This window comes from Palaemon carinicauda, chromosome 10 (genome assembly GCF_036898095.1).
Source record: "Palaemon carinicauda isolate YSFRI2023 chromosome 10, ASM3689809v2, whole genome shotgun sequence".
In the NCBI taxonomy this organism is placed as follows: domain Eukaryota; kingdom Metazoa; phylum Arthropoda; class Malacostraca; order Decapoda; family Palaemonidae; genus Palaemon; species Palaemon carinicauda.
This window is the reverse complement of record NC_090734.1, coordinates 140,118,835-140,181,192: the sequence shown is the minus strand read 5'-3', so window position 1 is coordinate 140,181,192 and position 62,358 is coordinate 140,118,835. Positions and strand designations below refer to the sequence as shown.

Genomic DNA, 62,358 nt, shown 5'->3' with positions numbered 1-62,358 from the left:
CAAAGGAATCCTACCAGTATTCCCGCATATATTAATTTTAATTCTAGCTATAGCCAATAAAAAAATAAATCAGCATTACTATTCATGTTTTCAAGAGTATTTTACGAAGATGAAACCCAGAATCTATATATAATAAATGATCAAACTGATGAATTTAGGAACACACACAAGACTGCAATATAAGAGGCATCGAAAATGGCCTCCACCTGTAGTAAATCTTTTGATGATAAAAGCAGACAGCCCTAACTGACTTATACTTAGACACAGTAATAACTTTAGGTATTACCTCAATTACTGAAATAAATGCTTACGTGACTGAAGAACAAGCTTATTATGACAAGAAAATAATAAATATTAAATGTTTGGAAACTAAATTCCAATTCTGTTATGTGATAAATTCTGTTTGCAAAGAAGATTGAACAGCGTTGTTAACATATAGGGTATGCAAAGGATACCAATGCTAATTTTCATGTAAAAGAAAACTAATTGGTATATATATATATATATATATATATATATATATATATATATATATATATATATATATATATATATATATATATATATATATATATATATATATCTGTGTGTATACTTAATTTACATGTGTTTAAATGTAATATAACTAAGGCTAATTCTATAAAAGAAGATATTAGTAATAATGTAAATTTCATCATATGAATGTAGAAATTTGTGTTTTATTTCAAAAGAAATATGAAAATTTCAAATACCATTACCATTCTCTTGTAGACTTGCCAGCTATTGGGTTATACTGCCTTGAAATATTTGTATTTGTAAATAACATAGTTAACTCGTTGTTATTCAAATGCCCCAATTGCCTTTTGTTTTAACCATCATTATATTATATTATATTATATATATATATATATATATATATATATATATATATATATATATATATCCAAATAATCCATATATATTTTGATACATTAATGTCTGGATTCTCTTAACGACCTCGGGATCAGAGCCCCAGGCGAAATCACACAAAGACAAGAGCTTGGGTCCGGCCGGGAATCGAACCCTGGTCGGCAAGCTTGTATAGACAGTGACTAACCCACTTGGCCAAGTGGCTTAGTCACTGTCTATACAAGCTTGCCGACCAGGGTTCAATTCCCGACCGGACCCAAGCTCTTGTCTTTGTGTGATTTCGCCTGGGGCTCTGATCCCGAGGTCGTTAAGAGAATCCAGACATTAATGTATCAAAAATATATATGGCTTATTTGAATATGAAAAACACGTCTAAATGTGCAAAATTTATCATATATATATATATATATATATATATATATATATATATATATATATATATATATATATATATATATCTATATATATATATATATATATATATATATATATATATATATATATATACGCGTGTTTAATATCTGTGAATATATAGGAAGGATATGTAAAATGCTTGCAATTGTACACAAGATTGAAATTGCGTCATGGATTTAAAGGTCAATGAAAGCATGTTTGGGTCTGCTTGCGAACACGTGTATGCACAAAGGAAAATGTGGGTGAGCTACCAGCAATATTTTCCTTTCTTTTAAATACAATTTGGGTTATTCTGTCAATGGTATGGTACCATTTCCTTTAATCTACCATACAATGTTCCCTGATAAGGTATTGGTATAGATAAATAGGCTACATTTCAGAAGAATAAGTTAAAAGGACAACATAATATAACGATTCATCGCAGATTTTTTTCATAACGAATCGACGGTTTTCATATTATTTAATGAGATGTTAAGTTTACATGAGAATATTTAGCGTAGTAATCCAAAAGTAAAATTAGGCAAATTAAAAAAAATCATTGGTATTTTGTTATATACTCAACACGTCACAATTAGGATTCCAGATATTATTCTTAAAGACATTGAATCCTTTATATGCGACCAAGAATCCTTGTGATGTTCACTAAAAAGACAATCAAATCCCTTTGTGTAATTACCATCTGTCTCCTAAAAGTCTTGTAAATGATATATTTTCTAAAAAATATTACATACAAAAGCTAAATATATAAACAAAAATATTATACATAATTAAAAATTATATTTTTTATTTTTACAATTAATAATATTTAAAATATATGGAATTAAGATGAAAGTTGATCAAATGTTCAAGCGCAAGCCAAAAAACCTTGGAACTCACTGGGTTTAAGAAACCATGACAGCGTACAGCGTAATTCGCTATGGACAACGACAATTTCTTCGGATTTGACACTACCAATCCGGTAAGTTGTATTTCAAGAGGTGAATAATTACTTTTAGGTCACATTGGGTCAAATATTTCCCGAATAAGACTTATTCTTTTGTCTCAATTAAGGCAGGTTTGGGTCTCGTACCTTCTCAACCTTAGGGACTTCAGCTGCGATTGTTTTCGTTTTAAGTTAGAGGATTTTGCCGCTATTTATCACATGTGGTGTTGAAATTTGCCTTTAATTAAAGAGAAATAAGTCTCTAGAATGTACGTTTCGTTGTTGGGTATTTAAGATAGAAAGGGAACATTTGTAAATTGTAGGAATTCGGTCAAGTGACAGGTTGCTGAAGCGAAGGTCACCAAACCAACACAATGGTTCTTGTCTAAGCAGGAGAAATTTTCTAACTACCTACGCCATATTATCGATGGTTCATTAGATATTCATATATACCATCCTTATATGTTTTATGGGTTAAATTCATTTTAATGGTCATAATCCACAAAGGCCTCAATCTTAAAGTGTGAAAGTACCTGTGTGGGTAAACACCTGTTTATACAAAGGCCACCAAGTCCATTGTTAAACCAGTCTGAGGTTTATTTCTAGTTTATACCATTTTAATAGGTTGAAATAGTTATTTGATGAATGAACAATTAGGATTGCATTAGTCAAGCTACCTTTATTTATGTATTTATTTATTTCCTTATTTTCTTTCCTCACTGGGCTATTTTTCCCTATTGGAGCCCTTGGGCTTATAGCATCTTGCTTTTCCAACTAGGGTTGTAGCTTGGCTAATAATAATAAGGTAGAGTAAACTAACCAAGTGGCTACAACCTAGCCCAGCTTATAAACCTTTCACCTTTGGCTAAACTTTGCTCTGAAATAAGATTTTGACCTAACCTATTCATTCATGTATTATTTTAGGTAATTTTTAGAGTAATTTATGATTAGCCTTTTGATCCTGGGGAGTTATTAAGCTTGCCGGAGCCTTTGTATATAAGCGGCCAGTTCCTGGCTGCCGTTAAAAGCGAGAATTGAATACAAGCTACAGTACTCTTACTAACATTTAAGATACTGAATCAAAATGAACCAAAATATCTAAAAGAATGCCTGAACAAACTAGAACTAGAAACAAATGTTAACATAAGACACATGAGTGACAAACATAGGCTATGTGAACCAAGAACAAATAGTAAATTTGGTGAAAGGGCTTTTAGCTACTGTGCGCCTAGACATTATAATAAACTGCCAACTGAAATGAAAGACCTAAAGGGAGCAATTGAATTTAAGAAACTAAAGACATTACTTTTCACAAGATCATATGATTTGGAAGATGCTACAATCAAAGAACTGTATAAGTTATAATGAAAATGTTTCGTTAGATGATTAATATGGAGCCGCCCGAGAAGTAGTTCACTCGACTTCAGTGGAGGGTTGGATTTAAACCCAACACAAGTAACAAGTACCCGAGCCTACAAACTGTGTCCTTACCTACCTACCTACCTAACGGGGAGCAGACGCCCCCCTGTGACCCCCCCTTACACTGCCCTATTCTAAATTGGACATAATAATACATCAGGTGGCTGCTATCATACTTACACCTCAAGCTTAGCTTATTGAAACGTGGTGAGAATGTCCGAGAGGAAAGTTAAGCAAGTCTTAAGATAGGTGTGTATATGTGGGGAGTCTTACTGTTCTCTAGTATATTGAAAATTAGTGAACTTTTGTATCTTTAGTAGGTACAGGAGTATGTATATTGGGCAGTTCGTATAATGTTACCCTAATGTTGCCATTGGAGCTTTTGTATATCAGCGTCCAGTTCCTCCAGCGAGCATAAAATATGGACACCAACTAACCTAAACTCCACTCCCCAAAACCTAACCTGCAAGCCGTGCCCTTACCTACTTACCAAAGGGGGTCTGACGACCCTCAGCGACCCCCCTTACACTGCCGTATTCTTAGTCAGCCGTCTTCATACTTACAGGTGGCCGCTATCATACATACACCCCCCGAGTTAATGCCATCTTAATAGCGTGAAATAGTTCTTAGATGAATGAACAATTGACTAAGATTGCAGTGGTCAATCTAGATTTGTTTAGGCGTGTAATAGTGTTTGGTAGCCTTGCCAAGTGGCTGCGACCTAGCTCAGCCTATAATCCTTTCTCTTTGGCTAAACTTTGCTCTAGAATATGATTTTGACCTTACCTATTCATTCATATATTGATTGTTCTTAGAATAGATTATCATTGCCTTTTGGACCTCAAAAGGTATTTAGCATGGCTTGTTGAAACATGGTCTGAATGTCCAAAAGGAAAGTTAAGCAAGTCTTAAGATAGGTGTGTAGCTGTAGGAAGTCTTATTGTGCTCTAGGGTATTCAAAATATGTGATCTTTGTATCTATTGTGTACTTGAGTGTGTATATTGGGCAGTTCGTATAATGTTACCCTTATACAGTATTAGCATTGGAGCCTTTGTGTATCAGCGGCCAGGTCCTCCAGCGAGCATAAAATATGGACACCAACTAACCTAAGCTCCCCCCACCACTTAACTTACAAGCCGTGCTCTTACCTACTTAACAAAGGGGGGGGGGTTGCCTGAAGCCCCCTCGGGACCCCTTTCACTGCCGTATTCTTAGCTGTCGTCATACATACAGATGGCTGCTATCATACATACAGCCCCTGGCGTTATTAAACATCGGTCTTTTACATTCTTTCCTACACTGACAAAAGATGTAATGCCCTTATCCAATGTATTTGGCAGTTTGTTTGCCATGCGACATTGAAAAATTATATGGGAGCATTTATTATGTGTTTACTCAGAAATGAGCTCCGTACTGAAGCGAAGAATGTGGAACGTTAATAGATTGCCAGATGCTGGTCGTTTCAGGCATGTAAAAATGGAAGCTACTGTATGACGACGAACTGGGCCTCCCACGTGCATAAAAAATTGGAATTCTTTCCCGTTTTATAGGAATTCGTAAGCCTTGGCCACCGCACTACAAAACGTGTCCGTCGTGCAATTCCTCTACACAAGAACACCACCTGACACAAACTTTCTCACCTAACCTAACCTCTACTAGCCATGTTCGTACTTACTTACCTAATGGGGACTAATGTCCCCCCCCCCTTGCAAATCCCTTAGACTGCTGAATTCTTAACCTGTTTGCTTTGGAACCTGCTTCACTCTTAGCAAAGTTAACACAATCATATTTCACAAAGGAAATCTATTTTACAAGACTGTAATAAGAAAGCTTACACATTGCCTAATGAACTACATTGGGGTGCATCATCATCTTTCAAAGGGAAACCTTCACTTTTTGCAGTTATAACTTCTTAATAAGATAGTTAGGATCATTAAAAATTCTACGTTTCTTGGCCATCTTCCTTCGACACAAATTGCTTGAACAGCGCCAAAAGAACATGGTTTTCCATTTCATCGTAAATATAATGCATCTCGCCAACACTACACCAGGAATAAATGCCATAATAGTCACCCAGGAGTGTGCTATCTTTTACTAATAATGCGGTAAAGTCTCGTTTTGGGGGAAAGTTCATAACCCTCGCTAGTTTTGGATTGTTCAAGTTATGGAAATAATACTTGGATCAAGTTGAAGAGCATTTGTAGTTTATGGGGACACGCTGAGAAAAATGGACAACTACTAACCCAAACATCCCCCCTCAACCTGACCTACAAGCCGTGTCCTTACCTTCCTAATGACCTAAAGGGGGGGGGGGGGGGGCTAATGCCCCCGTGCGACCCCCCCCAACCACTGTCGCTATCATACAAACCCAACCTAACCGAACCTAGTAGTTCCCAGGTCACAACCCCTAGGGGGGGTTAAGCCCCCAGACCCCCTTCTTGGGCTGAACTTAGAAAATATAAAATAACTTCATGTTATGGTATATCGGATCATAGTAAAGCACATCTTCCCCATAAGGAAAAAAGATTGGGCTGGTAATCAGAAAGATATCGCCCTGTCCCGATAAACTACATTCACCCCCAAGTCTTGTGAACTTCGTCACTCAGAGTACGTTACCATCTTCACGTCTCCGCGGCTAAGAACGGGTATTTTTAACCCACGCTTGATGCTCCCATTACCTTGTTTGAATTTTGGAACTGTTTAATTCTGATTGTACTGTTTAAAAAGGTCTTCCGGCAGTTTCACTGCTCTAGTAGGGTCTGACCGGGTTGTTTGAAATTACCGCGCCCTCCGGTTAGTTCAGTGTTCTGCTGCTGAAGATCTGTTGAATTTATCAAAATGTCATCTATAGTGAATTCTAGGAAATATGGAAACAAGAGATTGTCTGTAATGGTACAGAGCTTATTTCTTGGCAAATTTGATGATTTTTAAAATTCTATATTACAGTATCTGATAAGTACTTACCTGGGGGTATTCAGAACATTCTGAACAGTTATTCTTTGCAAGGTTGTGATACAGTTGAAAATGAGGGAGGTCTGCTGTTATACATACACCCCGAGGAGTGAAATTCAACCCTATTTTGATAAATCAAAGAGATGCCCTAAGCTATTACCTCTACTAGGACTAGTTAGTGGGTCCTTATGCCATTTTAAGAACTACTAGCCTTCCAATATTTTGTTTAGCCTATGGGCAAATCTCCACAGAGGACTAGGCTACCCTAGCTTAGGTCTTTTCATAGTCAATGTTTCCTCTTGGTTATATAAGAATAGCCTAATTTGGTAGGTACATCGTATGGTATTACTAAAAATTCCATCATCTTGATTTTATACTACTGTACTGTGCTTGTTGTAGCGGTCAGTCGTTATTATTATTAGCTAAGCTTCAGCCCTAGTTGGAAAAAACAGGATGCTATAAACACATGGGCTCCAACAGGGAAAGAAGCCCAATGAGGGAAAGAAATAGAGAAACCGATAGATTGTGTGTGAGTGTACCCTCAAGTTAAAATAACTCCTAACTCAAGAAAGTGGAAGGCCATGGTACAATGGCATTACCCAAGACTAGAGAATAATGGTTTGATATTGTAGAGTCCCCCTAGAAGATAGAAGAGATGCATATATATAAAGTCTCTTCTATTCTTACTAAGTGGAAAGTACTGTGTATTAGTTAACCCCTTTGATTGATGAAGAACTTGCCAGTTATTAGTTTTCAGGTGTATGAGGAGAGAGGAGGAAGTGTAAAAATGAGGCCAGTCTATTCGGTGTATATGTAGGCAAAGGAAAAATGAGCTTTTAACCCGAGAGGGGTCCAATGTTATACTAACGAGTTAGTCAAAGGACCCAATTATTCTAGCGTTAGTACAGTATCACAACGGGTGGCTGGTACTTTGGCCAACCTACTACATGGAGTCATTACTTAAGGGTCTTTGCAGTTTTATATTTTTCCACTTTACCTCCTTTTTAACTTCCTTTCTTCTATCTTTCTTTCCAACTTCTAACTTTTACCTTATTGTAAGAGTAGGATTTTACTCGTAGTTGTCTTGATGCAACCACTTAGAAAACAAGTATACAGTGTTAAAACCTTTCCCAAAAGTGTGTGTAACTAGAATATTCACTCAATGGATATGAATAAGTTGCACCAAAGACATATCGGATCATCAAGAATTTTTGTATTGATACAGGACCTGCAGCTAGGTTGCTGTTACTGGCACAAAAAAAATAGGAGTTTCAATTCCATTTTCTATGCTGATGCCAATTGTGTTGGCTGTTGTGCTAGAGTTATAAAGAAATATGGGGTTATGTACTAGTCTAAGGTATCGTACTCCCACCTAGCCTGACGCAGATCACCATACCCTTCCTTTGCTCTTAGTGCTGCTTTTAATTTCATAAATGTTCCGGTCTACGACTAGTGATTAGCTCTGGCCAATAATCCAAGGGGAAAAATCACAGAAATTTATCACTTGCTATGGTGCCACTCCTAATTTTACTTGAGATACTGTTTCTTTACCTAACTAAGGTCCCTGGCCCCCCTGAAACCCCCTGTAATTCCCCCTTATCCCACACAAATGCTGAAAAACAAAGTGATCTTCCGTTATTAGCAACCAATGAAGTTCGGTTGTCTGGCACTAAAATCTCTCTAGTTATTTGGACACTTACCAAGAAATTTCAATGATCTTGTTATCTATTACTGAGAATTCTGTTCTTGCAATTTGGCAGAAATTGTATTGTATGAAGAGGTAACAATTGGTGTTTATAACTTATCCAGGCCTGGGTTTTATTGTGTGAAAAACACAACTGTCACAAATTGAAAACGTCATAAAAACTATGGGACACGCTTCAATCATGGTAGTTGAAAGGGCAAAGAATGTGCCAAATATTCTACAGACTAGACTTGGGGTCAAATGCTTTGGGATTGGTATAACCTAAGTTGACCTGAAGTCCTGTTGGCTCATTTTAAACTTGAGATGCATGTTCAAGTAGGATGGTACTGTATTAATATTTTCAATATTAAACTTACCCGATAATCATGTAGCTGTCAACTCCGTTGCCCGACAGAATTCTACGGAAGGGATACGCCAGCGATCGCTATACAAGAGGGGGGTGTACTCACAAGCGCCACCTGTGGCCAGGTACTGCAGTACTTCTTGTTGACACCACCTCAATTTTTCCTCTGTCGTGCCTCCGGCTAGACCTATATGGATACGCTGTTGATTCTGGAGTTTTTTGCTCACGATTTGGTGATGTATTTGCTCTAGAGTTTAGCTTTCGCTATTCAGGAAGTTTTATCATTAGCTTAGCTAGCTTTTGGAATTAATTTGATTAATTATGGTGACGAAGAGAGTATGAACTCTCTTTCACTTTTAAATGGCCGACCCTTCCCTTAGACGGAAGTGTTGGTGTCTAAGAGAGTATAGACTCTCTTTCTTAATTTTGCTTAACAAAAGTTATAGATTTATTTTATATCTCTCCGCCTTTTATAGGCCTCTTCGATTAACTTCCTTTTATTATAAACTTATTAAAATTAATTTTTATATTTGTTTATATTCGACCTTTCCTAATAGTAGGCGGTCTTTTCTTGGTACCGAAGTTAATTAACATTGAGCCCGTCATTTCGGTTTTCCTGTTAACATATTATGCTATTTTAATGTTTTTGAAAGAATTTCTTTGATAGTCTCGTACTGTTTTCAAAGTTGAACTAACGTTTTGTCTCTGCAGTTGTTGACGTTCAGAACGTTCAACTTGCGCTCTATCGTTACGATAGAGAGAGAATTTTCACGGTGTCACGTTGCAGTAAGAGTAACCGTTTCTAGCGTTTTGTTCATTCTTTCTTAGCTTAATGGTTTTAATTCTAATAAAGGAACTTTTTATTTGGGAAATATTTCAGTTTTTTTCCTTTAACAATAATATGTTTTAACGATATATATGATTGGGCTCTTCTCTCAGGTTCTAAGTCAAGAGAGAGAGAGAGAGAGAGAGAGATAGAGACGGAGGGAGAGAGAGCTGGATAAACGTTTCGTTCAAGCGAGTAACGTTGTTATCGTTTTTGCTCTTCTCCCTAGTCTCTTTAGGGGAAGAAGGTAAACGTTTCTAGAGTTTTATTCTTGTTCTCAAGCTTTATGCGGTGAGAGATTTTAAACGTAGTTTATTTGATCTAGTGTTTAGTCTCCTTCCAGCCACTGAATTATTTATCTTTCATTAGATTTTTCTGTTACATTGTAATTCTGTTTTCGCAATTACTAACTTTTAAGGAAGGATAGAATTGCGTGTTTCAGGTACAAACCACTTAAAGTTTCGAGTTCAGTGAAATAAGTGCAAACAGAAAATCAAAAGTGATAAGTGATTAGCGCAAAGTGTGTCAGTGTTGTGCGTGAGGGTACTTCTGTGCGTGCCAGTCGTCCTCCCAGTCCGGGACCTCTTGCAAGCTCCCAAGCCCAGGGGAGAAGCAATGTCGAAGGGCAAAAGGGTTCGGCAGGCCTTGATCGGCGCACAGAAGTATCCTCGGTGGTTGCGGGCGTGTCTTACAGAGACCGTCACTCCCACCCGCAGACGATTGAGCCCTTATTTTGCTCGTCTGCAGAAGAAATTTCGGGGAGAAAACGCTGGACTCAGGTCTCAAGACCTCTTAAACGTAAAGTCCAGACCTCTAGAGTTCAACAACCCGGATGCAGTCATTGGGTTAGCTCTGACTCTCCGCAGTCATCAGGTGACTGCACACCTACTAGAGGTAAGGCGATGCCTCAACAGACCTCATCTTCTGTTAAGGCTTTGCCTCAACAGACCTTATAGTCTGTTGATCCCAAGATGATTTTGCTGCAGTCCATGCAGTCGCAGCTTGCGGTCTTAATGCGTGAGTTTCAGGCTGAGAAGGTTACACCTCCTCCTGCGAGCGCTCCGCCTCACCGCAGTCCAGTCTGCCAGGCGTACGAAGTTGAGGTTCCTCAAGCTACCTTACCGCGTTCGGAGTTGCCAGTTACCAGCGTTGTGCAGCAACCTCAACCTTCCTTAAGGCAACCTCAACAATGGGAGCAGGAGTCTTATGCCTTGAGGCAAGATTTTCTTGCAGTTAGACCATCTTTGAGGCTACAACCTTTTGAGGTACGACAACCTCTACCATCCTTGAGGCAGCCACCTCAGCTCTCGCAGCTGCTACCTCAACTTTCCTCAAGGCGAGAGCCTCAACTCTTGAGGCTAGCTCCTCAGGAACCTCAACTCGTGAGACAGGAACTGCGTTCTGCGCAGCCGCTACCTCAACTCTCGCAGCTCACACCTCAAGAACCTCAACTCGTGAGTCAAGAGCCTCTCTGCGCAGCCACCTCAACCCTTGAGGCAAGCGCAACTCTTGAGGCAGGAACCTCATGCTATGAGTCAGCCACCTCAACGCATGCATCTGCCACTTTCTCCTCAACTTGAGCCTCTTCCCATTCAACTTTGAAATAACAAATGACAATAATAACACCTCATTACTTTCATAACTTGCATTTGTAATCATATACATGTATGCCTACACAAACATTATTATAATGGAGGTTATTCGTATTACTTAAATAAAAAAAAAAAAATATATATATGTATTCCTTGCAATATATTTTTAACAAATCACAAATATGGCAAAATATCTTCAAAACAAAAATGAATCATGAGTTATGAATGTAATGTAAATATTATGTTGATATTAAAACCCCATGCAAGCATGCATGAAGTAATGCAGTGTTGCCAACAGGGCGAGTTTCCCTGTCCTGAGGTGAAGTAGATTATAGATCGTATATTTAGTGCAGCTTAATTCTACGATTATCATGCCGGCTATCAAATTCATCAACAAAACAGTCTAAATCAATTCCCTCGACACGTGCACTTTCAATGGACAGTAATGCGATATTACTCAATCTAGCACTGGTCATGGAATTTCTGAGAAATGTTACACGCCATGCAACATGCTCTGCTTCTCTTACAGCATGCTCTGCATACCTTACCGCATGCTTCTCAGTCACACATCTTTGGTTGTTGCCAACTCACTAGACTGTCAAGCAGTTTCATAACGTTGCCTTCTAGTCTGCTGCTTTTGCACCAGTGAAACCCTCACTGAGAGAACTTAGCTTTTCTCGGATATGGTCCCTGTAGATGAGAAAGTGCTTTTCTCCCTCCTTCTGATATTCCCTTGAGGACTCTGTCATTTGGAGAGGAGCCTTTAGCTGCGTAGCCTCCTATGGACTTTTATTTAAGCATAACATGCTTCCAGGGAAGATAATGGTTCCACTTCAGTCGCTAACCCCGTCTGTTACCACACCTGCTCCCATAGACCTTGAGCTGTGTTGCAAGACATGCAGTCCAAGCTTAGTCCTTGTTAGAGGATTTTTTGTTTACGGAGTCAGTGTGTCACTGGGAAGACGTTCAACAACCAGCAGAAGTGACTTGTTGTGACGCAGTGCGGCAACCTCAGCAACCCGATAAGGAGTTTTCTGTACGACCCAGACAGTCTAGACAGCTTCGAGTTGTCACTGTACTTCCTCGCTTCCCCATGGTTGACAGTTCACAGACTGTGCAGCAGTACCATGATCTTGTGTCCGGCTCCGTCAGACGACTGGCTTTTAAGAGCTCCCACAAGTCGTCGCTGTCTGGAGATTCTCAGATGGACTATGGATCTGACCAAGGAACTGGGCCTCCTGGTCAATTTTGAGGAGTCTCAGCTCGTCCCATCCCAGACCATTGTCTACCTGGGTATGGATCTTCAGAGTCGAGCTTTTCGGGCTTTTCCGTCGGCCCCAAGGATCTTCCAAGCCCTAGAATGCATCCAGAGCATGCTGAGAAGGAACCGATGCTCAGTCAGGTAGTGGATGAGTCTAACAGGGACACTTTCATCGCTGGCCCTGTTCATCGTGTTAGGGAGACTCCACCTCCCCCCCCTTCAGTATCATTTAGCTGCTCACTGGATAAAGGACATGACGCTAGAGACGGTCTCAGTTCCTGTTTCCGAAGAGAGGAGGTCTTCTCTCGCGTGGTGTAAGAACAGCTTTCTTCTCAAGGAAGTCTACATTTGGCTGTTCAGAAACCCGACCGCCGTCTCCTCTCGGACGCATCAGACACGGGCTGGGGTGCGACTTTGGACGGACAGGAATGCTCGGGAACATGGAATCAGGAGCAAAGGACACTTCACATCAATTGCAAGGAGTTGTTGGCGGTTCTTCTGGCCTTGATAAACTTCAAGTCCCTCCAGCTTAACAAGGTGGTGGAGGTGGACTCTGACAACACCACAGCCCTGGCTTACATCTTCAAGCAGGGAGGGACTCTTTCGTGGAAGTTGTTCTAGATCGCAAGGGACCTCCTCATCTGGTCAAAGATCGAAAGGTCACGCTGGTAACGAGGTTCATTCAGGGCGGTATGAATGTCATGGCAGATCGCCTCAGCCGGAAGGGTCAGGTCATCCCCACAGAGTGGACCCTTCACAAGAGTGTTTGCAGCAGACTTTGGGCCCTGTGGGGTCAGCCAACCATAGATCTGTTCGCTACCTCGATAACCTAGAGACTCCTGTTGTATTGTTCTCCGATTCCAGACCCAGCAGCAGTTCACGTGGATGCTTTTCTGCTGGATTGGTCCCATCTCGACCTGTATGCATTCCCGCCGTTCAAGATTGTCAACAGGGTACTTCAGAAGTTCTCCTCTCGCAAAGGGACACGGCTGACGTGAGTTGGCTCCGCTCTGGCCCGCGAGAGAATGGTTCATAGAGGTACTGCAATGGCTGGTCGACATTCCCAGGACTCTTCCTCTAGGAGTAAACCTTCTACGTCAACCTCACGTAAAGAAGGTACACCCAAACCTCCACGCTCTTCGTCTGACTGCCTTCAGACTTTCGAAAGACTCTCAAGAGCTAGGGGCTTTTCGAAGGAGGCAGCCAGAGCGATTGCCAGAGCAAGGAGAACATCCACTCTCAGAATCTATCAGTCTCAAGGGGAAGTCTTCCGTAGCTGGTACAAGACCAATGCAGTTTCCTCAACCAGTACCACTGTAACCCAGATTGCTGACTTCCTGTTACATCTAAGGAAAGTAAGATCCCTTTCAGCTCCTACGATCAAGGGTTACAGAAGTATGTTGGCAGCGGTTTTCCGCCACAGAGGCTTGGATCTTTCCACCAACAAAGATCTACAGGACCTCCCTAGGTCTTTTGAGACCTCAAAGGAACGTCGGTTGTCCACTCCAGGCTGGAATCTAGACGTGGTCCTAAGGTTCCTTATGTCATCAAGATTTGAACCTCTCCAATCAGCCTCTTTTTAGGACCTCACATTAAAAACTCTTTTCCTCGTGTGCTTGACAACAGCTAAAAGAGTAAGTGAGATCCACGCCTTCAGCAGGATCATTGTTTTCACATCTGAAACGGCTACATGTTCCTTGCAGCTCGGTTTTTGCTAAACGAGCTTCCTTCACGTCCTTGGCCTAAGTCGTTCGAGATCCCAAGCCTGTCCAACTTGGTGGGGAATGAACTGGAGAGAGTACTTTGCCCAGTTAGAGCTCTTAGGTACTATCTAAAAAGGTCTTAACCTTTACGAGGACAATCAGAAGCCTTATGGTGTGCTATCAAGAAACCTTCTTTTCCAAGTTCTAAGAACTCAGTTTCTTACTATTCAGGCTTCTGATTAGGGAAGCACATTCTCATCTGAAGGAAGAAGACCTTGCTTTGCTGAAGGTAAGGACACATGAAGTGGGAGCTGTGGCTACTTCAGTGGCCTTCAAACAGAACCGTTCTCTGCAGAGTGTTATGGATGCAACCTATTGGAGAAGCAAGTCAGTGTTCGCATCATTCTATCTCAAAGATGTCCAGTCTCTTTACGAGTACTGCTACACCCTGGGACCATTCGTAGCAACGAATGCAGTAGTGGGCGAGGGCTCAGCCACTACATTCCCATAATCCCATAACCTTTTAACCTTTCTCTTGAATACTTTTTATGGGTTGTACGGTCGGCTAAGAAGCCTTCCACATCCTTGTTGATTTGGCGGGTGGTCAATTCTTTCTTGAGAAGCGCCGAGGTTAAAGGTTGTGATGAGGTCCTTTAGTATGGGTTGCAGCCCTTGATACTTCAGCACCTTAGAGTTGTTCAGCCTCCTAAGAGGAACGCTGCGCTCAGTAAGGAAGACGAACTTATTTAAGGCAGAGTAATGGCTCAAGTCGACTTCCTTACCAGGTACTTGTAATTTCATTGTTATTTTGAATAACTGATAATATGAAATACGGGATACTTAGCTTCTTGATATACATGTACACTGGTTTTCACCCACCTCCCTGGGTGTGAATCAGCTACATGATTATCGGGTAAGTTTAATATTGAAAAATGTTATTTTCATTAGTAAAATAAATTTTTGAATATACTTACCCGATAATCATGATTTAATTGACCCACCCTTCCTCCCCATAGAACCAGTTGACCGAGGAAAAATTGAGGTGGTGTCAACAAGAAGTACTGCAGTACCTGGCCACAGGTGGCGCTTGTGAGTACACCCCCCTCTTGTATAGCGATCGCTGGCGTATCCCTTCCGTAGAATTCTGTCGGGCAACGGAGTTGACAGCTACATGATTATCGGGTAAGTATATTCAAAAATTTATTTTACTAATGAAAATAACATTTTACATATTTGATTTTAAGTTCTATAACTGTAAACTTACATAAGATTATTAGATATTTGTTACATCAGTCTGCCTTACATGTGTAGGTTTTTTAATTTTTGTCCCGAGAAGGCCATATGGACTGGGAATACTGTGGGGTGGAGCATAGAGGAGTTAGCAGAAAAAAAAATCCTTTAGTGAAGTGATATTGAATAAATGGAAGAATTTTGGCAAACGAAAATATAGGTAATGGTATTGAATATTTTATCATTCATGGTCTTGGTATAGTGATGGGTTTTTCACTTATTGTTGAATACTGATTGATTTTTATGTGTCAGTCAGTCTACAGTATTTATATGAATTTTTATTTACTGTCCTGGACTTTTTTTTCTAGTTATTGTGATTACTATAACTATAGAATTATTTGTTGATTTTCTAATGCCCTGTTGGAGATTTTTAACAACTTTTCTTTTACCATTTCAGCCTGAGGATGCGTTTGAAGGTTTGGAAGATGAAGAATATGACGCTCTCAATGATGAAACCTTTGGACCAGCAGCCGTGGATGGAGATTGGGAGGAGGGGCACGAGCAAATGGCCACCCTTACCGAGGCCAGGCGCATTGCTAAGAAACAACAGAATTATCACAATTCACTAAAACATCAGGTAAGGTTGGAATCAACTAACCTGTGGTTTTTTACAATTTATCATGATTATTGTGTTAATTATTAGGTTCTTTGAAATTAGTCATGACTATTTTCCTAATTAAAATGATTATGCTTATTATCATTATAGTTCTATGCTGAAGAGATATTTTTCTTTTGTAGGATGATGGTGGTCTCCTGGGAAATTTTCAAAATTTAAGCCTCCTAAATTACAATGGTCAAGATACTCACCGCATGGACCAGGGCAGTGCACCAATCAACATCGTTGGATATCGGCCAAAATCCCATGGCCACCACCACATGGGATCAACTCTGCTTCACGACCTCCCAGGTTCTCCATCCAATAGCATATGGACTCCCTCCCCAGACTTCGATAAGCTTCAACCAGTAACCCGTCAGTCCCCTTCTAACGGAATGACACGCGGTCTTGGTCAGCCACCGGGCCTCTCCAATCTCAGTGGGCTTCCACACTTGGGTCTCCAGACCATCAAGACTGTTGAAGAAATAGAGGAGGAGATGAAGCTTCAGCACAACAGAGCACACCCAGGTGGTCACCTTAATGTGAGTGTCAGTTATTGTATTCAGTCATTAGAATCTTGTGAATGCAGTATACTCTATTATACAGTTGTTATTGCAGATGTGTACTGTATTTAATATTGTGGTGCTGTATTAACCTTTCTTTTATGTGCAGTATGTTTTAGGAATTTATAGGTGGTTGGAGTGTTGCTTTTTTGGGGTGTCATCATTTACTAAACTAAGTTGGGACATTCCTGTCACATTTATTTGGCTTGGTAGTTAACTGATCGAAATTAGATGCAATTTTATGTATGATATAATAGTAAAGGAAATAATTATGGGAGTGGCCCATATTTAGGCAGTTGTAACTTCCAGCTAGCTAACTTCACCTTGTTAGGTTTCAACACCTGTATCCAGCTTTGTTGTAAGCGTACTATACTCCTATTAAAGGATTTATGTGTACAATATATAGTTCGGAAAAGATACAAATTACTATTAAAAGTTTTGGATTTTTTCACTTTTAGATATATGGAAATGTTTATGGAGATAGATGGGTTAATTTATTTGAAATTTGTTGTTCATTCATGAAGCATATAATGTATTAAAAAAAAATGAAATAACTTAATTTTTATTAAACTTCATAGGTTATGCGAGCGGAAGACTTCGAACGGGAAATGGCACGTCAAAGTGTTAATAGACCACAGCACCAACAAGGTATGGCAGGACCCATGCATCACCCCCAGCAGTTTAATCTTCAGCGTCAAGGCACTTTCCCTGTAGGAGTCAACAATAGCCATAATCACATTAACAGGCCCTTCTCACGACCTTTCCCTAACCAAGGTTAGTACCGTATGTGTAAAGTGCTCGTGTTGATATAAATTGCAAATTCCTTTCACATAATATTACAATACAGGGAATAAGTTGGATAATCTACAGTACTTAATGTAATCCATGTGTAACTACAAAAAAATTCTTATATATGAACATTAGATGGGATTTATACATACATACATATACCAAGGCACTTCCCCCAATTTTGGGGGGTAGCCGACATCAACAAAGAAACAAAAACAAAAAGGGGACCTCTACTCTCTACGTTCCTCCCAGCCTAACAAGGGACTCAACCGAGTTCTGCTGGTACTGCTAGGGTGTCACAGCCCACCCTCCCACATTATCCACCACAGATGAAGCTTCATAATGCTGAATCCCCTACTTTTATGCTTTACTTTAAATGTGGTTATAGCTTGCACCAGCTGTCGTTGCGTAGATATAGGTGGTGATTTTGTGAAGTCACTTGGTTAAGGGCTGACTAATATGGCAAAAGATATGGGTTGCACCAGTCTGAAAGCTGATGAGTACATAAAAATTTCTTACATTTTGTAGTTATTAGATAAATGCAATCCATGTCAGAAGTAACTGGTCCCAATAATGTGTACATATCCTCTGTAACATGGTCTTCCACTGTCTTGGGTTAGAGATCTCTTGCTTGAGGGTACACTTGGGCCCATTTTTCTGTCTTATTTCTCTGCTTGTTTTGTTAAAGTTTTTATAGGTTTTTTGCTTACTGTTTTCTTTTCCTCGCTGGGCTCTTTATCCCTGCTGGAGCCCCTGGGCTTATAGCATCCTGCTTTTCCAACTAGTGCATAAGATTTTTCATAACTCTAACCATCCTTTACATTCAGATCTCCCTGGACAATTCTATCCTGTTCGTAATACTAGGCAGGCAGTTAATTCTAATAGCCAGGCCTTCTCCATCATGAGGCTCAATACTACACAGTATTCTAGAACTTTTATTCCTGCTGTTAACAAGTTGTGGAATGATCTTCCTAATCGGGTAGTTGAATCAGTAGAACTTCAAAAGTTCAAAGTTGGAGCAAATGTTTTTATGATGACCAGGCTGACATGAGTCTTTTTATAGTACTATATATATGACATATCTGTTTTTGACGTTGTTAATAGTTTATGTAGGACATATCTGTTTTGATGCTGTTACTGTTTTTAGAATGATATACAGGTATTGTTAATTTAATCTCATCATTTATTTATTTCCTTATTTTCTTTCCTCACTGGGCTATTTTTCCCTATCGGAGCCCTTGGGCTCATAGCATCTTGCTTTTCCAACTAGGGTTGTAGCTTGGCTAGTAATAATAATAATAAAATAATGATGTTGCAGCTTAGCAAGTAATAATATTAATAATATTGGTCAATTTAACATACTGTATTGTACGACCAAATCTGTTCGTTATCGCCGATGGTCTCTTCTATCAAAATATGTTTTCTGTAGCATAAAATCAAGCAAAATCATACTGGAAACTATTTACAGCACTACTGTTTATACGTACCACTTGGTGTATCATTAAAACAAGCAGCAAAAATTAACATGCATTTATACTAATAGCTTTTAGTAGACTATATGAAAACTCATTTAGTCTATAACATTTGAATTTCTGCAATATTTGTTACCTCCACTAATGAAGTTGGAAGGAGGTTATGTTTTCACACCCATTTGTCTGGTTGTTTATGAACGACATCCTGGCCACAATTTTACTCATAGAGTATTGAAACTTTCAGGGATTAATTGTTATGTTGAGTCATGGAAATGATTCAATCATGAAAGTCCTAGATCAGGGTCGAGCAAAAGGTTGATGGAGTTAACCCTAACCTTAACCATAAGTTCGCACATGATTGTTATACAAACTTCAAATACGCTTAGAGTCTGAATTTATTCAGGGAAAGGCAAGCTGGTTTCTCAGATTACATTTCTAGTTATAAGACTTTTTGAAAAAATAGCGTTAATGTTAATCATTATTCATGTTATGACCTTGATAGAGGTAGCATGAAGTCAGCTTTAGAGACCCAATTATATTAAACAAATCTCTCTTCCTCCATTTCTTTATCTCTAATTCTAGTTCAATAAAGAAAAAAGGAAGAGAGAATCATAAAGTATTGTTAGTGACGCATACGGCCATAGGCAAACAGACAAAAAAACTATTATTTTGTAATGAAACCGATTTGGAGAACTACTGGTTTGTTTGAAAGTAGTAGGTTTGCCAGGGCAATAGCCACCCGTTGAGATTCTACCACTAAAGAGTTATTTGCTATTTGACTGTCCAGACAGTACTACTTTGGATCCCTCTTGTCATGACTCATTTTTTCTTTGCCCACACATACACTGAATAGTCTTGCCTATTCTTACCATGTTCTCCTCTAGCCTCATACACCTGACAACAATGAGATTACCAAACAATTCTTCCTCGCTCAAGGGATTAATGAATGCTCTGAAATTGTTCAGTGGCTACTTTCCTTTTAGAGTAGAAGAGACTTTCTAGCTATGGTAAGCAGTTCTTCTAGGAGGAGGTCCCTCCAAAATTAACCCATCGTTCTTTAGTCTTGGCTAGTGCCATAGCCTCTGTACCATTGTCTTCTACTGTCTTAGGGGTAGAGTTCTAGTTCTTGAGGCTACGCTCGGGCACACTTCTATCTTATTTCTTCTCTTGTTTTATTGTTTTTTATAGTTTATACAGTATATGGAAGAGGGTTTGATATTACTGTTCATTATTTCTCTTGTACTTTATTAATTTCCTTGTTTCCTTAACTCACTGGGCTATTTTTCTCTGTTGGAGCCAGCTTATAGAATCTTCCTTTCCCAACTAGGGTTGTAGCATAGTGATGATGATGATAATACCAACCATCGTAAGGTAGCTTGAAATCAGCTTTAAAGACCAAAGTTGTTACAAATGACCTTAAGTAGAATATGACTGAGAAAACAAACCATGTTAAAGATGCTAAGCTGCTTGACCTTGGAGAAAGCTGGAGAAAGCAAAAAGAAAAATTGGTAGATGGTCGTCGTCGTCTTTGTCTGCATCTTTTCCCACTTTTATGTGGGGTCAATGTTTCTGGACCAGCTCTCTCCATCTACCTCTGTCCCATACTTCATCAGCAGTTAATCCCTTTAATCGAAGGTCATCCTTGATACAGTCCATCCACATTCGCTTTGTTCACCCTCTCCTTGTTGTTCCCTGTACCTCCATTTCCATCACCCTCCTCCCAATATACTTTTCATCTCATCTCATGACATGACCATACCACCTCAGTCTACTTTCTTGGATCTTATCTGATAGTTTCTAAAAAAAGAAAGAAAAAAAAGGTGAAACAAAATCCATTAAAACTACATAAAGAACATAAAAAAGTCAATAATCTCCTGAACTTTATAATCAAGCACTGCAGAGCTAAAGACTAAAATCATTGTGCATCGGCAACATTGGTAAATTGGCTCTAGTTTCTTCAAAACATTTAGCATAGGATTGCATGGTTGAGGTTTTCTACAAGAAAAAAAAATAAGGGGTTGGAGATTGCGTCTCTTGTCTAATTATACTGTACTGTATCTGGTTTCTTAATTTCAAAAGTAATTTTTATATATTTTAAATACTGTAGTGAACTTTAACAACCTCCAGTAATTTTATTTGTGCTAGAATGTTTTGTGGAGAACTGTTATACAATATCAAAGAAAACATTTTGTAGCTGCATCCAAAATTATTTCCTCATTTTTATTAAATAATTTTTTCTTCAGTAGGTAACCTCCCTGGATCAATGCAACATTATCAACAGCAGCAGCAACAGCAACAACAGCCTCCACCACAGCAATTTATAGTGAATAATTTTCCCAACAACAATAATAGGAAGACAATGGTGAATCATCATCATCCACATCACCACGTTCAGGGCCATGATAATTACGGCATGTATCACCATAACAATTTTCATAATATGCAGCAGCCACAGCAGAATCACCAGTACAATATGCGTTCCCCCGAAGGTCGCTACTCAAATACGAATATGTACGATCAAATGAGAAATGGGAATATGCACGACCGGAGAAACTTTGAGAGACGACCTTACGACCAAAATCGAATTCATGATCAAAGTAAAAAGTAAGTGCAATGCCATTTTTTATGGTTGAGTTGGGCCACTTTTCCTCTTATTTTTCTATTCACTGAGATCTTAGGAGAACACACAGTTCAGTTTGAATTTGAATTAATTTTTTCCTTGGGCATTTTAACTCATAAGAGGTTATTTTACATTAGATTTTTAAAGGGAACCCACATATATAAGCTGTCAAATTTATATGGTTATACAGTAACAGTAATTGAATAACATTCTTTTGAATTACAGTATATTATAATTCGAATTTATTAATTTAAATTTAGTTGGTTACCTTTTTGATATGCATTGTTAGTTTCTTTTAGAAATGTGAATATGCATTGTAAGATGATGATTGTGTTTTCACAGTAATTACGATCGACAACAAAACAACAGTCGTGATGACTACCAAAATCACTCTGGGCGAATCAGGAGAGACAGTGAAGCAGAATGGGAAGAGTGGTACCGTATGCGAGAGGAGGATGAATATAGTGGGCTTATGACTCCAAGAGAAAAAGGTTGGCTGAAAAATATCCAGGCTATGCAGCTAAACTCCGATAATCCATATCAAGATGATTATTATTATGTGGTAAGGAAAGAGGGTTTTATTTGGGCATTACATTTAGTTAGGATTTTTCATGTGGTTATAGAGAACATTGTTATATAATTTTGTTACATTTGTAGCTTTTAACATTATATTTTTTTGTGATGGTTTTGAGCATGAGCTTAATTTAAACCCTTGAACTTCGTGAACATTACTTACTGATTGTACGGAGATTTAAATGCAGATGATATAAACATTGTGGTTTCTATTGGGATAACCGAGTTGATTATTTTGTCTAAGTATTATTTCATTTAGGATGCTTGGCCTTGTGCTGTGAATAGTGGATTATAGTCTTTCTGTAGTACAGTAATTACAAATGATATTAAAATTGCACGTGATTGGTAAATTGCGCATTTGTTAAAATACTATAAAGGTCAATTTTTTTTTGTTCATTTGTCTGTTAGTGTATATGAAAGGAACTCAACTGAGATGCTACAAGTAATATTTTTATGGGTTCCTCTTAAGATTTCTTGAAAATGAGCAACTAGTTTGAAAACGAAAATTCCCTATCCTATACTGTATTCACATATGGTTCATTATTTCCAGATGTACAGCGTGAAACAGCAGCGAAAAAGGGAAGAGGAGGTCATGTCTATAGATGGGCTTCAGTTACTGCTTCCAGATCGGGGAAAGGACGGAGGGCGGGAGTATGAGCCTCCTAGATTGGAAAATTCTTTGGGGAAATTGCAAGTTGTAAGTGTAAATGCTCCCAGGAAGATCATAGACTTAGAGGTTGTACATCTTGATCCATCTCATCCGACTACTCCCCTGCAGAGAGAAATGAGAAAACACAGGCATATGTTGCTACATATTGAAAAAGTAGGTATATTGAGACTGGTTACTTCAATATTACAGTATGCTAGCTTTGACAGGATGTTGTTATCGCTGATATTGTTGGGAAATGTAAACTGACCGTTAGCAATCTCTAAGGAAAAAATTAGCTTGTTTTAATTTATAATTTCCCTGGGGAAAATAATATTGAGAGTTAACAAAGTATCATATTGAGGAACTTTTTGAATAAAATCATATGGATGCAATGTAAGTATGTTTGTTCAGGAGAGTAGTAATAGTATCTGAACATACTATGCTCTATGCAGATCACATGTACCTAAGTTTGTTCCAGTACAAATACCTTTGTCTTATACAGTACATATGAGAGTTAACAATGAGACTTCATTTTGAAATATTAAAAAGCCCAACTTTTTATGCCCCATTCTAAAACTACTGTAGATTTACTTTTTGTTGACATCACTCGTTTACAGTTATACGTTGAGATTTTGAATAGGAATGGTTTCCACTTGAATTTTAATGTTTCCTTGGGGGAGGTTGGTAATAGTAATTTATTTTATCTATGAAGAAGCTACTGTATTCAGATTGAAATGTAATCTTGATTCTTCCAGCTTTATAATGTTATCATGGAACTTGATGATTTGGAAAGGAAAATACGTCACTTGCCAGACTGCCCAACAAGAGATGTCTACAATACAAAGTCTCGTCAGCAGGCTGCAAAGTTGTGGGAAACTTGTTCGTCACCACCAGAGAGACTTTTGCAGTTATTGTGTTTCAGGAAAGGAAAGGTAAGAATTAAGTGATAGGTTCTCGCCCAAATTACTTGATAGCTAAAAGAGAATGAATGTGACAATATTTTTTTTTTTTTTTTTTTTTTTTTTTTCCAGTCGGTGTATCTTTTCTAACTCCTTTAATTTCATTTTTTGTTTGCAGAGTTTGTTGTATCGATTGCTGTTGTGGTTGGATGAGAGTTCTTACACCAAGTTGGTCTTTACCATACTACAAAACATGCCCTTGTTATCAAAGAAAGACACCCACGATCAGTTCTTGGCACTATTCTGGCCCATCACAGACCGACTTGTTGCTTCAGCAAACGATGGCATACTCCTTGAAATAGCCGATATTCTTGTTCCCAAAGGATGTGGGGAGGCACCACAGAAGACTAATTTAGTCTCCGCTCTCTATAACAAGGTATTGTACTTTTATATTTGTGTTTTTTTTTGTTACTTATTATTTTGATGATGCTCTCTGCGATGAAATTTGTGTACATTTTTTAACTACCGTGTAGACATTACACGATATTTATTAGGTTCTTAAAACTTAGAATGTTTATACTTTATTCATTAGGTTTTTGTATCCATTTCGGTGCTGATTGCAAAATTTTGTGAGTATGTGCCTGCATTTCTATAATAGAAACATTTATGTGCATTCTATGTTTTCTGAAATGAGGCACCAGTTCCAATATGCCTTGCATGTCATATTGTTGATGGTACTTGATGTAATGTGCAGTTTCCGTTCTTCCCCAACTGCATTGAATTCTGCTGCTTAACATTTCTGTTTAGGTGACCATCTTATATATTTTGCTCCAATTTTCACCTCTCCCTCCAAGAAAATTGTTCTGTAAGCTATAAAGGGTAAAATTGTGATTCGTTAGTCTGATTAATTTAATAGTCGTTGGATTTAGGTTTCTACTTTAGCTCTGTTTTCACTTCCTCTTCCACATTGCTGTTGAATCTCTTGACATGTACTTTAGTGTGCAACTATGGTTATTTTTTTCCAGCTACACCTTGGCGCTGAATGGCTTCTGTGGCTCTATGGCTGGATTTGTAGCCCAAATTCAAATCGCCAATAATATTTTGGTTTTCTAAGCAACCGGAAAATACTGAAAATTTGTTAGCCTAAAAGCAGCTGTGCTCTAGACTACTGCATATACTGTAGCCCTATTGTTTCACCATGTAATGGTGGTGGTTGTTGTTTTTGTTAAAAACAAAGATATAACCTTATAAATATCATGCCTTTTTATTCTGTAGGCTTGACAGTCATCATAAACTATTTACTCCTGAAAGTAAAGATGAAATATGATGAGGTACATGATAATGATATGTACATAATAAAGTTGCTGAATAAGAATGAAGCTTCAGTTGAATTGAGTCCACAAAATAGGTATCAGAAGAGGGATAAGAAGTATATACCTTGTTATATAAGAGATGCATAAAGTATAAATTCAGATGAATTCTTGTACTTTGTAAATACTGGATTGATTTAGTCTGCTAATGAGCTAAGGAATGTGTATTTTGGATATCCTCTAAAATTGTAATATTCTGATTCACTGTACAGTATGTAAGAAAGTTGAGGCCTTCCTAAGCACAAATCTCCAAAAGGTAATTTTGTCATGACAGTGACATGATAAAGTCACCATAGAAAAATAAAAAAACATCACCAAAAAAAAAAAAAAAAAATGAAAAAAACATCACCATAAAAAATCAGTTGTTTTATGAAAGAGGTTTATTAAACTGGGGTCCTGACAGAAAAAAAGCCTCGAGTATAGTTAGCAGCTTTTCAATTAAAGTTAACAACTGGATGTAGAAATACCAGGGCATTGTACTCTTCTTCTCAGTGTTGGGTTTTGGTTATTAGTAATAATTTTTTTTAAGTTCAAAATGATTATCCTTTCAACTATATATTTGATTTTTTATTTTGATTTCATGACTTAACTAAGAGAGGCAGTGTTGGACTGCAAATTTCATTAAAAGAACTCAACCCTAGTTGAGTGAGGAATCTATTAAAATCCAAGTGTTGTTCCTTAATTAGGAAAAAAGTAAGGAATTTTGAATTTCTGTGGTTTCTGTTCCTGGAGCAACCTTAAAAGATGGTGCTCATTTGTTTCCTAATCTTTGACTGATATGAGATTTTCTGTGGTGTTTGTTTAACTCATTTTAGTTTTAGTGTCTACTATTTCTCATTTATTTTAGGTGAATAACAAATTTAGGTGCAAGTCAGAAGTTATTAAAGTACTTAACCAAGATTTTATCAAATGTTAAAAAATATCTTCAGTTAACCAGATGTAATGTTCGAAATTTGTATTTTTATATATTAAATATCTAGGTAAAATTGAATTTCTTTTTCTTTCAGTATGGGGTCAGTCTTATTTTGGCTCTCATGGTGCGTGGCGAACAATTAGCGTTCGACTTTATAGGCTGTGGACTTATGCAAGAGTATAGGTGGCAAAACTTCTTGGAGGGTATCATCAATGCTCTTGCGTCGCTTCCTGATCCAAACAATAAGTCATCCGGTGATGTCAACAAGCCCTTGAATGAGCTTCCTCAAGCACTGCCCTCCGTTGCTCTAGCCGCTTCCCCTTTCCGGCCCGCTGTTCATCTGTCCAGGTGTTCAGGAGTGGATCCAAATCTTTTGAACTTGAGCCAAAAGAAAATGGCGCAACTCGAAGCTACTCGTACCAAGTCAACTACAACTCAGAGTCCGGCCAAATGTTAATCCTAAGAAATTTTAGGATAAAATGGGGTTTCTGTTTTATTTAACATAAATTGTGCTTTAACTGTCTTTTCCATAGGGCCTACATTTCATATCTAATATTGACAACTCAGATTCTGTAACACATGCTGAAGATTAGGAATCGCAAGTTGACATTTTTATGCAGTAAGTTGAAATTAGGAAAATTTCAAAGACAGCTGTTTAGTTATAGCTTCCCAATTCTTTTGTGTTGGCCACCTTCAAGTCTTAATTTCTTTAAAATTGGATATGGCCTATAGGTAATGTACTTTCCTTCCCTTTTTCACAGCCATTGATCAACAGTTGTGTTAAATAGGAAAATTCACTCGTGAATTTTTTCATGCAAATAAGGAAGATTGCAATAACCCTGTTTTAGTGTCACGTGAGGTTAGGTATCCATACTGTGTCGTCTATAGTTGAATATTTATGATTCATAATGTCGTTAGTATTAGGTAATGAGCTTGTTAGAATGGTGAATTTACACAAGAGGTACTGTATTTGTCATTCGTGGAATTGTGTGGTATGCATGGATGCTTTTTTTTTCTCTGGTCATTTCGATGTATATTGTTTTGAAAATGGTGACTTGTAGCAAGGTTTTATCACTCTTCTTGCTCAAAATCCCATTCCTGTCATGTACTCTCCTGTTTATTAAATGTTATAATCAACCCATTGGATTTAAGCCATGACAGGATGACTGGACAATTATGAAATTTGGATTGGCTACTTTGCAGTACTACACTGCGTTTTTTTTTTTTTTATTCTTCCTGGTATCACGAGTTTGAGGTAAACGGTGAGATTCTAGTGAAACGTGTCATACAGGCGTATCTTTGCAGATTATATTGTGTAGGATTCAGTGTTGTTACAGTGCTATGTTTGGAAGAATACCAATACTGTCTGAAGGTATGTTACAGTCCTTTCAATATGGTGCAGATTCTGAAAGGAGATTTAGGGGTAATTGAAGGATGTAAGACACTGGTTGTCAAATGAAAGTGAAGCAGCAGCATTACAGAAGTGTGCGAGGGTGGCCTTCACTACTAGTGTTGGTAAGCAGAGTATTCAGTGTTCACAGTTTCAAGTTCGTAAGTGTTAAGTAACTACCAGCGTTTGGCTTGCAACAAAATTTTTTCTTGTTTCATCAGTCCATGAATTGCAGATTTGTTTTTCCATTTGTTATTTTTGTGCTGCTCCTTTTTGGTATTGAGGGTTGTTACCCTACTGTGATACACAGTATATGAAAAATATTTTTTGCTTTTATTTTCAAACTAATAAATGATTCACATAGTCTATGTGATTTGTAAACACTTGTTCATCATAATTGAGTTAATTTTTTTTAAAAATTAAATACGCTTTGGTATTGGAATGAAGAAGAACTTTGTTTATACTCTCATGACATACAGCCTCTTTAATTTTTACTTGTAAATGAAAAGGTTGTTCTTAAAGCTATTGACAAAGTTTTTCTTGTTATTTAAATTATACAGTTTTATAAATGGCTCTAATAAATCATTTTATGTTTTGGGTGGCAGGGTGTTGAAGTTATTTGTAATTAGCTAATGTACCCTTATTGGGTCTGTGGGGCGATATTGGTTAAGCCCAGGCTACATTTGTTTATGGCCTTCCAACACAGACTACCCCCTGCCCACCTCTATTTTTTTTCTAAAATAAATGCCAGTGGAACTGCATCTGGTTCGTTTTATTCTCCAATTTTCCACAAATTTGTTTTACGATTAATTGTTTGATGGATTTTTATTGTACACTGATAATATTGTTAAATATCTTTATTGTTCTTATAAGATACTATACTGTGTACAGGTATTCGAAAATATCTAGCAATTATGTTCACGTTGCTTTCCCTACCTCATCAAGTTTATGTGATGTGTTTACCATTGTATTATAACACAGTTTATCTAATAAGCGATCAACAGATGGGTGTTTGTTATCTGACATAAGATCCAAGACATTGCAGCTTATGATTGTTGTAGGTTTGGAAGGGGTTGTACATTCATACCGTTCCAAGTACTGTATGTCATTGATATTGTCAGTTAACAGTTGGGGAAATCTGAGAATGCAAGGTTGACTCGTTTAATTTTTAGATGATATTTATTTAAGTTGTTAGGTCTTATGTCTGCATCCAATACCACATTCCTCAAACTGATGGAAGTGCTCCTGACTTTGTCTGACAAGCAAAAAGGTTTTTAATGCCTTCAACAGTTGTTGATCTTTTCATCATTAACAAATTTAATCAACATATTTAAATCGGTTACAAAATTGCAGTAAGTCCCCTGAATATGAATGAAATTCAAATATTTGATCCTAAAGTTGAAAATTTCTTTCAAGTTCATTGTAGTTAATGTAGGTTTCAAACTACCCCATTCTCTTACTCTTCCTTTTTCAGTCAATTGTTTTTGCTAGCCCTGCTGAACTATCCTACCTACATCTAGAAATTCTTACCGCAATAGAAAATAGCTAAAATTTTTGTCAAAGAAATTTCTCAAGTCTAATGTTTATATATATGAGACTTAATGTTTGCTCAGGATGGGTTGGTTTGTGCAGAAGGAATGGTGATGATGGTGTTGTATGGATGTTGAAGCATTATCGGCGAAGATTACTTCATTTTTTGGTCTTCATGGTGCGGGACTGTAGTTCAGTGATCTTATTAATGATCAACCCAGTTATCCATGTTTTGAGAGCTGTGGTCTAGTATACAGATTGACTGGTATGGGTAGAGGTGGGCAGGTTGTTGCTGTTACTTTCTTTTGAAGTGCTGCAATAGGTGGTTTTGAGTCTCCGCCTTGGCCTGTAGCTCATGACAGCTTGGGATGTTGGTTGTGAGGGGTTGGCCAGAAAGGAATTGGGCAAGACCCACAGTTTTGCTATCCATTGGGGTTGCATGTAGGTGGAGTAGTAACATGCCGAGGTCATCTCCTTATGCCACATTTTTTCATAAGTTTGTTCTACTAGCCCATTTAATTTGGGGAATCAAAGTTATAAGCTGGAGGCCTCACCGTGTTTTAAGTACAGTACTCGCATTGGGTGTCCATGTAGGGGTGGCCATTGTCGGAAACTAATTTTAGGAAACCCAAATGGTACGGTGGTTTGGTATGGTGGGCGGCTACAGCTGTTGAGGTTATTGTATGCATTTCGATAACAAATGGGTATGTGATGTAGTAGTGTACAATTATGAGGTACATTTTCTCTCATTGGGCACATTTCCAAGGCTAATTTCCACCTTGGGTATGACAGGCCTTCATGGTGCATAGACTCCTCAGGCTGTTGTTGGAGTTTATGTCTGGTGTGCATGATAGGATGCCACTAGGTTTTCTATTTGTGTGTTTATGGTTAGCCATACGGATTCATGAGCAAGTGGATAGGTTTCTTTAACAACCTTTATGATAAATAGTTGGCCTTGACCTATGCTGATGTGGGAATCGTCACATCCTCCTTTGATGACGACACCATTCGCCATGGCTAGGCATTCATGATAATTGAATATTCATATGTCCTGGTGACATTTGTGAATGGTATTGATCCAGTCAAGGTTAATGACCTAAGTGTACAAATGCCTGGGTTCTGGTAGTCTCCTCCCTGAGCTAGTGCAAAGGTTGGTAGGGAGATCGGTTTGGTCCTGATGTCATCTAGGTAGATTCCATCTAACACTCAATCCAGACTAATTTCCTCCTGGGGTTTAGGGTAGGACATCCTCAAAAAGGATCATCTGTGAACCAAATTTTTATGAAAGCCTTATGTTACTTCTGTAGCTTTAAGAAGATGCCATTGGAGGCATGGTGGTGTGCTTACTAGAGCCTTCATGATGTTGACTAAGGGTTTGTGGATTGTAACGACAGTGAACATGTGATAGTATAGCTGTGTGTGAAATATTTTGACACTGAATACCACTCCCTAGGCCTGTCTCAATATTGCTGTAGTTAGCCTTTGTTTGAGTGAACAATTTATTGGTGAATGCAATTACCCTATTGTTATAGGTCATTTATAGATGTGTTGACTTGCAGAATGAGGGGTTTTGTTGGGTTGTAATATGCCAATGCACTAGTGAATGGAATCGGGTATCTTAGGTCCTGGAGTCACATTTGATGGTCTGCTTCCCACAGGAATGCAATGTTCCCCTTCAGTAGGTCATGCTGTGTGCTATTAATAGACTTGGGTAGGTCATGAGGCCCAGGAACTGCTGAACCTCTTCTTTTGACTGGCATGGCCATGCTACGAAGGTTGGGTATTTTGTATGGGTCTGGTACGATACTATTCCTAGAGTACCATCAGCTCCCATGGCCAATCCACGAGTAGTCTGTGGTGTAGAAAAGCTGGAAATTTACAATGAGAATGGTGCATTGGCGATTTCTGACCGTGGTTTTGCGTTTCTTGGTTTTTTATACTTCTGCCACTAAGGCATGCACAAAATATTTCTTATATGATAGGTAATAAGATGGAGCGGCAAATTAGTAAAGACAACAAGCTGGTAAAGTTGGTAAGTGTGGAACTACTTTTATTCATGCACATGTCCACATGCAACAAATTCAGTTTAATTTGAAATTAGTTTTAATTGCTGAAATTTCATCCATTTTTTTTATACTAGTTAAAATTTACAGTAGTTTACTTTTTCATTTATATCATCAATGTCATTTATGAGCAGCAAAATTATGTATTATCTTTACCTCTAATTTTACTCTATGCCTCCGTAATACTCTTGGTAGACTGGTACTATAAATAGGATTGGCTCAACTGTATACTCAACGCACCAATAAAAGGTCATATGGTAGGCACAGATCACCAGCCCTCTCTCCAACCCCCAACCCCCCCAACCTTATAGATGTAGTAGCTTTTCCAAAATTATTTCTCTCTCTCTCTCTCTCTCTCTCTCTCTCTCTCTCTCTCTCTCTCTCTCTCTCTCTCTCTCTCGCTCTCTCTCTCTCTTAATGTGTAGCACAGCGTCTGGTATTAGGAGGGCCCACTTTCATATGCCATTTTTGCTATTGGGGAACCTTTATATAGAAAATGCATTGAATTTCTCTTTAGTGGTGGTGTTGAACAAGAGTTAGGGTGATTTCGGATACAATTTCGGAAATACACATATTTATATAGAAACAGAAAAAAAGGACAGACAGAAGTTAAGAAGGTGGAGCAGGGGTGGAGAAAGCATGTGATGTGGCATATATGGGGAAATAGGTTTAAAACCAAATTTTCTTCCGTTGACACTTTCCTATGTTGAGATAAGTACACTTCCTTGTGGCACTCATCCAGTTACTGGTTAATGACATATATATTCAATTATTTACAATATTTAGCCCTGTAATATTATAACACCCAGAAAACAAGTCTTGTCCATAAGGCCACCTCTATATGTTTAGTCTGGAAATTGGTATATGATTCAGTTACTCAATCCTTCTGCTTCCATACTTTGGAATTTCTTTTTGCATCTGTGCTTCCTAACTTGAACTTTCTTCCTTAGAAGTAGATACCTATAGTTTCCTCATATGTGAAACTTCTGTACTTTGGCCAGATAAAGGAGTTAAGTGGACCCTTTTAGGGTGAAGTAATTTTAAATGTAGCATAAATATAGCATATATATGGATTTGTTTTAATGTTAAAGAATAAGGAAATTATTTCCGTAATGCAACACGTTTGTGCATTAATATGTTGTAAAATACTATAACAATCAAGATTTGGTTGTTGGTACGTTTATTGTAGGAGAGTTGTGAGGTTAGTGCAGTACCTGCTTCTGTGAACTGCATAACACACACACATCTCTCTCTCTCTCTCTCTCTCTCTCTCTCTCTCTCTCTCTCTCTCTCCTGGCTGTATTATTATTATTATTATTATTATTATTATTATTATTATTATTATTATTATTATTATTATTATTATCTAAGCTAAAACCCTAGTTGGAAAAGCATGATCTTATAAGCCAAAAGGGTCCGATAAGGAAAAATAGCCTAGTGAGGAAACAAAATAAGGAAATAAGCTATATATGAGAAATAATGAATAAAGAATACAAAATATCTTACGATCAGTAACAACGTTAAAATAAATTGTTCCACATACAATATTCGCTGGAAGCTGGACCTTATGAAGTTCCACCGATCATTCAACTGCCTGAATAGGAAGATCGTTCCACAGTCTTGTCACAGCTGGAATAAAAAAAAAAGAAGATTGCCGGTTACATAATTCGGTTCCCGTATCCGAGTCTACTAACGGCCTACTTTTTTTTGTCCATTTTATTTTTCATCATCTTTTAACTATAACTTTTACTTCATAGCAGCGCTGGATTTTCTGATCAGTTAAGAACGTTTGTACAATAAAATTTATTGCATATTATATATTTATTAATTGATTTAATTTGTATTGAGTTGATTCATAACTTTGTAAAACAATGTTAAGTTCATATCTGTATTTTTGTAAAGAATAATTACGCATATAAAGTAAATTGATAAAATGTAATTGGATTTTTATAATAAAAGATAAAAAAAAGTTGTACCTCGGCGTTAAATGGCCTCCTTGGCCTTAGGTCTATGTTATACACCGAGTCAATAAATCTAATCCAATCTAATTTAATTGATAAGATTGATTTCAAAATCAGTCTAATTTAATAAAAGAATCGTTCTCAATAATACCTATTCATATTAGCTATTAATGTAATAGAATAGCGATAGGTAACTCAAACAACAAAGACTCTCAATTTCTTCATAATCGAGTCACCTTTTGATATGTGCATTGGCGTACGCGTCGTGTCATCACATTTTTCGACCTTTTTTAATTCATCTTAGTCATCTCTTGTTATCAAAGCAGTAGTCAATCATCGGTATTTCGTATTTTAACGTAGTGTAATTGACAAAGTGAAATATATGTGCAAACTTGAAGTTTGAGACGTGTTGCAAGAAGTAGCTTCACATCAGCATCTTTGAGCCGTAGATGAATGGCATCATTGCAAGAACCTTTGGTGAGTGTTAATTATTCTCAATCTGATTATAGGCCTTCCAGATTTAATTAATGATTATAATTAACCGACATCCACGGGCTATGTTAACGTAGATGAATTTTGTTGAAAGGCCTAGTGTTAATTGCGGTATTTCACTTTGCGTGAACATAGGCCTAGGGCTCAGTTATGTCAGGTATATCATGGAGTGATAATATGTTTTAAATGTTTTTAACTAGTTTTTTTTATATTTCCGAAAGTTAGGCTTATCTTACATTTAATCATCAGTCTAGGTCTTTTCCTACATAAACGGCAGCATTGGTTTAGACCGAAGACTTTATACTGAAGGTTAGGTTAGGTTAGGTTAGGTATATAGTCTTTGGTCTAAACTACGGTAGGTATGAATAGCCTACTTTCACTTTACTTAATGACCAGTTTACCTGGTCTTATCATACATTGAAACTCCGAAACTCCTTGCCTTTTAAGTTAATTAAAGGCTTACTTTGACCGAAGTTTTCGAAAGCTAGGACTTGCCTGAGTATGAGGTAGGTGGGAGAAATATGTGTTGGCAAAGTAGTATGGTAGCTTAACTTTGAAATAAAACCAGTCTGACACTTCTGTGAGGACAGCCTAAATGTATATTTGGACTAAGATCTAAGAAATACCAAATGCTTCAGACTTTAGCCTTAACAAACTTTTGAGAAGTAAAAAAAATTGATAAATTCAAATACACGTGAGGCTAACATTTGGCAAAGACTTTCTATTCATGTTATTGCTTCATTTAGCATCGTTTTTAATTAAGTATTAAGTTATTAGGGGTTAGCAGACAGTGGCATGTTTATCCGTTCACTTTTAAGATACTATGGTGTTTAAAGAATGGGAAGATGGTGTTCTAGGGAAGGTTTGAGTGGTTTGATAGTAAAGTATTCCTTCCCAGGTAAGAACACTGGATCCTAGGTTAGGTTAGGTTGGGGTGGGTCAAGTTGGGGAGGAGTGGGAGGTATGTGTTTACAGGGACTGTGTTCATGTCTTTACTGTCTTTTATTAGCATTTTCTTTGAAACTTAGTCTTCAGTGCCATTGTTGAGCCTTATTCCATTTTCTACATGATTACCTAGAATTTCTCCTCTGATTCTTATCCCATTTCATTCAGTATGCTGAATTTTGTATGTGGAGCAATGTTGATGTACAGAATCCTCAGTTTTATATTTTAAAGGTTAGTTATTTTTCAAAGGTAAAATACTTTAAAACTGATTTGAATATGATATAAATAACATGTTATTCAAAGTTCTCTTATAATTTGTAACTCAAGTAAATAGCCCTGAAAGAAAGCACAAGAAAGTTATTTGGCTTTTGGATTAAAGGTTTAAATTGTGGCACCAAGGTATCTTACGTCTCATTGTCTTGAGTTTGGCGAGGTGTTGAAGGGCATAAGTGTGCTTATGTGGACATTCGGACTCGTCCAACGAACTTCCGTAGCGTTATAGTGCTGTCATTACACCTCATATGGTGCATTACTGAAGGACTTTTGCTGATGCGTCTTTGGCCCCTAGATGTAGGCCTACCTGGTTTTTAATCTTCAACTTTCTTCCAGCATGCTATACAAACTCAATTTTTTTTATCATAATGTACATTTGTGTTGATTGGCCTTCTCACCTCCAGCACTTTTAAAGTTAATCTCTTTATGCATTTGGATTCAGAGAAAAACCGTACAAGTCATTGCTCCATTTATATTTTGAACTACCAAAGTATGGATGAATCTTGGGCAGTATGATTATGGTAACACCTGCAATGAAGGCTCATCAGCAGTATGTTGAAGCCCCTATACACACTGCACTATTTTCATCAGTACATGCCACATATGGTACTGTAGATATTACTAAGAGGTCTTAAAGAATCTCCTTTACTTCTAGCTGCACCCACTGTTCTCAATTTTCAATCCAACTTCTAAAATTTTTCATCAGAGTGCAATGGCAAGTTTTTTTAACTCGATGGCTTCTTCATGCTGAATGACATTCTGGACCCCAGCAATGGGCTATTTTCCATAAATCTGTATCCCTTCACTTCCATTTCTTGCTTCTTTGTGTTTTTGGATATCAAGACCCTTTTATACGACCAACCCTTCCCATATTCTCTACTTTTCACTAAACAATTGACGTCCATTCTCTCCACATGGTAAACCACTCAGAAATATCTGATCTATTTTTTCACTAATGGGAGGTATTTTATTACTCGTGCTAACCACACATTTCTCACCTCATCAATTATTTTTACACCACATATATTACACAAACATTTTATCTCTACAGCTTCAACCTTTTTTCTCATGATTTTATATTGAAATATCATAATTTAATTTCAATAATAGAGAGTAAGTTAAACAATCCCTTCATAAATTATGGCTTTGGCTCCCACTCACAATTCAAGTCTACCAATCTTTTGCAAACGTTCTGCTACCTTCTTTGCTTTTCATATTTTGTGACTCTCCTATTTCTTATCATCTTGCTATTCCCTTGTCATATTTATACCTAGATTTTTTCTTACATGCATACAACCTTGCATCATATAATGTGATTAGCTCTAATGCAGCCTTGTTATAAACAGTTGAAAAATTATCGAGGGTCTGGCAGCCTGTTATGGTTGGGCTGGTATATGTTGCTGTTCTTGGCTATATTCCACTCAGTCTCAGGTTGCTGAAGTGATCGGATGTCTGTTACTGACTTCTCTTCAATGCTTTTTTTGTTCTGATACGAATGGTAACCCTCATTCTTTTACTAGGAGATTGATCAGCGTGAGCGGGTGTTCAAGAAGGCAACCAGGTAGTGGGTAGTGGGGTAGCGTGAGAGTAGTCCTTCAACTGTCTGCATACTCACACTTGCCAACCACTTTTTGATTAGCCTCTGGAGAGGGCAGATGTGCTCAGCTGCTTTTCCGTTTTTCTGTGTCTGGCTGGTCAAACTTTGCTTCTATTTTCGTTTTGGGGATGATTTCTATGCATTTTGAGGAAACAGTTTGTAGCGCTATTCAGGCACGACCGGCTGTGTTTGTGATACGTTTTGTTTTTTCTTAGAAACTTATCCTCATTAGCATTGCCCATGGTGCAGAGGAGTTTCCCAGTGACGAGCGTCCTGAACGTCCATTCTTCCAGTAGGAACTGTTCTACCGAAGATGAAATTAGTTGGAAGGGATTCTCTTTAACTTTCTTCTTCTTCCACTGTATCCTCCTCCCACCTGCCGTTGCTCGTTTGGTCTCCTCTGGAAGACAAACAAGTGAGGGATGTGCTTTTTTTCCCCACACGACTTCGGGTCTGGGAGACCCCGCTGCTTCCCTGAGTAGCAATTCCTTCTGTGAAAAGGTTTTATCGTTCCGACACTGTAGTGGTTTGCGGACTGTGGCCAGAGGGAGCACCCGAACTGCCTAGTGTCCGAATGCCGACCACAACCCGACGTTCACTACACAACAAATATACAACGGTGTAATACCCAAAAAAAACTTAAGTAACAGGTCAAGAAAACGGAGCTCTGGGCACCACCCCTTGATTTATACTGGGAAAGGGGACCCAGCTTGAACCTTGTTATTTATCATACCTTTCCTTCTCTTGCCTTTGGCTTGCTGATTATAAGTAAAGGTATAAGAACATTAGGTGAAAGGGAATATTATAATTAATAAAGGAACACACTGTGGGAGGAAAGAATTATGGTAAATTACTGTACTTAAGAGATCTTAAAAAACAGTGGCTAGGGAAGGGGGCCACATTGGTGTAAGGAACTGGAATGATATGCTGTATTCATAAAAACAAAAAAAATTTATTTGAAAAAACTGTTAGGAATAATATTGTATCAATTAGAATAATCAAAGGCAAAATTAACATCCCTTTTGCATATTGTACCAGCAAGAGAAAAAATACTAGCTACATGCAAGATATACCACTTCAGTTACAAAACGGAACATTAAAATCCTAACAAAACATGACTGCAGAACCCTCAATGCCCGAATTCTTTACTGAAAACTTCCCCAATGTTAATAATCAATGGCCTTAATATTGACCAGTCATGTTCTGCCTTCAAATCTGCTTTGAAGAACGGCAGCTAAAACTGAAGAATGGCATGCCAAAATACAGCTGAGGGCCAGTGTCTGTCTTCCCTCATTACTTACAATCACATCACACAATTCATTCTTACACTAAAGTTTCTGTAAGCTTTCAGAAGTGTTGACATCACATTGATGGGAAAGTATGAAAAATATTGCACTTTACTTAATACAACACCTCAATACAGTTTTTCCCTTGATCGCAGGACTCTTAACATACCATAATTTAATTCTTGTCCCACATCTCTCTCATATCATGAATATGGAAAACTCAGTCACCATAAACCCTTTTTTTTTTTCAGCAGGAGTCTCAGATCTCCAATCGGCAGGATTCCCTGTCATCCCAATCTCTTTTACAAGTTGGCCCTTATCAGTCTGACGATGAAGGTATCCATGAGTCATTGCAGACTTTCAGTTATAACAGTTAAACAGACCACTGCACACTAGTAACAGGCAATACCCTGCTGTCAATACCTTGATTATGTAGCTATCAATACCTGGAAATAAGATAATAACGAATAAAAGTATTTTTTTTGGGAAAAGGCACAGAGGGATAATCAAAATTAAGTTTCTAATAATAATACAAAAAATTACTATTTGTTTCATAGCCACAAACTATTTAAGTTTTCCTAGATAGAAACCATTTTTTTCTATTTCAACACTAGATACAAAACCTTACGCTCCTTACGTGGAGTATTATTTCGGTGATAACTGAAACCAGTTGTAAATGTTTTGCGAGGTGTAATTATCCCTGCTTGTTAGTGGAGTTAGTGAGGTTAGACCAACAAGCGATAGTAAACAAACGCCACTTTTTATTTTTGCTCGGTAGAGTGAAGACGGTTTCTCTCCTGCCAGTTCTTTTAACTGGTTTACAATTAAAAGTTTTCCAAAATTTAGGACAGTCATTTTTCTTTCAGATCTACCTTCCTTGGCGATCACGGATTCCCCGCGCAAAGCAAGGTAGCAAGAGGTTTTGTGGTTGGGCATGCAAAGGGAGCAGACATCCTCTCTAGGGGTTGAATTATCCCCCCGAGACTCGAAGGGCAACCATTTCGGCCTCCACTTCTGCTCGCCCCGATGTTCGTTATGCTTCGGCAGGCTGGGGTGAGCAGTTGCTGACAAGGACTTGTCAGGTAACCCTTCGGGGTGAACCTAGAAACGAGCTTCGGCTACATTTTGCAAACAACTCTCAATGCCAACCTTCAACTTGAATAAAGCTTGTTGACGTGAAGCAGAGAGCGCTGCCCGGAGTTCCGCCTGCAGTTGTTGGAAGCCATTCCTTATGAGGGAAAGACATCGCTCCCTATCGAGGAGAATCGTTCTCTACTAGGTGTTGGACGATCATCCCTTTTGAGGAAAAGATCCCCTCCACCAGCCACTGTCCAGCAATCTCCCCACTTGCAGGGAGAATTGCTGACAGTAGCAACAGGAGTTGGTCGGGAGAGACATCCTTCTCCTGGATAGTTTTCCCCTTGGGGATTCCTCCGATGGTAATTACATTTGTCCATTCCCCGCCCTTGCTTTTTGGAGCAAATCCCTTCAGAGTTTGGCGACAAAGGAGCTGGATGATTGCTTGCAGTTTCTGTTCATCACCGCTGTACCCTCAAGTTACAAAACGATGGTGATGAATACCGACTGCTGCCGGCCGCCGCCCTTCCCCTCGACTTTTTGGGGTTATTGCTGACATCGGGCTTTGAGGCACAACAATGCTTTTAGAAATTTGTGAGATCAGGTCCTTTCGGGACCTGTGCCTCCTGGTTTCCACCTCTTACGAGGGAGAAACTACTTGTAAGTTATAACTCTTTGAGGTTATATCCTACATCGGTCCTCTTGGGGCACAATGAAACTTATGGAACTTTGAGAGCCTGTGGGATCCGTGTGTACGATATGTTTTCCCGCGCAGTTATAAAGACGTGCGGAGCCTATTGCAGGCCCTTGTAATCTGGGTATCTGATTATTAAACAATGAATCGTCATCGACTCTTCTTCCTCAACCCCAAGATGGCGCAGTGAGATATGAACCTACGCCTGTGGAGCGTAGATCAGGATGGCACCACCTATTAGACCTCGTCTTGCAACGCCCTCCAGGAGGGCCATCGCAACTCCGTCACTTCGTCAGGCCCGCGACACCATTATCTCCCAGCAACAAGCTATCATTGCACTGCAAACCCAGGTGGCTAACCTGCCGGTAGCCAGAGTGCCACGTGTGTCCAATGCTTCAGCTCCTGAGAAGTGTGATGTGGAAATGTCTTCAGCGGCGTTCAGGACATGGAGGCGGTCTATGGAGTGCTGGATACACCTGAACAGGTGGCCTAGTTTGGAGGCCGTCATGCACATCCGTCTTCTGTGTGTGCCAGCTCTACAGAGAGCTTTAGATGCAAAGTTCTCAGCGGCCCAATGGTCATGTGTGAGCCCCAAGGAGGCATTAGATAGCGTTGAAAAGCTAGTACTACGGTCATCCAACCAAGCAGTGCTATGGAGCGAATTCTTTAATGATGTTCAGGCCACGGATGAGCCTATCAATGTGTATTTTCAAAGGTGTTCTCAGTTAGCTCTAGATTGCAAGTTCGAGTGCCCACAGTGTAATTCCGATCTGTCTGAATATATGCTATTGCGTAAAGTGATGGTAGGGTTGAATAATTTAGTGCTTAAAAGAGAAATTTTTCAAAGTTATCATAGGTATGATAGCGTAGACGCCCTCAGGGCACAGTGCATAGCATTTGAAGCTGCGGTTAGGGATGTAGGTGAGAGCGGGAAAATTTCCCGCCAAATTTCAAGTTATCCGCCAGTCGAGGCAGCCAATGTCACGGAGGAGGGGGAGTGTGCAGCCGCCACTATCCACCGTGCTGTGCATCGTACACCGCCAACGAGGTGCGGCAACTGTGGCAGTTCGCACTCCGATAAGAATTCGTGTTTGGCCAAAGGTGTTACTTGTTATAATTGCCAGAAAGTGGGGCATTTGAAGAAATGCTGTAGGGGCAAACGTAAAGTCCTGCCAGAAGTATCTAGTGCTGTAGTGATTGCATCTACCGCCGTTGCGGGACAACCGTTATTGAATGTATCAGTGTCAGTGCCGGGGGGGAGGGAGTGTGTACCCACCACCGCCGTTGCCGATACGGGGGCCCAGGTTTGCGTCGCTGGCAGCGAGCTGTTGCAGCTGCTGCACCTCGACCCCGCGAAAGTTGAAAAGCAGCAGACGCTGAGAGATGTTGCAGGCATTCGTTTGAAGTGTTTAGGGGCAACTAAGTGTTGTGTATCATTAAATGGTCGATCCTCTATGCAGGAGATTTTCTTCGTGAATTCTGCAACAAATTTATACTTGTCATTGTCAATGTGTAAAGAGTTGGGTCTAGTCCCAGCTACGTTCCCCTATCATCTCGCCAGTGTTGCCACCGTTGATACAGTAGAGGAGGTGGATCTCTCACGTCCGACAGTGTTACCATTCCCCCCGCTGGAAGAAAACGTTCCCTTACTTCAAGATTGGCTACTCCAACGTTTTTCGGCGACAACCTTCAACACCTCCAAGTCACCCCTCCCAGTTATGGAGGGCCCACCCCACCGCATCCACCTCGTCACCGGGGCCATACCCTATGCTTGCCACACACCTGCAGCGGTCCCAAAGCACTGGGAAGATGAAGTCAAGGCTCAGCTGGAGGAGGACGTACGTAGGGGCATCATCCAGCCAGTACCACCGGGGGAGGCCACAGAGTGGTGCGCCAGAATGGTAGTAGTGGCCAAAAAGGATGGCCACCCGAGGAGGACAGTGGATTATCAGCGCTTAAATGCATGTTGCAAGAGGGAAACGCACCATACACCAGCACCCTTTGATATAGTATCTGGTGTACCTGTTCGAAGCTATAAGACTGTTGCAGATGCGTTCTGGGGTTTCCACCAGGTGGAGTTGGATGAGGACAGCCGAAGACTGACAACTTTCATAACCCCATGGGGCAGGTACCAGTATCGTCGCACCCCGATGGGCCATTGTGCAGCTTCCGATGCCTACACTCGACGGTTTGATGACGCAATTATGGATATTCCTCGCAAGTACAAGTGTGTAGACGACACCCTTCTGCATGACATAAGTGTTGAGGGAGCCTTTTGGCACACCTTTGATTTCCTGGCTACCTGCGCGAAGAAAGGCATTACCCTAAAACCAGAAAAGTTCTCATTTTGTTGGAGAGAGGCTACCTTTGTTGGTTTTCACCTGGGGTGGGACTCGTATGAGCCTACAAGTGAAAGGTTGGCTGCCATAAGAGACTTTCCCATGCCAGCCCAACCATCAGTTACGGATATCAGATCCTGGTATGGTTTCGTCAACCAGCTGGCACCCTTTTTGGCCACCGCGCCCCTCATGGAGCCCTTCCGGGAACTACTGAAGAAATCTACAGGAAAGAAGGTATATTGGGACGAACAACTACAACACAAGTTCCGACAGGCTCAAGATATTATTTGTCGGCTGGCAAAGGATGGACTACGGTATTACGACAAGACTAGGCCTACAGCAGTAATCACAGATTGGAGTAGGGAAGGTATAGGTTTCGTTGTCCTGCAACAGTACTGTGGTTGTACCTCCCTAGAGACCCCTTTTTGTTGCAAAGGGGGTTGGCGGCTGGCTCTGTGTGGGAGTCGTCACCTGTCTGCTGCCGAATCCGGATACGCAGCAGTGGAAGGAGAAGCTTTGGCAGTGGCCTGGTGTCTACGGAAAGCAAGATTGTTTCTGTTGGGATGCCCCTCCCTCATTATCGTAACAGACCACCGCCCACTAGTGAAGCTTTTGGGGGATAGGGCCCTCACAGATGTGGTGAACCCAAGGTTATTCCGCCTTAAAGAAAAGACTCTGCAATATAAGTTCACAATAAAGTACCTGCCAGGAAAGTGGAATTCAGCAGCCGATTTTCTATCTCGGTACCCCTCCCTAACGGCAGTCCCAGATAAGGAGGACACCATACAAGAAGAAGATATCTCCGCGGCGGTAGCAGCAGCAACAGTAGCTGTATTGAGCCAAGATGACGGTATTACAATGGACGAAGAGATGGTCATGGACGCAGCAAATAATGATCCCGTATACCAGTTGTTGCTCGCAAGAGTCCGTGCTGGGGACTGGCCTAAGCAAAAATCCCAAGAACTACAGTGTCTTCGACCCTTCTACAGCGTAAGGGACAGGTTGGCTGCTGCACAAAGTATGGTGACATATACCCATGAGGAGGGGGCAGTGAGATTAGTGATACCTGACTCATTACGTAATAAAGTAGCAAGGAACCTGCATGCCAGCCATCAAGGGCTAGATTCGATGTTACGTCGTGCAAGAGCAACCGTGTATTGGCCTGGAATAGCAGGCGACTTGGAACAATGCCGAGCTTCCTGTGATGTCTGCAACCTGCACACGCCCTCTTCACCGCCAGAAGCCATGATTGTTACCCCTCCCCCTGAGTACCCCTTCCAGCAGACGGTGGCCGATCTGTTTCAACTCGAAGGACAAGTTTATTTGGCCTACGCTGACAGACTGACGGGTTGGCTAGAAATAGCGCATTTCCCCAAGGGAACTGGTTCCAACAAAATTATAGCGAAACTACGTGGCTACTTTTCCAGGTGGGGGGCTCCCGAGCAACTCTCCACTGATGGAGGCACTAACTTGGCTAGTGAGGAGATGATGGACTTTCTTAAGAAATGGAGGGTTACCGTCCGCCTTTCATCTGCTCATTATCCACAGTCAAATGGGAGGGCAGAGGCTGCTGTGAAATCCGCCAAAAGAATCATCCGCTCGAACACGGGGGCCAACGGTAGTTTGGACAACGACAGGTGCACACAGGCAATGCTGCAATACCTGAATACGCCCTTGAGAGAGATAGGCAAGTCACCAGCTCAACTAGCAACAGGAAGAGCACTTTGTGATGGTGTTCCTACAGCAAGACAGCAGTATAAGGTAGATCGCCACTGGAGAAGAACCCTTCGACAGCGGGAAATATTGATGGCATCGTCTAGTGACAGATTTCCCCAATCACCAAGACAACGCTCTTGCAACATGACTCCATTGCATGTGGGCACCCAGGTTAGGATTCAAGATCCCGGGACTAAAAGGTGGGACAGATCAGGTGTCATCATCTCCCATCACCCATACCGGCAGTACACAGTAAGGCTTGACGGGAGTGGAAGGTTATCATTGCGCAACAGAAAACATTTAAAGGGACAGATAGCTTGTCCCACGCCCAGCCCACCGTCTGACCCAACCCCTAGCACCACACCAGCTGACAGCAGCAGTGAGAGCCCGCCCAGGTCTAGCTCCCCCACACCCAGCCTACCCCGTGCTACGAGACCACAACGCTCCAGGAAAGAACCTGGCTGGCTCACTGAATTTGTTAAATAATATGTAATTGTCATTGCTTTTGTGTACTGCTAGCCTATAAATATGTGATTTCCTTGTCCACGTGTTATTATGGATTTTTTTTTTTCTTTTTTTTTAAAGAATTATTGATAATTCATGCTATACTATACATCTGATAGTGTTGCTCACATTGCTTTGTTCTGTGAATGTTTTAATTTTTTCTTGTATGGCTATGTTTGCAGTATGCAGTTGATCCATTTCTATTATGCCAATTCGACCCATTTTATTAAGCAATTATTGATTTATTTACTCTGATTATTTTTGCGTAGCTAGATGCTACATCGTGCATCCTATCTGTTTTGTTACTGATTTACCCCATTTGATAATTATCAGATTGCAGTGTAATTGTTGTAATTATTACATGTCAATCTTGGAGGGGCATGTGGGATCCGTGTGTACGATATGTTTTCCCGCGCAGTTATAAAGACGTGCGGAGCCTATTGCAGGCCCTTGTAATCTGGGTATCTGATTATTAAACAATGAATCGTCATCGACTCTTCTTCCTCAACCCCAAGAGAGCCCCAGCCCTGTGGGACCTGTGTCTCATGGTTTGAATCTCTTACAAGTGAGAAACATTCAATTCAAGGACAGTCTTTTTTTTTTTTTTTCCCCTTCCAAGGATATAACATAAGGCTACTCTCCAACTGCCCTGTACGGGGTAGGATGAGCATGAGTTTTTGCAGAAAGTCATGCGCATTGGTGTGCAAGACTCTTCATCTTTACGGGCTGCCCAACGGCAAGAGCCCGTGTCATGTCACTGGCATGGCAATCTTCAACCAACCATCTTCATCTAGACGTGTGCATGCGCTATTGCTTCAGCGACTTCATCTAGACGCGCTATATTACTACAGTGCTATCTCATCAACACAAGTATGTGCTACTTTGGCAGCGCATATAACTTAAGTTACTGTTGCAGCAAGTCGCGCTACTGCGTTAATGCGCAAGGCTTCAGCTTATGATTGCCTCAAGTGCGTGCTACTGCAGTAGCTTGCAGATTTTCAGCTTATTGTTGCTACAAGCATGCGCTACTTTGGTAGTTCGCGCGTTCTCACATTACCTGTATCCATCCTTGTAGGGTAAGAGTGGCAAATGGAAGAGTAGTAGAAAGGGCATTAATGGATTATGTGTTGATAACTAGAAGAATGTTTGGAAGATTGAAAGACGTGCATGTGTTTAGGGGTATGGCAAACGGTATGTCTGATCATTTTTTGGTGGAAGGAAAATTAGTTGTAGCAAAAGAGTGGGGGAATAGAGTAGGTGGATGTAAGAGGGAGGTAGTGAAGGTTGAAGAGTTAATAAAACCGGGGGTAAAAAGTAAATATCAGGAAAGGTTGAAAATGGCATATGACGAGGTGAGAGTAAGAGAAACTGGTAATTTAGAGGAGGAGTGGAAGTTAGTAAAAGAAAATTTTGTTGGGATTGCAAGTGATGTATGTGGCAAGAAGGTTGTAGGAGGCAGCATGAGGAAGGGCAGTGAATGGTGGAATGAAGGAGTGAAGGTAAAAGTGGAAGAGAAAAAGAGGGCTTTTGAAGAATGGCTGCAGAATAATAGTATAGAGAAGTATGAAAAATATAGAGAGAAAAATGTGGAAGTAAAGCGCAAGGTACGTGAGGCAAAGAGGGCAGCTGACCTGAGGTGGGGTCAGGGATTGGGTCAGTCATATGAAGAGAATAAGAAGAAGTTTTGGAAAGAAGTGAAGAGAGTAAGGAAGGCTGGCGGAAGAATTGAAGAGACAGTGAAAGATGGAAATGGAAGGTTGTTAAAAGGAGAGGAGGCAAGGAAAAGGTGGGCGGAATATTTTGAAAGTTTGCTGAATGTTGAGGATAATAGGGAGGCGGATATAATTGCTGTTCCAGGTGTTGAGGTGCCAGTGATGGGAGATGAGAATGAGAGAGAGATTACAATAGAGGAAGTGAGGAGAGCACTAGATGAAACGAGAGTAGGAAAAGCATCTGGTATGGATGGTGTGAAAGCTGAGATGTTGAAGGAAGGGGGTGTGACTGTACTTGAATGGTTGGTGAGATTGTTTAATGTGTGTTTTGTGTTGTCAATGGTACCAGTAGATTGGGTTTGTGCATGTATTGTACCACTATATAAGGGTAAGGGAGATGTGCATGAGTGTTGTAATTCAAGAGGTATTAGTTTGTTGAGTGTAGTTGGAAAAGTGTATGGTAGAGTATTGATTAATAGGATTAAGGATAAAACAGAGAATGCAATCTTGGAAGTACAGGGTGGTTTTAGAAGAGGTAGGGGTTGTATGAATCAGATTTTTATAATTAGGCAGATATGCGAGAAATATTTAGCAAAAGGTAAGGAGGTGTATGTTGCGTTTATGGATCTGGAGAAAGCATATGATAGAGTTGATAGGGAAGCAATGTGGAATGTGATGAGGTTATATGGAGTTGGTGGAAGGTTGTTGCAAGCAGTAAAAAGTTTCTACAAAGGTAGTAAAGCATGTGTTAGAATAGGAAATGAAGTGAGTGATTGGTTTCCGGTGAGAGTGGGGCTGAGACAGGGATGTGTGATGTCGCCGTGGTTGTTTAACTTGTATGTTGATGGAGTGGTGAGAGAGGTGAATGCTCGAGTGCTTGGACGAGGATTAAAACTGGTAGGCGAGAATGACCATGAATGGGAGGTAAATCAGTTGTTGTTTGCAGATGATACTGTACTGGTAGCAGACACAGAAGAGAAGCTTGACCGACTAGTGACAGAATTTGGAAGGGTGTGTGAGAGAAGGAAGTTGAGAGTTAATGTGGGTAAGAGTAAGGTTATGAGATGTACGAGAAGGGAAGGTGGTGCAAGGTTGAATGTCATGTTGAATGGAGAGTTACTTGAGGAGGTGGATCAGTTTAAGTACTTGGGGTCTGTTGTTGCAGCAAATGGTGGAGTGGAAGCAGATGTACGTCAGAGAGTGAATGAAGGTTGCAAAGTGTTGGGGCAGTTAAGGGAGTAGTAAAAAATAGAGGGTTGGGCATGAATGTAAAGAGAGTTCTATATGAGAAAGTGATTGTACCAACTGTGATGTATGGATCGGAGTTGTGGGGAATGAAAGTGACGGAGAGACAGAAATTGAATGTGTTTGAGATGAAGTGTCTAAGGAGTATGGCTGGTGTATCTCGAGTAGATAGGGTTAGGAACGAAGTGGTGAGGGAGAGAACGGGTGTAAGAAATGAGTTAGCGGCTAGAGTGGATATGAATGTGTTGAGGTGGTTTGGCCATGTTGAGAGAATGGAAAATGGTTGTCTGCTAAAGAAGGTGATGAATGCAAGAGTTGATGGGAGAAGTACAAGAGGAAGGCCAAGGTTTGGGTGGATGGATGGTGTGAAGAAAGCTCTGGGTGATAGGAGGATAGATGTGAGAGAGGCAAGAGAGCGTGCTAGAAATAGGAATGAATGGAGGGCGATTGTGACGCAGTTCCAGTAGGCCCTGCTGCTTCCTCCGGTGCCTTAGATGACCGTGGAGGTAGCAGCAGTAGGGGACTCAGCATTATGAAGCTTCATCTGTGGTGGAAATGTGGGAGGTTGGGCTGTGGCACCCTAGCAGTACCAGCTGAACTCGGTTGAGTCCCTGGTTAGGCTGAAGGAACGTAGAGAGTAGAGGTCCCCTTTTTTGTTTTGTTTCTTTGTTGGTGTCGGCTACCCCCCAAAATTGGGGGAAGTGCCTGGGTATATATATATATATCCTTGTAGGTAAGAGTGAATCCTGTCAGTGGCAAGCCTGAACGAACCCGCCTATTGTTTGTGTACTTTACGTTCTGGGCCAACAAACCCTTAGATATGAGACTACGTTTCTTCATGGGAAACTCTTCCATGGGAAGTTTTACACAGCTATAGGTGTGCACTAACATTCCAATAAAAGCTGAAACAAACTTCTTCGGTTGCACATACGCACTCGGGGTTGTCGCTGCAAATACAGTTTACTACCAATCGCTTGTGTCCACCACATGCCATCATTGTGCCCCTGGGCAGAATGAGATCTCGTTAGACGCCGAGGTTCATTAAATGTAATCCTTTCGGGTTATTTTCTTGAGCTTGTTTCCCTGCGGAATGGAAAGCTCTTCGGAGCACTCGCACAATGAGCTTTTGAGATATAATCTTACAAGGTTAATTTTTGCAAGACTCTAGTCCCAAGGGAGTAGTGTCAGCTTGTGCGTACATTTATGAACGAAAGCAAGCCCCAGCCAAGAAAACATTGTCAGTTTCTTCCTACGTTTACAAACGATAGCATGCCACGCCTACAAGGTGGGCATGCAAACATTTAATACTGTCGTAGGTCTGATTACTACACTAGCTATTTGTATTTTTCGTGTGTGCACGAACTTTTTAAAAATGCTACAGCTAGTCAACGATCAAATTGTTTCGGGAATAATGTTGTGATTCGTCGCACATACATTATTCCTGCAAGTGGGCTCAGGCTCATTTTCATACAGTTACCCTGAAGCGAAGAAGTTATGCATGGGGGCATTGCACTTGCAAGCAATCAATTTGTTCTAATAAATCACTTGTTTCGTAACTGAAATACAAACCACGCTATTTTATGAATAGAACTTACCTGGCAGTTATATATACATAGCTAATAATCTGTAAACGCGGCAACTGCCTTTTGGTGGTTGGGTGGTTACACCCGTTAAAGGGTGGTATGAGGAATCATTCCCATTTTCTGTTCTTCAGTTCATCTCTGCCGGCCGGATCGACAACACGTTGGTCCGTCATTAAGAGTTTTTCTTCGCTTTCCCTGTATTGCTGTACCAGTCTGCTATTTGGTGAAGTACTCTGATTTGGGGATTTGGCAATCGTGTTTTTGTTATTTCTTTGCTTTTTTGCTGTTTTTATTATGAGTGAAAAAAGTCATTACAGTGAACCCTCGTTTATCGCGGTAGATAGGTTCCAGACCCGGCCGCGATAGGTGAAAATCCGCTAAGTAGTGACACCATATTTACCTATTTATTCAACATGTATATTCAGACTTTTAAAACCTTCCCTTGTACGTAGTACTGTTAACAAACTACTCTTTAATGTACAGAACACTTAATGCATGTACTACAGTACCCTAAACTAAAACAGGCACAAATATTAAAGGCGATTTTATATCATGCGTTTCCTAAACATGCTATCTCTGATCATAATGAAGAAACGAACTGGAGGTAGAGCTTTGCTTATTACCCAGACATATTTCCCATACTTTTCCTGTAGAACTACATCACATCTTGCTACTTTAGATATATATATATATATATATATATATATATATATATATATATATATATATATATATATATATATATATATATATATATATATATATATATATATATATATATATATATATATGTATATATATATATATATATACCTACATATATACATACATACATATATACATAAATAAATGCATACATATATATATATATATATATATATATATATATATATATATATATATATATATATATACATATATATATATATATATATATATATATATATATATATATATATATATATATATATATATATATATATATATTACTGTATATATATGGGTTATGGAAAAAATCCGCGAAGTGGTGAATCCGCGATGGTCGAACTGCGAAGTAGCGAGGGTTCACTGTACCGTATCTGTGCGAATGAGGAATGTAAGGTGAGACTATCGAAAATGGCGGTAGACCCTCACACCGTGTGTTTGAATTGTAGGGGTTTTGAATGTGCCCTTAATAATAGGTGCGGGGAATGTAAAGTTGTTCCGTAACCGAAATACAAATCACGCTATTTACATTGGGTTTACCTTTTAGCGTAGCTGAAATGACGAGCCAATAGTTTTTAACGAGGGTTAATTACCCCCGCGCTAGTTAGCGGGGGTAGGGGAAGGGATAGCTTGCTACTCCTCCCCCCCACACACCGGTGATTTGCTTCTCTTCAGTTTTGGCTCCGGCGATGAACAGACGTGTCTGTCCATCGTCCTCGTTGACAGCCTTTAATCTTTTTCTGCTTTTTCTTTCAGTTTGTGTGTGTGTTAGAAGTTGACCACCTTTATTATTACTATGCGTACGTGCCCTGGAATTGCCGGCCGCCCTTGTGGTACTTTTATGTCGGCCGTGGACACTGATCCTCACACCCTTTGCCTGCAGTGTCGAGGCCGACGGTGTGATAAAGAGAATACGTGTAGTGAGTGCAGGGAGTGGTCTGCCTCCCAGTGGAAGAGGTTTGGCCGCCGGCGTAAGAAGAAGTCCAAGAGAGACCGTTCTCCTTCCGGGGTTGCCTTGAAGGAGGAAGGTTCTCGGGACTCTTCTTTCGCCGCCCAAACCTCCTCCGAAACTCCCCCTCGTTCGGCTCCTAAGGAGAGTCGGCCGAGTGGGAGCGCAGGCCCTAGTTCTGTTTCCCGACCTTGGGTTGGGGGAGAGGGCGTTGCCTCCCATAGCGGGGCGGTTCCTCCTCCTTCCCCGGGGGAGGTTATTGATGAATCTTTGTCTAACGATGATCTTTTTCAGATTTGGGCTTCCCTGGGGATTAAGGGCCTGCCCTCCAGGGTTGCCCTGATTGACCTTATCCAGTTGGGGGCCACCGTTAAGCAGTCGCCGGTGATAGCAGAGGTAGATCCTCTGTCTATCGTCGACGTCGTGGTGGCAGAGGCTTCCGACGGGGCGGGTCAATCCTCTGCAGGTGCAGTTGTGGATGTTGGTGCTGACGGCTCTCCTCCCCCTTCCGTACATCCTTCAAAGGGGGAAGGGAGTCCTACGGGCTCTTCTGCTGTCCAGCTTCCCTCTAAGGGGAGTGCTTTGACTGAGACTCCCCTTCGGAGGACTGATGGTCCTGACGATCTTCCTCATGGCCGCCTTCACCGTAAGGCTCACCGTCCGCTGCGTCGCAAGGGCCGCCGATCTCCCTATAAGGGTGCTAAGAAGCGCATTTTTGGATCTTCTTCCTCCGAAGGGGACTCTCCTCGCCGTAAACAGCCTGCAGCTCCAGCTTCCTTAGACCTCTCTGGGGATCGGTCTCCTATGCCTTCCAGACCTTCAACTTCTGGGGCAGATGTTCAGCAACCTGACCTCGTCACCCGATGGGCAACGGTCCCTTCGGGGCAAAGGGATTCTTCCCTTACGCGTGCAGTGTTAGCGCACAGGCGCTCTCCTGCTCGTCATCGCCCCTCTGCTTGCCAGCGCTCCCCTTTGGTCTCCGAATATCCTGCAGTTCCTGTTGTGCGCCCTGCGCGCCATCAGTCTCCTGAGCGCCCTCACGACCCTCAGCTTGTTCCTGCACAACATCGCTCGCGTTCTCCAGCGCGTGTTTCTAAAACACACGTTCGCCCACGCGCTTCCTGTTCCTGTTCGTGAACATTCGCCTTTGCGCCCCGCGCCGACTGTTCCCTCACAGGATTCCATGCGTTGCCCTCTTGCTCGCCAGCGATCACCAGCTCGCCAGCAATCACAGACGATTCAACAATCGCCTGCTCGTCAGCGTTCTCCTACGCGTCAGCGATCACCTGAACATCGGCGATCTCCAGACCGCCCGCGTGACCTATCGCCTGCGCGCAAGCGTTCTCCAACGCGCCGTCGCCCAGAAGTTTTGGAAGGACATGGGTTGCCCTCTGTTAGCTCGCCCTCGCGCGGTCGTTCGCCTGCGCGACCTACGCGCTATCGCTCTCCAATGCGACACCATGCGCCAACGCGCCAACGCTCGCCTGCGCGCCAGCGTTCACCAGCGCACCACCGATCGCCTGCTCGCAATCGCTCTCCCACTTGCTACAGGTCTCCTGACCAACGTCGCCAGCGATCTTCGGAGCATTCTCGCTCGCCCACGGGGCAACGCGTTCCCTCGCCGACGCGCCAACGCATTCGTTTACCGGCTCGCCCACGCGCTCATTCGCCTGTACGCCCTCGCGCCCACTCGCCTGCGTGCCCGCGCGACCGCTCACCTGCGTGCCCGCGCGACCGCTCGCCTGCGTGCCCGTGCGACCGCTCGCCTGCGCGCCCACGCGACCGCTCGCCTACGCGCGACCACCGTTCGCCTACGCGCGACCACCGCTCTCGCTGAATTTCGCAGCCAGTGATAGCAGCAGGAACGCGTGTCACCAGACCGTGCTCAGGATCGCCTCCACCAAAGCGCAGGACCCTTGTGCAGGACAGGGAAGACACTTCAGAGAGGTCAGTGCGTCTTTCTTCCCCTTTTCCTTTTCAGGCAGGTCCAGTGGTGTCCACTCCGAAGGATCGCCCGATTCCCTTCCCTCCTGCGGGGGTTTCGGACTCTGTGTCCGTGGAGCGACAGACTTGGTTTGGACCTCTGATGCGGGCGTTAGTGAGGGTTATGAAGCCAGCACTCGCCGATCAGGGGAACAAGCCAACAACTGCCTCACCTCCGCTGAAGAGAAAGAGAGGAGTGAACTTCGTGGTAACTTCCCCCAGGGAGAAGTTGGTTCGTAAGAGGACTGTCGGGAAGGCCCCATCCTCTTCGCAGGCGTTTTCTCCCTTCTTCCTTGGACGAGGCTTTTCCGTCCTCGAGTGAGTCCAGTGAGGTGATAGTCTCCCCCTCGGCACCAAGGGGAGAGCCTTCTCTTCATGGAGGAGAATCGTCTTGCGCGGAAGGGGCTCTCCGAACCTCTTTGTTGGGAGCCTGTATCTCTCCAAAGAGGGAACCCAAGGACTCCAAGACCATCCCGAAATCGTCTTCAAGGATTCGCCAGGAACCCGCTGCTCCCCGGGGGAACGTCCACGCTTCGCCCCAGGAAGAGATTCCGGGGACGGGAGACTTAGCTGCCAGCCCGCAAGGAGGAGACCAGCAGGAATCTGAACATGCCTTCTGGCAGGTCCTGAGCCTTATGAGGCAACTCAACGGGTTCATGGATTCCGTAATCGCCCCCCGAGAAGGCAAGGACACGGTCCTGGACCAAGTGTTCGACGTTCAGAAGGCCCCTAAGACCAGTGCGGCTCTGCCCTGGTCTTGGGGATTGAAGAGTGCCAGAGCCAGGGTCAATGCCCAGCTCGCGATTCTTGCCTCCTCCAGTCGTTCCTCTGCTGGGAACAAACTCATCCCACCTCCTCGTCTCCAGCAGAGGAGGTATTTTGAGATCTTGGGTTAGTCTAGTCTCGCTCTTCCTCTCCCTCACTCCATAGAAGAGCTGGCTAAGGGAGTTCCCCTCGAGAAGCTCTCCGCCCGGCAGGTGTCGTTCTCGGCGTTGGAGATCCTGAGCCATGAGAAGGTCGCGAAGTGCGCCATGCAGGCCACTTCGTGGCTGGATATATGGCTGGGAATTCTAGGCATCCTATTGCGCTCTGAGGGCTTGTCTAAGGAGACCAATAGGAAGGCCCTGGAGACCTTCTTACTCTCGGGCACCTGCTCCATCGAGTTCCTGGCGCACCAGGTTACCACCCTGTGGGCCAACTCGGTGTTGAAGCGGCGCGATGCAGTGACCGAGAGGTTCCACCCGAAGGTCCCCGCCGTGGATGTCTGTAGGCTCAGACATGCTTCCCTCCTTGGGGAGAATCTGTTGGAGCCACAGGATATGGAGCGAACGGCTGAGAGGTGGAGGAAATCTAGCACGGACTCCCTCCTCCATAGGGCCCTTACAGCTCGGCCCTATAAGCCTCCAGCTCCGCAGCAGCAGCAGCAGCAGCCTCGTAAGGCACTGAAGCAGGCACCGGCAGTTAAGAAAGTGGTGTCTAAGCCCCAGCCCTTTCCAGCCAAGGTCAAGAGGGGCGGTAAGTCCTCCAGGGGAGGCAAGACTCCTAGAGGGAGTGGCCGCGGCCGCAAACCCTAGGAGTGGCAGTCCCCCCGCGTGTACACCTGTGGGGGGATGGCTTCAACGTTGCGTGCACAGGTGGCAGCAACACGGGGCCGATGCTTGGACGGTTTCAGTGATTGGCCAAGGCTATTGCGTCCCGTTCATAACATCTCAACCTCCCCAGACAGCGAATCCAGTGTCGTTGAGCTCCTATGCCATGGGATCGGCAAAGGGGCTGGCTCTTCGGGCAGAAGTCGAGACCATGCTCAAGAAGGGTGCTCTCCAGGAGGTCGTCGACGGCTCCCCAGGCTTCTTCAGTCTACTCTTTCTTGTAAAGAAGGCGTCTGGAGGCTGGAGACCTGTCATCGACCTCTCGGCTCTGAACGGGTTTGTCAAGCAAACCCGGTTCAGCTTGGAGACAGCGGACACGGTCAGACTTGCGGTGAGACCTCTGGACTTCATGTGCTCACTGGATCTAAAAGACGCGTACTTTCAGATCCCAATCCATCCGTCTTCCAGGAAGTACTTGAGATTCTGCCTAGACAACAAGATCTACCAGTTCAAGGTGCTGTGTTTCGGTCTCTCCACAGCTCCTCAGGTGTTCACCAGAGTGTTCACCCTGATTTCATCTTGGGCGCACAGGAACGGCATTCGTCTCCTTCGTTATCTGGACGACTGGCTGATCCTAGCAGACTCGGAGTCGACCCTTCATCGGCACCGAGACAGGCTTCTAGGTCTTTGCCAGGATCTGGGGATCGTGGTAAACCTCGAGAAGTCCTCTCTGCAGCCGTCCCAACGACTGGTTTATTTAGGCATGCTGATAGACACCAATCTCCACAAAGCCTTTCTATCAGACGACCGGATAGCAAGGCTGAGGAGGGTGGCGGAACCCTTCCTCAGGCGAGAAGAGCTTCCCGCCCTATCGTGGTTGCGTCTCTTAGGTCACCTGTCCGCCCTGGCTCGCTTGGTTCCCAACGGCCACCTCAGGATGAGATCCCTACAGTGGCGGCTCAAGTCCTGGTGGAATCAAGGATCCGATTCCCCGGACGTTCAGGTCCCGATAGGATCTTTGGAACGGACGGACCTGCGGTGATGGCTGGTCGACGAGAACCTGCGAAAGGGAGTGAGTCTTCTCGTCCTCCACCCGGAATTGACACTGTTTTCGGACGCGTCAAAAGAAGGGTGGGGGGCGCACGTTCTGAACCAGAGGACCTCAGGCCTTTGGTCAGAATCAGAAAAGTGCCCGCACATCAACCTGCTAGAGTTGAAGCCCGTCTTTCTGACTCTTCAACAGTTCCAACGGACCCTGGCGGTTCCTTCCGTGGTGGTGATGAGCGACAACACCACGGTAGTGGCTTATATCAACAAGCAGGGAGGCACTTTTTCGCAGCAGCTATCCCGTCTTGTAATAGAGATTCCGAGGTGGACCGAAGTCCACTCGATAACACTGTCAGCTCGCTTCATTCCTGGCAAGAGGAATGTGCTCGCTGACAGTCTGAGCAGGGCCTCGCAGATAGTGAGTACCGAGTGGTCTTTGGATCCTCAGATAGCCAACAAAGTCCTGACTTTGTGGGGTTCCCCGACCGTGGACCTGTTGTTGAATTTCAAGCTGCCTCTATACTGCTTCCCAGTCCCGGACCCCAAGGCTCTCTGGCAAGATGCTTTCCAGCAACGGTGGGACAACATCGACGTGTACGCCTTCCCACCGTTCTGTCTGATGAGAAGGGGGCTCAACAGGACCAGACTATCGGTCAACTGTTCGATGACTCTGGTAGCTTCGCTATGGCATCACGCGGAATGGTTCCCGGACCTTCTGCAGCTCCTGACGGAGCTCCCGAGGGAACTTTCTCCACAACACGAGCTTCTCAGACAACCCCACTCCAACGTCCCTCACAAGGCCGTGGCCTTGCTTCGACTTCACGCCTGGAGACTGTCCAGCGTCTCCTCACGGAGAGAGGCTTTTCGCAACAGGTTGCGGAGAGAATGTCTCGACACCTGCGAAAGTCCTCTGAGGGAGTCTACCAGGCGAAGTGGAGAGTCTTTTGTGGTTGGTGTCGTGGGAGGGGTATCTCTCCACTCGATGCCACTATTCCTGCAATAGCGGACTTCCTCGTATATCTGCGGGAGGAAATGCGCCTTTCTGTCTCGGCAGTGAAAGACTATCGCTCAGCCTTAAGCTTGGCTTTCAGGCTGAAAGGCGTGGACATTTCTTCCTCGCTAGAACTCTCTCTACTCATACGTAGCTATGAGCTTACCTGCCCCCAGTCTGAAGTGAGACCTCCTCCTTGGAACGTGGTTCGGGTCCTCCGGGCTCTTAAGAGACCTCCCTTCGAACCATTACGCCAGGCCTCTGATCGCCACCTGTCTTGGAAGACGGCTTTCCTGCTCGCTTTGGCTTCGGCCAAGCGGGTTAGCGAACTTCATGGTCTCTCGTACGACATCGCCCATTCAAGGGGATGGGGGGAGGTAACGTTCAGGTTCGTCCCTGAGTTTGTGGCCAAGACTCAGAATCCTGGAGTGCCGGATCCTCGGTTCGACTCTTTCAGGATCGCGAGTCTCCGCTCTGTAACAAGCGACCCAGACCAGCTGCTACTATGTCCAGTGAGGTGTCTTAGGTACTACTTGAAGAGAACGGCTGCAGTCCGTCCTCAAGTGCGAGCACAGGCAGGACGAAGAGGAGGGTCACCAGGAACACCATCTCAGCTTGGATTCGAAGGGTTATCCACCACGCCTTGAATCCAGACCCTCCTCCGTCACGTCGCCCTAGGGCACACGATATCAGGGGCGTTGCTACGTCCCTGGCCTTCAAGAGAAACTTCTCTGTGACGCAGGTGCTTCAAGCTGGGGTCTGGAAGCGTCAGACGACCTTCACAGCCCACTACCTGCAGGACGTGACTCACAGGAGCCTCGATACGTTTTCTATCGGCCCTGTGGTGGCTGCACAACAGCTGGTCTAACCTCAGGCTCCTTTATAGACAAGTAGCAGTAGGTTGAGGGCGTTGTTACCCGGTTTTAGTCTGCGTGAATGAAAGAGTATGTCTGACCCTTACTTCTTTCTTCATTCTCCCCTCTCTTGGGGAAGCAGCATCCTGGTCCTCGCATAGCTGACCTCGACCTCTGCAGGTAACCCATGCTTCCTTGTGCTCCTAGTATTAAGCTTAATACTGTACTGTTGCGTCCCCCATACCCTGACGAGGTGGTATTGGGAACGTCCTATCCTAGATTCCTATCTAAAGGTCTCAAGGTCAACTTCATAGGACGAGTCACACTTTCCTCCACACACAACTTATGTAGGCCACTCGTTCCTAGCGAAGCAAGGAACTTGTGAGGTGCAGGGACTCCTTCTCTCAAGTGGTACTCACTGAGGGATGGAGACCCCGGGCAAAGCCGAAGTCAGTAAGGCTGGGGACTTTCCACCCTTCCTAAGGGGTAAGTCACCCAATGTTAATAGTGTGGTTTGTATTTCGGTTACGGAACAAATGACAAATTTGAAGATAATTTGTATTTTTCCCAACCATACAAACCTTAGCTATTTACACATATGTGCCTGCCAGCCCTGGCCCCCAAGTCAAGTCCTACCTCTTAAGTGAAGTGAAGCAGTTCACTGGTGTGTGTGGGGGGGAGGGGTAGCAACTATCCCTTCCCCTACCCCCGCTAACTAGCGCGGGGGTAATTAACCCTCGTTAAAAACTATTGGCTTGTCATTTCAGCTACGCTAAAAGGTAAACCCAATGTAAATAGCTAAGGTTTGTATGGTTAGGAAAAATACAAATTATCTTCGAATTTGTCATTTTTGGATGAAAAGGATTGGTTGATTATGAAGTGCTATTATGTGCGTAAACTAGAGCTCGATAGAGTTATGAGAGCTTCTAGGTCTAAGTCTTGAGTCTGTTAGTGGTAAGGAAGACGAACTTAGTGTAGATTTATCTTTTGAACCTATAATTGATTCCTCTTTTGAAGTTGATCCTTCCCTTGAGTTAGTAACTCCTGCACCTCCTACAGGATCCGTATCTGCGGATGACCCTCGGTATGCTAGTTTGGCTGCAGAGTTGAAGGCCATTAAAGAACAACTGGAGGCCTTTAAAGGTAAGGATAGTGAAAGTGCTTGTGTTAGTGCAGTGGAGGTGGCGACTGACCGAACCTGTCATTACCCTAGGCCTAGACCTCTACCAAGCTCCCAGGACCAAGGGAGAAGGTACGTCGACAACCGAAAGGGGGTGAGAGGTACGTACCCTCAGTCAGCCATCGCCTCAAACATCCCTTTTTAAATATTTAACTTAGCCGGTAAATATATAATAGCTGCTGCTCCAGCGGCTCGACAGAAAACACACACAAAAACTCGCGAGCGATCGCTATGAAGGTTGCGGGTGTGCCCACCAGCGCCAACTATCGGCCAGATACCGCATATACATGTAAACAGACCCAATTTTTTCTCTGTCGGCCTTAACGACAAGACGTATCAATACTCGCTGTATAACCTGGAGTTTTCTCAACATATTTGGTGAAATACTTCCTTTTGGTTTGAGCTTTCGCAGTGCAGATGTTTTATCTTCAACTTAAATCTTGAACTCGTTTTTGGATAGATTTAATTTTTGATGACTTTGGATTGTTTTTTGGACTTTCTTTGTCTTTTAAATGGCCGACCCTTCCCTTAGTACGGAAGTGTGTTTTAGGCTTTTAGCAATTATCTTATCACGTTATAAATTAATTATAGATTTTCCTCTGTATGTTTTATATCTCAACCGCCTTTATTAGGCCTCTTCGATTAGCTTTCCATTTATAATAAACATCAAGATAAATTTTAATTTGTTTATATGCGACCTTTCCTGAGAGTAAGCGGTCCTAACTTGGAAACCGAAGTTAAACAACGTTGAGCCCTTTCAATCGTAAATAACTTTTACAGAGCAAATGATTTAAAACTTATTAAATGAATATTTTTTAGTAGATATTTTATGAAAGATTTTCTTTGAATAGTCTTCGTACTGTTTCAAAGATGAACTAACGTTTAGTTTATTTATGCTACGCAGTTTGCGCTCTATCGTTACGATAGAGAGAGAGAGTATCACGGTTTCACTTTGCAGAAAGAGTAAATCGATTCTGACGTTTTGTTCATTCTTCTTTCAAAGCTTAAATGTTTTAAATACTATTTTAAAGGAATTTGTTAATTGAAAAACCTTTCAGTTTTTTCCTTTGGTCAAATAACCTGTTTATTGACGAAAGGTAAGTGGGCTCTTCTCTTCGGTGTGAAATCAAGAGAGAGAGAGAGAGAGAGGAGAGAGAACGTTCCGATCTTTATTCTCGTCCCAAGCGAGTAACGTTGTTCTCGAGTTACTCTCGTCCCTAGTCTCTGTACGGGGAGTAAGGATAAAACGTTTTTAGTTTTTATTCTCGTCCCAAGGCACTGTACGGTGAGAGATTGAAAACGTAGTTTTGAATGAACTAGTGTTTAGTCTCCTTCCCAGCCACTGATCTTTTTATCTTAAAATATGTTTACTGTTTTTTTGCTTGTATTAATGTGCTTACATTATACGACTGATTTCGCAATTATAACCTTTTGATGAGGGTCGAATTGCGTGCTTTAGGTAGAAATAAGTTTTATTCATACCTAATGTGAATTGTTAAAAAATTCGATTTCAGTGAAATAAGTGCAAAACAGAAAATCGTAGTGATAAAGTGATAACTGCGCAAAGTGTTATCAGTGTTGCAACCGAGGGTTCGTCTGTTCGTGCCTGTCGTTCGCCTAGTCCGAGACCTCTTGCAAGCTCCCAAGCCCAGGGGAGAAGTAATGTCGTACGACTTATGGGTTCGAGAGGACTTGATCAGCGAACAGACGTTCCCTCTATGGTTTCAGGCGTGTCTCATCAACACCGTTCCTACCATAAGACGAGCGAGACGTTTTTCTCCTCGTCATCCGAAGGCTTTTCGCATAAGAAACCGTGGAACAAGGTTTCGAGGCCCTTTAAGCGAAAGTCAGTCCTTTCAGGACAGGTCCAGCGTCCTGGTTTTAACTATTAGGACAGCTCTGACCCTATGCAGTCATCGGAAGACTGCTCGCCGCCTAAACAAAAGCGTAACACAGGCTCCGAGAGTCTTTTTGTAGGCAAGGTTTTGCAGTCACAGACGTTACCCTCGTCTCTTACCGCAACCATTCCCGTTGATCCTAAATGGGTTGTACGGCAAGACATGCAGAATAAGCTTGCCTCTCTTATGGAGGACTATTCTGCTGAGCAGGTTCACGATGATCCTCGCCGCATAGCTGATCGAGATCCTGGCCGTCAGCCGCCCAAACGAACCTTTGCTCGTCCTGTTGACGTTGACGTTACAAAGTCACGTCAGTCACGTTTTGTAGAGCCTCACTCGATACAGTCCAGTGTTGACTTTCAGCCGCTTGTGGACGTTCAGCCGCTGCCGCATGCTCTTGTTGACGTTCAGGACGTTCGCCAACCAGCGAAGTTGACTTGTTTTGACGTTGAGCGTCAAGCACCGCAGTCAAGAGTTGTTTTGATTGCTCAGTCTAGGCAGTCAAGGCAGTCTCGAGTTGACGTCGTGCGTCCTCCCGCACCTGTTGGTTGTTGCTGGTCAGTCCTTTAAGCAGTTACATGACATAGCGTCCTTGACTGCTACTGTTGCTCCTTTGCGTGTGGACTCTGTTTGTCAAGCATTGCCACCACGGCAGGTCTCTCCCTTGCTTGAGACTCGGCTATTGTCGGACAAGGTTCCTTCAGATGAGGAAGTTGCTGTTCCCCCTCCTACTGATATTCCCTTGAGGACTCTGTCAGACGGAGAGGAGCCTAAAGCTGCTCAGCCCTCTATGGACTTTAAATAAATCATGCTGATTTTTAAGGATCTTTGTCCGGATCTTTTTGTAACTGCTGCTCCTCGTTCGCCTAAACGTCAGAGTTTACACTAGGCCTAGCTACTTCGAAGCCGTTGTTTTGTAAGCTAGTGCTCTCTCGCTCTTCTAAGAGAGCTTTACGTTTGCTAGGCGACTAGTTTATCACCAGGAGGAGTTTGGGGGAGACAGCCTTTGCTTTCCCTACTTTTAAGCTGGCTTATAGAGCGAGAGTCTGATATGACACGGGAGAAGTTCTCGGCTTGGGAGTTCCTGCCTCTGCCCAGATAGACTTCTCAAACCTCATAGACTCTCCCTGGCGCCTGGCCATGAGACGCTCCAAGATTTTATGGTCGACTTCAGAGCTAGACCATCTCCTGTTAGGAGTTTTTTTCGAGCGTTTGAAGTTTTGCTGTACAATTTTGTCATGCATAAACAAGGCTTTCAGGTATGGCTCCAATGATCTGACAGCCACGTTCTCTGCAGGAACAAGTCCCTCAGGGATGGCTCCAATGATCTGGCAGCCATGTTCACTGCAGGAGTACGTAAGAGGCAAGTGCGCTCAATGTGTTCATTGTCAAGACAAACTTCACAATGAAGTCTACCAGGCTGTCTTGACAGCATTAATGGAAGGCGACTGGATGGTCTCTCGACCTTCAGGAGGCATACTTCCACATTCCTATACACCCGGATTCCCAACCGTTTCTGAGGTTTGTTTACAGGAATGTGGGGTACCAGTTTCGAGCCCTGTGCTTTGGCCTCAGTCCTGCTCCTCTCGTGTTTACGAGGCTCATGAGGAATGTGGCAAAATCCCTCCATCTATCGGGGATCCGAGCCTCCCTGTACTTGGACGACTGGCTTCTCAGAGCATCGTCCAGTCTTCGCTGTCTGCAGGATCTACATTGGACGTTGAGTCTGGCCAGGGAGTTGGGACTTTTGGTCAACCTAAAAGTCCCAACTGATCCCATCCCAGATTATTTTATATTTGGGGATGGAGATTCGCAGTCCAGTTTTTTTCGGGCTTTTCCGTCTGCCACCGAATAGAACAAGCCCTGCTCGAAGTCCAACTAATGCTGAAAAGAAAACGTTTGTTCAGTCAGGAGTTGGAACAGTCTCGTAGGGACTCTCTCATCCCTGGAGCAGTTTGTCTCACTAGGGAGACTACACCTTCTGCCTCTCCGGTTCCATCTAGCCTCTCACTGGAACTAGGACAAGACGTTAGAGACGGTATCATTCCCAGTCTCCGAACCAGTAAAGGCAAGCCTGAAATGGTGGGACAGCAATATCAGTCTGAGAGAGGGACTATCCCTAGCAGTCAAGAACCCAAACCACGTGTTGTTCTCAGACGCGTCGGATTTGGGTTGGGGTGCGACCCTGTACGGTCGGGAATGCTCGGGTCTGTGGACCTCAAGTCAGAAGAGCATGCACATCAACGGCAAGGAGCTATTAGCAGTCCACTTGGCCTTGATGATATTCGAAAGCTTCTTCGAAACTAAGTGGTAGAGGTCAACTCAGACAACACCACAGCTTTGGCGTACATCTCCAAGCAAGGAGGCACACACTCCTTCACGCTGCTCGAGATCGCAAGGGACCTTCTCTTATGGTCAAGAAATCGAGGCATCTCCCTGTTGACGAGATTCATCCAGGGGGACCTGAACGTCTTGGCAGACTGTCTCAGTCGGAGGGGTCAGGTGATACCCACGGAATGGACCCTCCACAAGGACGTGGGCAAGAGTCTTTGGGCTACTTGGGGTCGACCCACCATAGACCTCTTTGCCTCTTCGTTGACCAAAAGGTTACCAATCTATTGCTCTCCAGTCCTAGATACAGAAGCAATCCACATAGACGCGTTTCTACTGGATTGGTCTCTTCTGGACTTATATGCATTCCCACCATTCAAGATAGTCAACAAGGTACTGCAGAAGTTCGCCTCTCACGAAGGGACAAGGTTGACGTTGGTTGCTACCCTCTGGCCCGCGAGAGAGTGGTTCACCGAGGTACTTCAATGGCTGGTAGACTTTCCAAGAAGTCTTCCTCTAAGGGTAGATCTGTTACGTCAGCCCCACGTAAAGAATGTCCATCAAAGCCTCCCCGCTCTTCGTCTGACTTCCTTCAGACTATCAAAAGACTCTCAAGAGCTCGAGGCTTTTCGAAGGAGGCAGCCAGTGCGATTGCAAGAGCGAGG

The 62,358-nt window shown here is 42.2% G+C and overlaps 1 protein-coding gene across 2 annotated transcripts; it reads left to right on the top strand.

Annotated features, from left to right (window-relative positions):
* Positions 1–2,139: 2,139 nt before the first annotated feature.
* Patr-1 (Protein associated with topo II related - 1) lies at positions 2,140–27,910 on the top strand. Of its 2 annotated transcripts, none has more exons than XM_068381992.1 (10): positions 2,140–2,260; positions 15,714–15,893; positions 16,055–16,453; positions 17,053–17,248; positions 20,982–21,339; positions 21,698–21,917; positions 22,479–22,751; positions 23,333–23,509; positions 23,655–23,912; positions 25,854–27,910. In XM_068381992.1, exons 1-10 carry the CDS (start codon positions 2,219–2,221, stop codon positions 26,214–26,216), a joined length of 2,466 nt encoding a protein of 821 aa, XP_068238093.1. In that variant the 5' UTR covers positions 2,140–2,218; the 3' UTR covers positions 26,217–27,910. The 2 variants fall into 2 exon arrangements, with proteins under 2 accessions (XP_068238093.1, XP_068238092.1); XM_068381991.1 differs by having other exon boundaries at positions 20,979–21,339.
* Positions 27,911–62,358: the final 34,448 nt, after the last annotated feature.

What these genes read in the sequence shown, in the direction of transcription:
- Patr-1 (XM_068381991.1), top strand. Translation starts at nt 2,219, where the DNA reads ATGGACAACGACAATTTCTTCGGATTTGACACTACCAATCCG. An exon ending in ATTCATGATCAAAGTAAAAA is followed by an intron (nt 21,340 to 21,697) that starts GTAAGTGCAATG and finishes GTGTTTTCACAG; the next exon opens with TAATTACGATCGACAACAAA. An exon ending in TCTCCGCTCTCTATAACAAG is followed by an intron (nt 23,913 to 25,853) that starts GTATTGTACTTT and finishes TTTTTCTTTCAG; the next exon opens with TATGGGGTCAGTCTTATTTT.